The following is a 72,089-nucleotide window of genomic DNA, read 5'->3' as shown; positions in this document are numbered from 1 at the left end:
GCTTTCTACGCCCGAAGTTTACGGCTCGTCAGAAACGGTAAGTTAAGAAGCAGCGGTCATCAGACCACTGCTCCTTAACTTGCCCGACACCTTTTAGGCGGTGGACTGCGAATCATGTCCACCCAGCATTTGATAAATCTACCCCAAAGCCTTTTCTACCCATTCCCAAGCTTTGCACAACCAACATTTTTATATTAATATACCTTAGAAAATTTAAACCTCTAAATTTCTGCCTGTTTCTAAGCCACTACAGACAACCTCTTATCACATGCTTTTTTATAAGCTTTTCACAACAAGAGACTATGAGGCCCATTTATCAAGCTACGAATGGAGCTTGAAGGACCGTGTTTCTGGCGAGTCTTCAGACTCGCCAGACACAGCAGTTATGAAGCAGCTGTCTAAAGACCACTGCTCCATAATCCTGTCCGTCTGCTATGATGAGATAGACAGGAATTGCCGCAATTCAACCCGATCGAGTACGATCGGGTTGATTGACACCCCCTGCTGGAGGCCCATTGGCCGCGAGTCTGCAGGAGGCGGTGTTGCACCAGCAACTCTTGTGAGCTTCTGGTGCAATGCTGAATATGGAGAGCGTATTGCTCTCCGCATTCAGCGAGGTCTTGCGGATCTGATCCGCACTGTCGGATCAGGTCCGCAAGACCTTTGATAAATTGGCCTCTGTGAGTTAATGTGGGCAATATAGATAACATTATGCTCTCTCCCGTGGAGTTTTGCATGACACTGCACTTATTGGCTAAAATGCTAGTCAAAAGATAATAAATAAACAGCCATGTGATCAGGGGGCTGTCAGAAGAGGCTTAGATAGAAAGTAATCACAGAGGTAAAAAGTATATTAATAATAGTAATAAAGGGATTATCTAATTTTTTAAACAATAAAACGTTTGGGGTAGACTGTCTCTTTATTAAATAATTTTCTAAAAAGTATATCTTGAGCTTAAAGGGACAGAGAGCCACCTGGGCGTAGTCTATAGCTCACAAAAATGTGCTTTCTTTGAGACATTAAACATTTCTATTTTTTTCCCCCCACAGAGCAGGTGAGCTACAGAATAATGTTTTCTGTATAACATTCTCAGCATCTATTTACCCTGTGGGCTTAGAAAAAAAGAATCATCAACCCCTTGCAGATAACAAAGCTAATAAATCATGCATTTGTTTTGAAATAAATTTGCAGGGCAGGACAAAAACATTTTTTACTCATTATTCTCCTCAGGGAATGTGTCAAGTGAGACTCTCAGCATGGAAATACAATACATTTGGGGTGCCTGTGGTAAAAAAAAAAAAAAAAAATTGATTGGAGATATTTAAAGGGATATAGAACTTTAAATGTAATAAAATACATTTTGCATTATACTTTCCCAAGTAAGAGCTCGCTTCCATTGAGCCGTAATTAGGTTTGCGCGGGATCGCAAACCGTTAAATATGCTGTCAGAAGCTATTTCGTTTATCAACTGCTTCTGACGGCGCATTATACCTCAATATCGGCAGCCAGGGTTTGGCTGCCAAAAATATTTTTGCTTCCCATAGAAAGTATTAGAAGCCGTCAAAAGGAATAGTCCAGTCAAAATTAAACTTTCATGATTCAGATAGAGCAGGCAATTTTAGGCAACTTTCTAATTTACTCCTATTATCAATTTTTTTTCGTTCTTTTGGTATCTTTATTTGAATGTTAGCATAAGAGCCGGCCCATTTTTGGTTCAGCACCTGGGTAGAGCTTGCTGATTGGTGGCTAAATTTAGACACCAATCAGAAAGTGCTACCCAGGTGATGAACTGAAAATGGGCCGGCTCCAATGCTTACATTCTTGATTTTTCAAATAAAGATACCAAGAGAACAAAGAAAATTTGATAATAGGAGTAAATTTGAAAGTTGCTTAAAATTAAATTGGGAAAGTTTAATTATGACTAGACTATTCCTTTAAGCTATAACTTATAACAGGTTTCCAATGAAAGCGCAAACCGTTAATACACTGTCGGAGGCTGTCGATACATTGAGAAAAATGACACCCAACTCAACTAGGTGTAAAAGAAGAAAAAATAAGCTTTTTGAGACCTATTTCCTATTGAAATTTTAAAACTTGCAAATAATCCAAGTGTTTCAATGTAGGAAAAAATTGTAAAATGTTATATTTATTCTTGTCCCATGTATAGGAATAGTTGCACTTATGTTCTTATGGAAATATCAGTATGTATTTACATATAGAAATATATGCAAGCACATATCTACAAAATTCATACTAGACCTATGCCTAGGGCAGCAATACATATTACATATATTAATAAAGTGGAAAATATATGTATAATAAAACATAGTATTCTCTTATAGTCAAAAAATATGCATTATAAATAAGTGTATCTTTGTTTCTCTTTACAGGTGATCACAGGTAAGGAGCGCAGATGTTAAACGTAAAATTTATAGTGTAAGGTCAGGTTACCATAGTAACTAATTGATTTTCAAGAAATGCACCATCGGATGGAAGCTTTAACACATCGTTAACTTACACCTACACGAAAAGAGCGACTACAGGCAATGTGCAAAATATTTCAATGGAAACCTGGTGCTAAAATGGAACCGTAAACTACTTTAATATGTCGTCAACTTCGGTAGCTTATGGCTCCATTTTTAACCAATCAAAGGAAGCGAGCCCTTAATTTGTACGTTTACCACCGTTTACCCCCAGACAGACCAGAGTAAATCCTGATCATGCAACAATCTACATAATAATTGGTCCAACAGTGAAGAAGCTTAAATATACTTTGCAAGAGTTATGTCCCTGGAATGTAAGACAATTAGAATTTTGCTAACAGCAGGATAATTATAAATGCTTATAAAACATTTATTTTGAATACAGATCTTGTGAAAACAGCATTTAATTGCTAATATATACTAGACATAAATGGAAAAAAAACTTACATTTTAAGATTCCTTGAAAGTAAGTTAAAGGGACATGACACCCACATTTTTTCTTTCATGATTTAGAAAGAGAATGCAATTTTAAACATCTTTCTAATTTACTTATATTATCTAATTTGTTTAATTATCTTGATATTCTTTGCTGGAAAGCATATCTAGATATGCTCAGCAGCTGCTGATTGGTTGCTGCACATAGAAGCCTCGTGTGATTGGCTCACCATGTGCATTGTTTTTTCTTCAACTAAGGATATCTAAAAAATGAAGCAAAATAAATAATAGAAGTAAATTGTAATGTTGTTTAAATTTCTATTCTCTATCTGAATCATGAAAGAAAGATTTTGGGTTTAGTGGCCCTTTAAGCTATTTTGTAGAGTAAAAGGGGCCGATTTATTCTATTTATCTGCCGCACATCGATAAATGCAGACAGCGTCATTGCACAAGCAATTCTTGTCACCTGCTTGTGCAATGCCGCCCCCTGCAGATTCGTGGCCAATCAGTCGCTAGCAGGGAGTGTCAATCAGCCTGATCGTATAGGACCGGGCGGATTAATGTCCGCGGTCTCAGAGCAGACGGACAAGTCTTTAGACCGCTGCTTCATAACTACTGTTTCCTGCGAGCCTGAAAGCTTGTGCGGAAACAGAGGCATCAAGCTCCATTTGAGCTTGATAATTCGGCCCCAAAATCTCTGAAAAAAGGGAAAGTAGCAAGAGTAAACTTGTTTTTTGTTTGTTTGTTGTTTTTAAACAACTTTCCAAATGTAATTCGGGTATCTAATCTGCTTTGTACTCTTGGTATCCTTTGCTGAAAAGTATGCCTAGGTAGGCTTAGAAACAGTAATGTATTACTGGGAGATAGCTGCTGATTGATGGGTGTATATATATGCGTATTGTCACTCAGCTAGCTCCCAGTTGTGAATTGCTGTTTCTTCAATGAAGGATACCAAGAGAATGAAGCAAATTTGTCAATCGAAGTAAAATGGAAAGTTGTTTAAAATTGTATGCTCTATCTTAATCATGAAATAAAGGGTTTATGTCCCTTTAACTGTATGAAAAGGGTTCAATTAAAAGTTTGTCTTGTGTTCTCTATGTTTTGAACTTACTTATATGTTGTATTCATGCATAATTGATGAAAATATATTTTTTGTCCCATGAAAGAAGAGCACAGTAACATACATGAGCTCAGTGCACAATTCTTCAAGCACAGCATTAATGGCTCATTTCACTTTTATGTAGACCTGGTTGGTAAATCAATAGAGATGTTTCAGCTACCAGGTATTGGTAAGAATGTATTTTGCAGCTGAAATGAGCCATTGGGCTTTTTCACTTGTAAGTTTGCAAAGGTGCACTTCATTCCTTTTATGCTATTTGTAGATAATAAAGGGATTATTCAATTATTATACATTTGAGCAAAAGAACTGAATTGTATTTTGCTTGCTCTTTTGTTTCTATTCAAGTCACTTTGAGACTTCCCTGAGATCATAGGGAATATGTATAAGGTTTTTAAAAAAAAACGTTCAAGGTTTAATGGGACATTCAAGTACAAAATAAACTTTCATGATTCAGATAGGGCATGTCATTTTAAACAACCTTCCAATTTACTTTTATCACCAATTTTGCTTTGTTCTCTTGGTATTCTTAGTTGAAATCTAAACCTAGGACGTTCATATGCTAATTTCATAGAACTTGAAGGCTACCTCTAATCTGACAGTTTTTCACCACTAGAGGGCATTAGTTCATGTGTGTCATAAAGATAAAATTGAGCTCATGCACGTGAAATTACCTAGAAGTGAGCACTGATTGGCTAAAATGCAAGTCTGTCAAAAGAACTGAAATAAGGGGGCAGTCTGCAGAGGCTTAGATACAAGGTAATTACAGAGGTAAAACGTGTATTATTATAACTGTGTTGGTTATGCAAAACCGGGGAATGGTTAATAAATGGAGTATCTTTCTTTTCAAACAACAACATTTCTGGTGTTGACTGTCCCTTTAATAGCAATATTAAAGGGGCAGTAAACCTAGAAAATAATGTTATGTAATTCTGCACATAGTGCAGAATTATATAACATTATATTAGTGCTAGCTTTATATAACATAATATTGCCGGTGAAATTTTTATTAAAAAGAGAGGGTTTTTCAGCCCCGCCCTCTGTGCTCTACTGAGCGGGTCTGGTTTTCACACTGAGTGCATCTGGGCAGCTGTCTAGTCACAGCCCGGCCCGACTCAATGTAGCTCGCTCCTGTTCTGTCTGACAGTGGGAGCGAGCTACATTGAGTGTAATGGCGCGATCGGGCCGGGCTGTGACTAGACAGCTGCCCAGATGCACTCAGAGGGAAAACCAGACCCTCTTTTTTAATAAAAATTTCACCGGCAATATTATGTTACATAAAGATAGCACAGTATGTGCAGAATTATATATAATTATTTTCTAGGTTTACTGGCCCTTTAAAATACAGTGCTATACTCAGATCTTGTAAAAAAAAAAACAGAATGCCATACATGAGTTCTGATAGGTGCTAGCATGTGGGACAGCACATACAGTATGTGTCGCGCTAACCCCAAGCATGAAAATAGCAATTGTGCTTCAGCAAACACATTTACTATCAACTTGTAATACGCATTTCTGTTGCGCGCAGAGTAGCAAAAAAATATATATATATATCACTCACACGCTACAGTTAGCGCGACACTCGTAAACAAGACCAATATTGTGATAACATACACAGTGATTCAATAAATTACATAAACATATGTAAAAAATAACTTGCAGCAAGTCCAACACAAATGTAGACTAAACCTGGCACATAGCTCACAAACTGAGATTTTAAAGGAACAGCCTACTCTGGAATTTTTATTGTTTAAAAAGATAGATAATCCCTTTATTACCCATTTGCCAGTTTTACATAGCCAACACAGTTATATTAATATTATTTTTACCTCTGTGTTTACCTTGTATCTAAGCCCCTGCAGTTGCCCCCTTATTTCAGTTTGACAGGTTTGCATTTAGCCAATCAGTACCCTCTCATAAGTAACTCCACGGGCATGAACACAATGTTATCAATATGGCCCACATGAACTAACGCCCTCTAGCTGTAAAAACTGTCAAATGCATATGAGTCTACCTAGGTTTAGCTTTTATCTAAGAATACCAAGAGAACAAAGCAAATTTGATGATGAAAGTAAATTGGAAAGTTGTTTAATATTAAATGCCCTATCTGAATCATGAAAGTTTAATTTTGACTAGACTGTCCCTTTAAATAACTGCTAGTAGTCAAAATCTTATATGAAATGGAGATAACACATTTTTCTTTTTAGCAGATAACCTAGGATACAGTGGCTACAATTTGTAAAGGTTGCAGGGCGTCAAAAATTATTTGATCTTCTTGAGCCTTATTTTGTGACTCATATTATGCCTTCATGTCGTCAATAAAAAATATTTGATCTTCTTGAGCCTCTCGTGTGACTCATATTATGCCTTCATGCAGTTTTCAGGATGAGAAGCAGGATATGGTTAAATTATGTAAATATCTGAGCACAGGTTAGTATATCCTTAGACCATATCATCCAATTGACTCCTGCAGTTGACCACTGTTGATATGAATTTACTGAACTGAGCACTGTTTAAAGGGAAATTAAACACAGCATTTTCTTTTTCTTATTTTTCAAAATTCAAATAGAGCATGTGATTTTACTTCTTTTATCCAATTTGCTTCATTCTCTTTGTATCCTTTTTGAAGGAGCAGCTGTGCACTACTGGGAGCTTTCTGAAAAAATCTGGAGAACCAATAAAAATAGGAATTTGTGTGCAGCCACCAATCAGTAGCTAGCTCCCAGTAATGCATTGCTGCTTCTGAGCCTATCTAGATATGCTTTTCAACTAAGGATACCAAGAGACTGGAGCAATTCAGGTAATAGAAGCAACTTAGAAAGCTATTTAAAATCCCATGCTCTGGAGTCAATTTATTATAGTGCGAGCGGACATGATACGATGTAGAGTTTCATGTCCGCTGCATATTGTTAAATGCCGACAGCATACTATGTTGGCATTTATCATTGCACCAGCAGTTCTTGTGACCTGCTGGTGCAATACCACCCCCTGCAGATTGGCGGCTAATCGGCCGCTAGCAAGGGGTGTCAATCAACCCGATTGTATTTGATCGGGTTGATTTCTGTCCGCGGCCTCAGAGCAAGCGGACAGGTTATGGGAGAAACCTGTGAAAACAGAAGACAGAGGTGCCTCATGGGACAATATCGTCTTGCAAGGAGGAAGACAAAGCTAACACAGCAGCCCAACAGCGGGGGTACTCACAAGGATAGCGGCACAAACGTGTGCCTCACAGCGCAGGATGGGACCTTAGGTCGCCTGGCAGACAAGAGCACTGGAACCTGCACGTGGATACCGATGGCCAATCAGCGATAGCCTAGGAGCAACGTCACGGTGGGAGCTGTCTGAAGGATATCCAGTCACCGGCCTCTGCAATTTGATGGACAGGTCAGCGGACCAAACAACAAAGCCAAACGTAGAGCGGGTAGTATAAACTCAAAGTTTAATGTTGTTAAAAAGTTTAAAATATATACAGCATACAACAGCAACGCGTTTCTCGACCTACAGGTCGTTTCATCAGGCTGATACTGAACATTAAGAGCCTGCTCTACTTGTAAAAACTTTAAGCCTATCACAAGCCGGACCTATACACACACCCCTCACTCCTCAAATGTTACGGATATGACGAGAACGTCACAAATGGCCAATCAATGACGGCCAAAATGATGGGTGTGCGAATAGCACAAGCTGCAATTGGAAAAGTTACGATAAAAAAAGTTAAATCAGTGAGACATAATATAATAACAATTGAATAACTATACCAGATATATATATACATTAATCATATAAAAACAGCTAATAGTAAAACACCAAATAAATACCATATAGATACAAATAAGTCAGGCCATTGGTGTGTCAATGAATCTGCCTTTGATCACATGCTCCCAATTATTAGGCTCACCAGTAGCCAAATAGCATCGGAGCAATTGCAGATCATAGAATGAATGGACAATGAAGAATGTAAACAATGTGAATATGAAAATTATAATAATATAATTAAATGAATAAAATATGCACCTGCACCAGACCTATACACATTAACAAACATAACATATAAAAATCGTGTTATGATATTTTAAACTATATAATCAAATATAAGCTCATATTACATCAATTTTATAAAGCAATGGCCCTTTTAACTCAGTGTGGTCATAGTCATAGCATACAATATCCAGACTTTAATTAGTTGTGTAGAAAAATATATATATTAGTCATGAAAAATATTTAAGTCAAAACTGCATGTATACCCGCTAGAGAAGACACAGACAAAGGGAGAGAGCCAAAGAAATAGCTAATAAAAGGCAGCCAAATCTGCACATAAGTTCAGGCCATCAGGATGCATACTTTTCAGTACGTGGATCCAATAGGTCTCCCTTTGTCTGAGTCTAAAGAACCGATTGTATAAATGGCATTTGAGTATAAATTCGATGGGAGTTACAGAAAAACAATTAGTGTCACCATTATGGACATTGATACAATGTCTGGAGACACTATGAAATCTATAATTATTTTTCATGTTGCGCTGGTGTTCAGACCATCTTGTGCTGAACTGCCTACAGGTACGCCCCACATATTGCACCCCACAAAAGCATGAAAGTAGGTAAACTACATAGTCAGAGGCACAAGACACATGACCGATGATAGTATAAGATCTGTTGGTGACATTAGACCTAAAGGTTTTTTGCTTATTGGTAATATAATAACACATCTTACATCTACTTGATCTACACTTAAATGAACCTGAGGGTAGTGAGCATAACACAGGTTCGGTGGAAGAGAGCGATTTCTTATGTTTGACCACTTTACTGGGAGCTAGCAGAGTTTTTAAAGTGGGAGCCCTTCTATAGACTACCTTTGGTTTATTCCCTATTAATCTACCCAAAATCGGATCCTTCAACAGGATATCCCAGTGTTTGTTAATGATTTGTTTAATCAAGTTGTAATTTGAATTAAACTGAGTTATAAATAAAGGGTACTTGTTTATATTGTTAGTTCTTTGTCCTGGTTGTTTGGTAGGGCTAAAAAAATATTTGTCCCTATCATCAAATTTAGCCCTTCTATAGCCATTTTCTATAATATGTGACGGATAGTTTTTCTCTATAAAACGCTCTCTCAAAGTCATACTTTGAGACTCAAAGTCAGATAAAGTGCTACAATTGCGGCGAACTCTTTTAAACTGACCGTAAGGTACGTTCCGTTTCCAGGGGTAATAGTGACTACTCCTAAAGTTCAAGTAACTATTACAATCTACTGTCTTAAAGAAGGTGGTGCTGGTGACCTTCCCTTCAGTAAAACAGAGATTAAGGTCCAAATACACAATCGATTTATTATTTATAGAGCTTGTGAAGGTCAGACCCCTATCATTTGAGTTTAGATGTTCATCAAAAAGATTGGCAGAAGACTGTTCTCCTCTCCATATAAAAATAAGATTGTCAATATATCTGTATATCTGCCATAGAATACCAGGTTCGCCCCAAAGCACGAATCATATATATATTTCTGTTCAAAATATCCCATAAACAGATTTGCGTAGCTAGGGGCAAACCTGGTACCCATGGCAGTTCCTCTGGTTTGGAGGTAGAATTCATCCTGAAACACAAAATAATTGTGTCTCAGGATAAAAGATATGAGTTCAAGCAGAAACACTTTTTGGGTCTCCGGTAAAAAGAAATCTTGTTCAAGATATTCAGACACAGTTCATGAGGAATATTGGAATAAAGTGCCTGAACATCACACGTGATCCATATCATGTCTGATCTGATACAATATGGCTCCAATTTTTTGAGGAGGTCAGTGGAGTCTCGAATATAGGATTCGAGATCCAATACATACCTCTGCAAGAAATGGTCCACATATGAAGATACATTGTCGGTCAAACTTCCTATCCCCGCTATTATGGGCTGACCTGGTGGACATATACAATTTTTATGTATCTTTGGGAGATGGTAATAAAAAGCCTGGTTTGGCTCATTGGGGACCAAATATTCTTTTTCTTTTTTCAAAAGTATTCCTTCCTCAAAAGCGGACTCTACAATATCTTTTAGAATAGCCTTATATTTAATAGTAGGGTCAGAACTAAGTTTAGTGTAATATGTGGTGTCAAATAGAATCTTTCTAGCCTCCAATAGGTAGTCATCCAAATCTTGGAGAACTACCCCACCACCCTTGTCGGCCTTCCTTATAACAAGGGATTTGTTGTTTTTAAGATTTGCCAATGCTCTTTTCTCATTAGGGAACAGGTTGTCTTGGCCAATATTCCTCTTTGGGATTTTATCAAAGTCATCACTGACGAGTTGCCTAAAAATTTCAATATGTGCATTATTATTAAGCTGGGGCACAAAATTTGATTTATTTTTAAAGTGTGTGTGTATATAGCCATCACATAATTGGTCAATCAAAGAGTCTGGCTCAAAGGTAGGAATTATTTGTTGTCTAAGTCTCACCTCCATAGAATCTGTTAGGATTAGGGTTATGGAGCAGCGGTCTTTAGACCACTGCTTCATAACTTCTGTTTCCGGCGAGCATAAAGGCTCACCGGAAACACGGGGCATCAAGCTCCGTACAGAGCTTGATAAATTGACTCCTCTATCTAAATCATGAAAGAAACATTTTGGGTTTCATGTCCCTTTAACTTAAAAGCATAACTGGTAATTAAGTTAAAACCAATTTATTAAATTGGCAATAATGATTTTTTGCAGAATTTATTTATTAGTAGGGGACTATTTGAGTAAAAATACCTCCTATTAGAAATTGGAGTCTTATGAATACTGTATAATGCATGGTTTCATTTACCAGCTGTCAGGGTGCCAGGAATCAGACTGAGACGAGAAGTGCAAAAATAATCACGGACTTCCGGTGGGCCGGCTTCCTGTGCAGCCGCAGAGAGAGCTCCGCAAAACGGAGTAAAACTGCCTCATATAACGCTACTTTTTGAGCTGCCCGACCCCACACAGCAGACTTGCCGGATAGAGGACATCCATGCCGGCCGCCTACTTTAGTGTGCAGGACCAATAACAACGATCCTGGCCGCCGGGAGCTCCGGAACATAAAAGACATTAGACTCTGCGGCGCCATCTTGGAATCCCTACAGCTACGGCCCGCTCTGAATATACAACTATCGACCTAACTTCCGGAGAGGAGATCCATCCCTGGGAGTTGTGAGGGGTGAGAGACACTACTGAACCCAGATATGGGGAACTGAGAAATCACAAAGGGGGACAGGGGAGATACGCAGGTCACGGACTGTTAACCACCCCCTACAGGTTAAACATCTGTAGAAGGGATATTGTAGTAAAGACCCCCACTGTCCGGTTGTATAAGGGCACATATAAGGACACGTATATTAAAGGCTACTGAGGGACAGGACACTCACTAACCTGGCTCCATTCTACCGCAGCAATATAGTCCCACGTGGCTTAGACCTATCTAACCCTGCAGAGAGATATTACGACTGCACAGAGACGGTGAGGCTTGGTGGGGAGCCACGTGGGGGGACCAGACTGCAATAGCACCGCAAACTTCTACAAACTGAACTGCGGCTGCGGTAACACCCCTCAGATTAGATTATAAACCTCAAACACCATACCCTGCTACAAACCACCCTCCGAACTACCAAATTTGAGAACATTGTGGGATAGTGACCTGGCTCAACACTCACGGCACAGGAGGTGAAATTCTGCTGTCCCCCCTGATTATGTGAGCTTGGAGTTAGTGTGCTGCGCACTTCAGAATCACTTTATAACCTGTCATTTCAACATAAGGGAACATTCTCTAGGCACATACTGTGTTTGCCCTATCCAACACGCACTCCTTTCTAGTATCTGCACTGTCAATTTGTACAAGACACACTGATGAAAGTGGATAAATATTTCTTTAAGCTGACTCCCCCTCAGACTGACACCATGAGCCAGAAGAATAAAAATAATGATAGAAAATCTAAATATCAAATGGAGACTCAAGCGGTGGTTGAGATAAACCCTGAAACGAGTGCCAAGACCATGGGAGATCACACTCAGCTACTGAAGGAACTGAAATCCTTTTTCTTGCCAAAAATGGAAACTCTACAGGCAGGCCTAGACACCTTAACTAGTGAATTCAGACAGTACTCCACACGCCTCTCTGACGCAGAAGGCCGTATATCAGAAATAGAGGATAGGCAAGTGGAAACCAGCAACTCCATACAACAACTCCTCCGCCAAAACAAACTATTGCAGGAGTGAGTGGATGACTTGGAGAACCGTAGCCGCCGTAATAATTTACGAGTGGTGGGACTACCGGAGAAGGTTAAAGGTAAAGACCTGCTAGCCTTTGCGGCACTTGTTCTTCCAAAGCTCTTGGGTATACCGCAGGATCTCTTACCCCTGGATATCGAAAGAGCTCACAGAGTGGGCCCTGAGCGTAATCTGGAAACCAGTAATCAGAAACCAAGGCAGCTGATCTTTAAATGCCTTAACTTCCAAGAGAAGCTGAAGATCCTGAGAGCTTACCGGATGAAAAAAGAAGTCTTGTATAAAGGTACTAGACTTTTGGTGTTTCAGGACTTCTCGACAGAGGTCACCAAACAACGCAAAGATTTTTCACTGATCTGCTCACGTCTGTACAAGCAGGGCCGACAAGTGGCTTTGCTGTTCCCAGCTAAACTCCGCTTACAAACATCCTCTGGCCCTAAGTTTTTCCACTCCCCCCAGGCAGTGGAGAGCTACCTGGAATCGGAAAGGCGACAGCAGGAAGCTGGCTGAGATCCATGGACAGGAGCTAATACGTAACTCTATATTGTTTATCATTGCTAATGGATAAGGTGACCCAGATGTGCTCCTCCTCTGGCACCCAAGGGTGCTATGCTTGCATAGGCCCAATACTGTTGCACCTGTTGTGCCAATTCTGGTTAATAGTTTTAAGGTTGATTGTGTTTTTTACGTGTTTAAATATTTTATTGAAGTTAATTGTACCTAGATTGAGAGCCTTAGCCTCTATGCCCTCTAACTTAAATGTAGACAAGCAGACATTGCATCTTATTATATGCAAAACTAGACCATGCATCCTGGATCCGGTCTTAGTTCTCAATGGCCCCTATGCAATTCTGAGACAGATGGACAGCTGTTTGGATTATCTATGGCCTATCTCTCACATGCAAATTGTATACAACCAGTCCTCTTTTTGTGCTGTACTTGTCCTACTAATAGATAGAATATTGTTCAAAGATTTTACTATATATCATCAACCGTGCCAATGCCTGTCAGTATTCCATATGCATGCTAGGATTTTATTACTGCACTGTGACAATTTATGCCTACTATTGTCTGCACTCATATGTTTAACAACTAGGTACTCTCACTGCTGTATGGGGGAACATGTTCGCTCTGTTCATGACTATGTTGGTATTTGATAGATGTATGGCCCATAGATGTATAATTAACTGCCAACCAATATCTTGCAGACCTGTGATGATTATAACTTTAACCCCTACATTCTCGCTCAATTGTCCATGTGTGTGCCCTTGTGCTTTATGGCGAATAGACAGTCAACTGACTCACTTATGGCCCCACTTTTACACACAATCTAAATATGACCCGACCCCCTTACAAGTGACTTCCCAAGACCTTCTATATGCTGTGTCCGCTTTAACCATGAGCAGCATACCATGTGAGAACCCTGCTATATATCGCCTTAAATGTCGGGGCCCATTAGTATTATATAGATATACTAGCCTTCCACCATTGCATTGTGTCAGTATATACCTTCTTTTCATGACATGGCACAAGTTTCTGGAGCTGCAGGAGATGCAGAGCCACGTAGTCCCCTTGTACTTGAGTCAACTTAACCTAAGAAAACAGAGAGATCTGTATAAGGCTGTGGGCCCCATTATTATTATTATTATATTATGTTATATTATGTTATATTATATTATATTATGTCATATCATGTCATATTGTGCACATCAATGCTTATATCAGCTGAATGCTCTCACTGTCATATGGGAAGTTATGCCTGTTTTGTTTATAGAAGCCTTCATGTTTGGTGGATTGGTGGGGAGCAGACACATGTTTAAATGCCAGATGTGTTAATTCCTATTTTTGCTTTACCACTGTACTGTACCATTATATGTCTTTGTATAGGTATATCAGAATCACAGGGGACAGAATCTCTCACACTTTATCTTTATATATATATGAGAGGTAGTTTGAGGCTTGGGAAGAATATATATATAGACCTACTTACACCTACGCTTTTGCCCTTGAACAAGATTACATTAGTGCTAAAGCCAATTAAGCGTTCCCTATCCCAACACATTCGCATCCACAGAATAGCATCAGGTTTGCGGGGATGGGGGAGAATTCCCTATCCGACTGTGTTACTGTCTGGTGGCTCTCCCTTTTATTTTATTTTTTATTTTTTTATCTCTCTCTCTCCCCCTCTCTTTCTTCTCTATCTCTCCTCCTCCTCATCTCTCTTCTTCTACAGGCCCTCCTTGACGTATACTGCAAATGACGCTTAAACTGACATCCTGGAATGTGGGAGGTATTAACTCCCTGGTAAAGAGGAGGTCGATTCTATCTCACTTGCGAAAGTTGGACTCTGACATTGCATTTCTTCAAGAAACCCACCTAATAGACTCTGAAAATAACAAACTGAAACAGACTTGGGTGGGGGCGATTTCTTACCTTTCATATACTAGCTCTAGTAGGGGTTTGGCTATTCTGTTTGGCAAACGCTCAGCAATAGAAATTCTACATACACATAAAGATAGGGAGGGTAGGTTCCTGATACTGCAAATCAAGCTCCAACATACCATTTATACCCTCTGCAACATATATGCCCCTAACACTAAAACACTAGCTTTCTGGGATGCATTGATACAAACATTGGCCCCCTTTATGGGGACCCCGCTTATAATCGGAGGGGATTTTAACCTTGCTCCAAATCCTCAGTTAGACAGATCATGGCTCGGCTCCGCAGCTGCCGGTACCAGACTACCTAGACACAAGGGGAAATTCGAATAAAAAATTTTCGCTAAATTACAGTCTGATTTGGCGGTGTGCGACATATGGAGAAGGAGACACCCCCTGGATAGGAGTTACACATGTTTATCTAAAGCAGCGGGCTCGTTGTCTAGAATAGACATGTTCTGGATATTGGACTCTCTGATACCCAGGGTAGACCGGGAAAAAATATATTCGATCCTGCTCTCAGATCATGCCCCAGTGGGCTTGACACTGGGACTGGCTAAACCTAGGCCAAATAAAAATACACTAAGATTCCCATAATATCTTGTGACCTCGGAAACTTTCCAAAAACATCTTATACACTGTTGGAACGATTATTATACGGACAACCAACAACACTTGAATGAACCACAACTTTTCTGGGACACCGCTAAAGCGGTTCTTACGGGACACATCATCTCTTATGTAGCTAATCTGAAACACAGAGCGCAGCAAAGATATATAGAGTTGCAGAAAACACTGGAACGCTCTTTTCAGAGACACACTGCAATTAACTCCAGGGAAACGCACAACGCATTCGTGCTTGCAAAGGAGGAGCTAGACACCTTCTTAAAGCAGAGAGCGGCGTCAGAGCTGCTGAAATCAGCTGCCAGGTTTCATAGATATGGTAACAGATCGGGCAGACTCCTTGCCAACTTAGTGAACAAAAGAGAAGTTGGGCGGGAGATAGCAGCCATACAACTACAAGACAACATCTATACTACTCCAATAGATATTGCGGAGGGCTTTGCTCTATATTATAGACAACTGTATGCTAGACAAGCTGAACCTCCAGCAGAGATGCTGGAGAACTTTTGGAGATCAGTATCACCCCTGAGTCTAACTGACGATCAGTTGAGCTCTCTTAATGCCCCTATCTCCTTGGGGGAAGTACAAGCTACTATCAAATCACTAGCTCTGGGCAAAGCGGCGGGTCCTGATGGTCTGCCGGTAGAACTATATCGTCTACTTATGCCACAGGTGTCCCCTATACTCACCAAAATGTATGTTGATCTTTTCGAGGGAGATAGTCTCCCCTCTACTACTTTTTCCTCTGCGCACATAACTCTAATCCCGAAATCAGGTAGAAACCCCTTGGAACCGGGATCTTACCACCCCATATCGCTCCTAAATTCGGACTACAAGATTTTCACCAAACTTCTTGCAAATCGTCTAAAAACTATATTGCCCACCCTACTTGATCCTGATCAAACTGGCTTTGTGTATGGAAGAACCCCGGTTGTCAATTTGAGGCGTGCGCTCCATGTCATCAATCACTATTGGGAGAGGGAACAGGCCCACCCAGGGAGAGGAAATTCGGAGGCCTTTCTGCTATCTTTAGATGCGGAAAAGGCCTTCGACCGTGTTGAGTGGCCCTACCTCTTTGATACCTTGGGCCATTTTAATTTTAGTGGCTCCTATCTGGAAACGTTGAAAAAACTCTATTCAACCCCTGATGCCCAAATTCTAGCTAACGGGTGTTTCTCTTCAGGTTTTACCCTGGAGAGAGGCACTAGACAAGGGTGTCCTCTTTCCTCCCTGATATTTGATCTGGCCTTGGAGCCTTTGGCGCTGAGGCTACGACAGGTCTTTCCAGGAGTCATAATAGGCAATGTGACTCTGCATCTGGCACTGTATGCGGATGATATGATGCTCTTTGTAGATTCTCCCGCGAAGGTCATCCCCACTGTTCTGGATACACTGGAATTGTTTGGGAGATTCTCGGGGTACAAAATAAATACCACCAAGTCTGAGATACTTTGGCTGCATAGGCAATCTTCTAAGACTATTGCTTTCCCCTTTGTGGAAGTAGCAGATTTCCTCACATACCTGGGTATCAACCTGCACCGAAACCCGCATCGTATATACGAACTTAACATTACAGGCCAGTGTGATCGGATTTGTTCTCGACTGAATGGCTGGCAAAATCTCCCACTAAGTCTTACAGGACAAATAAATCTATTTAAAATGTCGCTCCTGCCGAAAATCTTATACCCCCTGTCAATGCTGCCTTTCATGATGTCTAAGGGTGACATTGTGAGACTGGACAGAACGCTACGGCGCTTCATATGGAAGGGGAAGAAATCCAGAATAGCAACTCACAAATTACATGCCTCCTTTTTGAATGGAGGCCTTGGATTGCCACACATTCAATACTACAACTGGGCATCTCTTATACGACTAGTATTGGATTGGCAAATGGGCACGGGACACTTCTCGGATAAACAATTGGAGGAAACTGTAATTGGAATATGTAGCCTGACATATCTGCCCTACTGTCCTCTGGGAGACCTGCCCCAACATATACGCAATAACCTTTTGTATAGGGACCCCCTTAAGACCTGGTTCCAGGCACATAAAGCACTGGGGCACTCATACCCCACTCCTAAATATATACCTATTAAGGGCAACGCTGGTTTCCCCAGCGGCAGTGAACAGGCCCCCTTCAATGTATGGCATGCAAAGGGATTGCAGAGGGTGGGGGATGTCCTGGATCCATTGTCGCACACTGTCAGAACATTTCAGGAACTGAAAGCCACCTTTGAGCTTCCAAACACACATTTTTATGTATACCTGCAACTTCGACATTATGTTAAGACACTAATGGATGCCAACCCAAAGTTTTGGAGCCAAGCCCCATTTGCAATCCCCCAGATTGCTTTTAAGATGGGGTGCTTCTCCATGTCGGAGATTTATCAAGAGATGCTCCGTCACAACACCACTAAAGCTCAGGAAGTGACACTAGAGAGGTTGAAACTAGATACCACCCAAGAAATCTCCATCCAAGATATTAAAAACAGTCTCATAAAGGCTAAATCGGCCACTCTGGCACTGGCATTGAGAGAGGCACAGATTAGAATGATCAATAGGGACTACATCACCCCTAGCAGAAGGGCGAGGTGGAACCCCGAGCATCCCAATAAATGCGTGAAGTGTCAGATTCCCGATCCCCCCTTGACGCATTACTTTTTTGATTGCCCTTTGATTAGACAATTTTGGAACCGCCTGCAATATTGGCTTAAAATTAACTTAGGCATTGATATTTCCTTTAACCTCACGAATATATACTTATTTACATGGACTACTGTTGGCAATAAAGTCCAGCCCTTACTAACACTTTGTACACTACTAGCGAGACATTGCATTCTGACCTTGTGGTGTTCCATTCGTGCCCCGACTATACCACAATTTAAGAAAACACTACTCAAACACCTATTTATTGAAAGACAAGATGCCTGTTGGGATACCAAGCACAGACTCCTACCCTTTTTAAAAAAATGGACGGACTTCCTGGAACGGCTGCCCCCTGGGCAGCAGAACCAGATCCTCAGACCATTCGCGAACCACGAGATAATACTAGAGGCGATGCTTAGGGGGTGATTGGACCACACTGACAGTGGAGAGACCCCCCCAGAACAGGCCTGGTGACTCTGAAACAATACTTATTGAATCTTTCTTTTAACCCTTATAAATCTTTTTTTTTTTTCTCTCTCTCCCTTCTCTTTCTCTCTCCCCCACCCTCAACCTCTCGCAGACATGTCTGCTCATACACCTCTTCCAACACTAGACCCTACCAGACGCCATTAGGATGAGGCTTCTCAAACTTAGACTAGGTATTTTTTTTGTTTTTGTTTAAGTTAGGTGTTAAGATTTAGGATTATGACTATATAAACAATAAAATATGTTGAGGGATACGTGCAAACTGTCAACTAAATGCAATACAATGACAATTTTATCTAACAGATTTATAGTGCATTTGTAAGGATGTAATTGCCCTACCATAAGGGCCAAGACGATATTGTATGTACATATATATACCATACTGACTCAAGCTATGTATGTATCCGCCTATTAAATGTAAGCAAATGAATGTATCTGTGAAATCTGAAACACTTTGTTGTATCCTCAACATTAATAAAGAGAATTTAAAAAAAAAAAAAAAATAATCACACCTTTATTAAAAACAAAAAGTAATAAAAAGTCCACAAGTCAAACAACAAGCCAGGAGTCAAAGCCACAGCTGGTAGTCAGACGAGCCGAATCAAGAGCCAAAGCGAATAGACAGACGAGCCTAGTCAGGAGCCAAAGTGAGTAGTCAGACGATCCGCAATCAGGAACAAAAAGAACAGCAGAGTCAGGAACAAGCCAGGGATCAGGAACCAGGAGGGACGTCAGACAGCCAGGTAATACACAGGAAATGGAACTCAAAAACAGGTCTGAGACAATGCAAGGGCAAAGCATACTGAACAGAGGCCCTTTAAATAATAAGTGATGACATCACAATTCTGAGACTGCAAAATGTCTTACACGGATGATGTACACCAGTCTGGCCATAAGAGGGCGTACAGGAAATGAGCAGCATCACACACTCTGCACCAGACTCAGCAAGAGAGGTGAGTAAAATGGCTTCCAGCAGCACATGGCAAACAAAGCAGGGAAAAAAAGCCTGTCACCAGCTGAACTCCTGCTGTGATTTGTTCTGAACATAATTTTTGCTTTTCTGCCACATTGTGAGAAGAGTTTTTTCGAGTGATCACAATGCTACATTGGGGTCCATTTATTAATGTGCGGATGGACATGATCAGATATAGCGGATCATTTCCGCCACACACCGATAAATGTCGACAGCATACCCTGTCGGCATTTATCATTGCACCAGCAGTTCTTGTGAACTGCTGGTGCAATACCACCCCCTGCAGATTCGTAGCCAATCGGCCGCTAGCAGGGGGTGTCAATCAGCCCGATTGTATTCAATCGGGCGGATTGCTGCCCGCCACCTGAGAGGTGACAGACGAGTTAAGGAGCAGCGGTCTTAGGACCACTGCTTCTTAACTTCCGTTTCAGCTGGAAATGAAGCGAAGTAGGTCTGAGGCAGCATCCTCTGCTTCATAAATAGACCCCATTGTATTGTTTGTTAAAAACCCACTGCCACAAATTACTTTTCATATAATAAATACCTCTTTTTAAAATAGAAACTAGGAGGTCTCTTGAAACTGACATATACAATAGCCCATTCACACCTCTTAAGGTTACATGAAAGCTTTATTCATGTAATCCCTTTGCTCACTCTGTAAGGAAAATATTAATTTACATGTTTGGCATTAACCTGTTGCCATCACAATACATCCTCAACACTCCATATCCATATGAATGCCATAAGTATCTTGCCATGATGGACATACTTATATAGTCTTTAAAATAGGATAATAAGCCTGTGTATATCGCTATATATTCTTAATATGGTAATGTGGCAAGAAGATCAGTATGGTAACCCGTTATAAATTCAGGAGTTAAATCCAAAATTGTATGTAAACCCCTACCGCTTACTCACAGTTCAGTTGTTACCACAAGCCTGTAATGTATTTCCGTCATGGCATTGGATGTGCAACACAGCTCTGTATTTTCACAGCAGAACGGCAAACCTCTATGGGTGGATTTAATATCCGCTTCCAATGCTCGTTGCTATGGCGCTCATGTACCCAACCTCCAGTGCTTCACTCACTGAGAGTATCCAGGAAGACACTTGTATGGGTATCGATATGCCTCCTTACAGCCACCTGAACCGCAGCACCACTCCAGGCTTCCAATGTTAATTCTTTGCAAAGCCCTGATGTAGCGGATCCAAACAGCAAGGCTAAATCCAATAGAACTCCTCTTATACGCCACTGAGAAGCCTCTAGAGCCACCAGAAGGTAAGGGAGTGAGCTCCTCCTGCTTGCAAGTATTAAAAATGCATAAAATCCAACTTTATTTCAAAATTAAAATTATAGAAGCATCAAGGCTGAGGCGTTTCGGCTGTAAATAGTGCCGTAATCATAGACCTTATATAGCCACTTCAGGACACCAACAAATACAAATGGAGTGATTTCATATTTCATTTTTAATATTTGATGCACTTGTGTCGTCATGATTGTCACTAAAAGTACAGACATATTTAAAATCATGTTTTTAAAGAAGATCGCTTAGTCATGACTTTCATAGTTAACTATTACAATCTGTTTCCATCCGCACCACTGCTAACCCTTCTAAATGCATCTTTTAGGTTATTAGGTACTGTTTCTTTTGTTTGTTAATAGACTATTTCTATTTTGGCATGAACTGTAAAAAAGATAGTGACTACAAGTTTCTATGCAAAACTCTTAAAACATATTTTTTACAGGATTTTAACTTTTTTTTTTAAAAAACTGTAATTCATGACCCCACTGTTTCACTGTTTGTATCTTTCTAAGAGACCTGTAAACAAGATAAATCCTTCGTGAATGGTTTTGTATATGGGATGAGCCTCCATGCACGCTAAATCCAAACTCGTTCACAACAGTGCCTACATTATTGAATTTATAAACTTCAATAATGTAGGCACTGTTAGCGTGCATGGAGGCACGACCCCTATAAAATCCCTTCACAATCTCATTTAAAGGGACATCCCAGACAAAATTGGAATCCACATGGATGCATTTCAGTTTTGAATAGAATAATTTTTGTAATATACATGTATTGGCAAAAAATGCTTCTAATAAAAGCTATAGCTATTTCAAAAGGGAATTTAAGGCTACTCCGTGCACCAGCATTTTAAACACAGCACTTGCGCAGATAGCCTAAGGTGCTTGTACCATCTGGTATTGACTCAGTTTGTTAATTGCTGACATGATACAAGACCCTCTGATGCTCTGAGCAGCTGCAATAATTTAAAATGCTGGTGCACGGAGAATATCTAGCTATGCTTCACAACACTAAAACAGTTGAATTGGAATAATAAACTATCGCCTAGATTTAGAGTTCTGCGTTAGACTATTTAATAGCTACCTAGTTAAAATAATTACAAAATGACCTGTAAAATAAATCCTAACCTAAGTTACAATTAAACCTAACACTACACTATCAATAAATAAATTAACTAAACTATCTACAATTATCTACAATTAAATCAACTAAACTAAATTACAAAAAAAAAACACTAAATTACAAAAAATAAAAAAAGATTACAAGAATTTTAAACTAATTACACCTACTCTAAGCCCCCTAAAAAAAATAACAAAGCCCCCCAAAATAAAAAAATGCCCTACCCTATTCTAAAATAAAAAGTTAACAGCTCTTTTACCTAACCAGCCCTTAAAAGGGCCTTTTGCATGCCCCAAAGAAAACCGCTCTTTTGCATTTAAATAAACATACAATGCCCCCCAACATTACAACCAACCACCCGCATACCCCTAATCTAACCCAAACACCCCTTAAAAAACAATCAGCCAATCAGATTGAGCTCGCATTCTATTGGCTGTTCCGATCAGCCAATAGAATGCGAGCTCAATCTGATTGGCTGATTGGATCAGCCAATCCGATTGAACTTGAATCTGATTGGCTGATTCAATCAGCCAATCAGATTTTTCCTACCTTAATTCCGATTGGCTGATAGAATCCTATCAGCCAATCGGAATTCGAGGGACGCGATCTTGGATGACGTCACTTAAAGGAACCTTCATTCGTGGGGAGTCGCCGGAAGAAGAGGGTGGATCCGCGTCGGCTGCTTCAAGATGGTCCCGCTCCGCGCCGGATGGAAGAAGATAGAAGATGCCGCCTGGATGAAGATATCTACCGGTCTGGATGTCCTCTTCTTGCCGGATAGGATGAAGACTTCGGACCCTCTTCTGGACCTCTTCTTGCCGGATAGGATGAAGACTTCGGACCCTCTTCTGGACGGATCGGTGATACCCAGCGTGGTGAAGATAAGGTAGGGAGATCTTCAGGGGCTTAGTGTTAGGTTTTTTAAGGGGTGTTTGGGTTAGATTAGGGGTATGTGGGTGGTGGGTTGTAATGTTGGGGGGGTATTGTATGTTTATTTAAATACAAAAGAGCTGTTTTCTTTGGGGCATGCCCCGCAAAAGGCCCTTTTAAGGGCTGATAAGGTAAAAGAGCTGTTAACTTTTTATTAAAGAGTAGGTGTAATTAGTTTAAAATTCTTGTAATCTTTTTTTATTTTTTGTAATTTAGTGTTTGTTTGTTTTTGCAATTTAGTTTAGTTGATTTAATTGTAGATAATTGTAGATAGTTTTGTTAATTAATTTATTGATAGTGTAGTGTTAGGTTTAATTGTAACTTAGGTTAGGATTTATTTTACAGGTAATTTTGTAATTATTTTAACTAGTAGGTAGCTATTAAATAGTTATTAACTATTTAATAGCTATTGTACCTAGTTAAAATAAATACAAAGTTGCCTGTAAAATAAATATAAATCCTAAAATAGCTACAATATAATTATTCGTTATATTGTAGCTATATTAGGGTTTATTTTACAGGTAAGTATTTAGCTTTAAATAGGATTAATTTAAAGCTACAGTGAAAGTGGGACTTACAATTAAATACTGAAATTAAACTATGAAATCATGTAATTTGTAGATGTGGGGGTCCTGAAGTGAGTTGTCCTGCATGTTCCTTTAGCTGTACATGATATCATGTATTTAAATTTTTTTTTTATATATATATATATATATATATATAAAAGAACATTTTCTTCTATGTGAAGAACATTCAAATGTAAAATATAAATTACTCACGTCGGGTTGAGTGCTCTTGGTCTAACGCCTGTGTCAATTTGCGTGCCTGTAATAAGTTGTTAGGTTTTTTCAGCAGCGTGCTCCATTAAACTCTACGGGTAGAAGATGTTAGCACGGTCCCAATATCCAAAGTAATGAAGTTAGCACACGGCAGGTTTAGATTGCCCGCAAACCATTTACTTTCAACTTGTAATACGCAAGCAGAAAAAGCTTACTTCTGGCGGTGTTTGTGCACAAGCGAAAGCGCTGAATAGTGCACCACTTGTAATTTGGCCTATTGTAAGGTAAGTAGAAAGATGGACACTCAATCTGTGACTAAAAGTGTACAAATGTTATTTCTTGCCTATCCTGTTGAAGGTAGAAAAAAACTCCTTAGTAAAGATTATTGGTAAACTAATTATTGTTACATATTTATATTAACTCAAGAGACCAGTGTTTCTTCAAAATAAAACCCTTTTGCTTTCCTATACCATGATCCATTTAGTGCCTTGGTTCTCACCACTAATGTCACACAAATGTAGCTATAGCGAATCATTTGCGCTCGACATTGCATACTCTGCCCGCATTTATCATTGCACAAGCATTTCTGGTGAAATGCTTGTGCAATACTGCCCTTGCTCACTGGCGGAAAATCGGCTGCTAGCAGGTGCTGTGAATTATCCCGATCAGATCGTATGATTTCAATACACCACCTAAAAGGTGATGGACAGGGTAATGAGCAGCGGTCTTATGACTGCTGCATCTTAACTTCTGTTTCCGGTGAGCCTGAAGCGATCGGCCTCAGAAGTAACATCCGCTACTTAATAAATGGAGCCCTATGTCTTTTCGTGTATTTGGACAATTTATTGGGCTATCTTTAGACTTTGACCACAATGTGACATACCATGTCCATTTCCTATCTTCTCCCTTTTCAATTTGTGCATAAAATGAATTCACATAATGTTAGACTCAAATTTAGAACTGGAGCATATTGTACACTATTCCTTGTCAGGAAAATGGCAGCTACACAATGATCTGTTGAGTTTTTTACCTGATAATAAAGTCATTGGTGGACTTGTTATCCACAGTAGAGAAGGCTCTTCAACTTGTGCATGACGTTCTAAACCTTCTGAATCTGTTATGTTAACTAAAGACAGGCAGACAACTGGTAATTAAGCTGTACCAATGCTGATAATATCCAGGATTGACAATATGGGATCATAATAATGATAAACTATACATAGCTGGTTTACATGAGCTTTCCTCAAGATTACAGCTTCAACCTATAAAATACAGTCTGGCTAAAAGTCACAAAGAGCTTGACTTACTGTTGATGGAACTCGTGAAAAGGGGAAATGTTTCTGTGAATTTGTTTTAATAGGGGTAGGAGGAAGGATATCTAGAAAATAATATAATTGAATTATTTTGAATGTTTTTTACTTATTTGTCCCTACAGTGTCAACATTTCTTGGAAGGTTCTCATGAATGTGGTTATTTTGGCTGCTCTAAAGACATTGCTCTCCACATAACATTGTATACCATTTTTGATTTTTAAACATAAATTTGGCTATTGCAATACATGAAATTAAATACACAGAATAAAAATACAAAGGGCCAGATTACAAGTGAAGCTGTATATTGTGCTCGCTTTTGAGAGTTAAAACCGATAGAAGTACATATATATACAATGTGCGGCTACTTTATTAGGTACAGCCCTGCTCTGCATACAAATGGTTCGTTATACTACATTGCACGTCACGTGTCAACAGTTTTGGTATAAATACAGCAGAACAACCTCCCTACTATCAGCTAAGAATACAAACTGCAACGAGAATGGGGAAGAGCAGTGATCTAATGGACTTTGAACGTGGCTGATAGTAGGTTTCAAGGGTGTCTTGAGATGGTGCAATGAACAAACTGAACTCGAGTACATTTGTGTCTATAAATATTACATATCTATTACATGTGAATGTAGTGATATTTGGTAGAGAATCTGAGGTAGAATATATTAACGTTAAAATGGGGAGAGAGTAAGCGCTAAAAAGCTTAAAAGGCTAGTAAAAGGTACATTTTAATACATATAAAAATTTACAAATGGCAATCAGACGCATGGATCCATGTCTGACTTAACAAAAAATATATATATATATATATATATATAATAAACAAATCTAAAAATATCTAAAAATATCCAATGGAGTATAGCATGTGACGCTGACTTAGTGAGCCAGTGATGAGGAGTTAGGACATGTACATTCAATAATATAAACAACCTAAGTGAGTGATTGAGTGCACACAATAGCTTTCAACAAAGAAAAATAGCATTCACAAAAAATAGTGTTCACAAAAATTGGCGTACATAAAAAATGTTCAAATGTTCAACCGGTTATATGTAAGTGAATCCAGTAGTGTTTCCTCCAAAGTGACGTGTAGAAATATAACGTGAAGTCAGTAATAGTAGAATGTAAACGTTGAGTGGGTCACATTATTGTGGTTCAGCTGCTAAATTAAAAAATTGTAAATCCGTGAGGTGTATAAAAATAAAAATAAAAATAACTTGTGAAAAAATCCACGTGGAAAACTTGAATTCAAATGATAAACAAAGGTCAAAAATCAAAAGACAAAAATCAAAAGACAAAAATCAAAAGACAAAAATATCAAAAGACAAAAATAGAAAATCACTCAGTGATAATATTAAAAAGCACTAAAGATCTAGTGAAAACAAATCCTTAATTCAGATGTTAAAAATGAATCCAAACCTCACGGATTTACAATTTTTTAATTTAGCAGCTGAACCACAATAATTTGACCCACTCAAGGTTTACATTCTACTATTACTGACTTCACGTAATATTTCTACACGTCACTTTGGAGGAAACACTACTGGATTCACTTACATATAACCGGTTGAACATTTGAACATTTTTTATGTACGCCAATTTTTGTGAACACTATTTTTTGTGAATGCTATTTTTCTTTGTTGAAAGCTATTGTGTGCACTCAATCACTCACTTAGGTTGTTTATATTAGTGAATGTACATGTCCTAACTCCTCATCACTGGCTCACTAAGTCAGCGTCACATGCTATACTCCATTGGATATTTTTAGATATTTTTAGATTTGTTTATTATATATATATATATATTTTTTGTTAAGTCAGACATGGATCCATGCGTCTGATTGCCATTTGTAAATTTTTATATGTATTAAAATGTACCTTTTACTAGCCTTTTAAGCTTTTTAGCGCTTACTCTCTCCCCATTTTAACTTTTGTATTGTTAGCCTACTAGGAGGCTATATAGTTAGTAAGCTTAAGGCCCTGGGTGTAGCGCTCGGTCCACTTCTCCTGTTCTTGTAGAATATATTAACTCTGTCCTGTGGAAGAAAAATGCTTGTTGCTGAGAGAGATCAGAAGAGTATGACTAGACTTGTGCAAGCAAACAGACAGGCTACAATTTCGCAAATCACATCAGAATTCAACCTGGTGCAATGCACCACTCGGTGCACCTTGTTGCGGATGGGCTACAATAGCTGGCAGCCATGCCGGATGCCATAGATATCAGAGAAGAACAAGAGAACACGACTTTTGTGAGCACAAAAACACCAGCACTGGACCATTGAAGACTGGACAAAAGTTGCTTAGTCTGCTGATACGAATGATAGCGTGATGTTGATGTCAGACTCCAAATTTGGTGGAAACAGCATGAATCCATGGACCCGTCATGTCTGATGAAAACTGTGCAAGGAGGTGGGGGTGGTGTTATGGTGTGGGGAATGTTTTCCTGGCACACATTGTGTCCATTGATACCCCTAGATTCAGGTCTGAATGCCACAGCATATGTAAACATCATTGCTGACCAAGTGCATCCATTTATGTTGACAGTTCATTCTCCGGAATAGATAGTAAATTTCAGTAGGATAATGCGCTTGTGCAAAAAGCCAGCATCACTATGGGATGGTTCCTGGTACATGACAATGACAGTTTTTATGCTGCAGTGGCCCGCTCAGTCCCCAGATCTCAATCCTGTTGAACATCTTTGAGGATGAGCTGGAAAGGGCTATTCGCCAACAACGTTTTCAGCATCTTGTTGAATCCATGCCTAGACAAATTCAGGTTGTTTTGAAGATGAAGGGGCCAATTTATCAAGCTCCGGATGGAGCTTGAGGGCCCTTGTTTCTGGCGAGCTTGCAGGCACGCCAGAAACACCAGTTAAGAGCTTGCAGGCACGCCAGAAACACCAGTTAAGAAGCAGCGGTCTAAAGACCGCTGCTCCATAACCATGTCCACCTGCTTTGAGCAGGCGGACAGACATCACCGAAAATCAACCCGATCGAGTACGATCAGGTTGATTGACACCCCCTTGCTGGCGGCCAATTGGCCACGAATATGCAGGGGGTGGCGTTGCACCAGCAGTTCACAAGATCAGCTGGTGCAATCCTGAATACGGAGATCGTATTGCTCTCTGCATTCAGCGAGGTCTGGCAGACCTGATCCGCACTGTCGGATCAGGTCCACCAGACCTTTGATAAATATCCCCCTAAAGGAGGGTCAACAGGCTGTACCTAATAAAGTGACGGCATATATATATATATACATACAAACACATATTTAGACGTAAATGTCTACAGTATGTTTTATTTAAATGAATTGTACCCATGGACAACAATGCGGAATATGTTGGTGCTTCATAAATAAAGTATAATAATAATAATGTTGTATCTCTATGTTAAAGCACTTTGCCTGCTTTTTTCTAACACCTGGGACCTCATATCTTTGAGTACTTATGACTTTTTTTTTGCAATATTTTTTTTAATAATTTTTATTAGATGGTGGTATTATGAGTGTAACTGTATTTTATATACTTTTAAATGTAATTTTGATGTGTTTTGTGACACTTTTTTGATCTGCCTAACAGTTAACCAGAGCTCTGAGGAAGCGGTAATTATTTGAACGTAAATGCTGATTGCTCACATGGTAATGTTTACTTTTAACTTGTAATAAGAGCGGAATTTAACTTGTCCGCAAATAGGAGTGAAAATCTGATATCGCTCGGTAGTAAACACTAGTGCGCCACTCCTAATTTAGCCCAAAATAAGTGCACACATTTATGAAACATATAAAATTAAATATATATATATATATATATATATATATATATATATATATATATATATATATATACAGTATATATATGTGAGTGTGTGTGTATGTCTCTAAATGTATACATATGTATTTATGTGTTCATATGTGTATACATGTCTGTAAATATATTTATATATATATATATATTCACATATAAATACATATGCACACAAATATAAACATATATATATATACATACATATTTAGACATGTACTGTATATGTATGTATCACTATACTAAACACCTTTGCAGTTCTTTTTTATCTAACACCTGAATGCTCATATCTTTAAACCCTTATAACTTTTGTTTGCAATTTTTTTTTTTTTTTTATTAGATAGTCTTATTTTGAGTGTAACTGTACATATAAATGAATTTTTTATGTTTTGTGCAACTTTGCGTTAAACCACAGGTCTCACTATCCCAACGCAAATTAAATTTAATTGCGCTTGAGCAAACACGTTTACTTTCAACTTGTATATGACAAAATATGGGACAAAAGGAAATGTTCTGGCTTTATTCATAAAAATTGCAAATTGCTTTTGTTTGAACAATGATTTTTCTTTTAGAATTTTCTACAACTGAAATTAATTTATTTAATAGTGCAATTAAACTAATGATAATTATGAATTTTAATAAAGGGTTATAATGCTATTTATAGAATAAGACAAATTATTATGATCATTTTCCATATAATTTAATTTTAGATTTGTGACATAAAATGTAACCAATAATTGCAATTTTATTGCACTATAAATGTACATATTAATTTTTAAAATTGGTTAGAATTTTTTTAAACTGTTTTAATTGTGAGATACCAATTTCCTATAAGAAGAATAAAGATTATTTTTTATTAGAGTGTAAATAATTAGGTTTAACTCTGATTTGGAAACACAATATATTATATTGTAGGTAAGATAACAGTCTTGTAATAATTATTTGATGAAATGCTGGTAAATACTAGATATGTGCGATTCGTTTCGGATCGATTCGGAAATTCGGAAAATTCGGCGATTCGAATCGAACCGAATTTCCGAATTAAAATACTGCCGAATTACCAAATAAGTCCGAATTACTTTGGATTGATTGGTTAATTTCGGATCGCCATGGATTACACTAGTATTGTACAGTATAAGTCTCATCCCACCTAACACTCAGAACCAAAACGAATCCAGACGAATTTAGTACATAATACTAGTCTAATCCCACCTAACACTTACCGAAATTCCGTATTTCCGAACCGTACCGAATCCAGCCGAATTTATTTGAATCCGAATGAATCCGAAACAAAACCGAACCGAATTTATTCAAACCCGAATGTTTTCGAAACAAATCCGAACCGAATCTATTCAAATTTTTCCGAATTCTAATCGCTCCGAACCGAAATTTAAAAAAACCCGAATCGATCCGAACCAAATTTTTTCGCCATGCACATGTCTAGTAAATACTAGCACCCACGTTGCACACCATTGGAACCAACTAAAATCCTGGTGCAAAAATAAACAAATAAATTAATCAATCAATAAAACATTCAAAGATTGCAAAAAATCACTCCCCAGTACTTCCTATGGAAAACACTAAAGGCGTCAGCATCTAATAGGGAGAGATCCTCATTATTTTTATTTTATTATTATTATACTTAATTTATGAAGCGCCAACATATTCCGCAGCACTGTCCATAGTTACAATTCATTTAAATAAAACAATGATATAAAACTTGTAAGAGACAAGACAAAATTTGACAAACACATACAGGAGGAATTTAGGGGCCTATTCATGTGGGAACTTGCAATCTAGAAGGGTAGGAGGTTGAGAAACAGGAGGTGAGGGCTGCAAGATTGAGAAAGATGTTAATGCAAAGTTAGATGAGGGAAATATTAGGTAAGTGGAATTCATTTATTACTGAGTTGGGTGGTTGGCTTCTCTGAACAAAAATGTCTTCAGGGAGCATTTAAAAGAAGAAAGATTTAGGGGAAAGCCTGGCAGCACGAGGGAGAGTGTTCCAGATTGTAGGTGCGGTATGACAGAAGTCCTGCAGTCTAGCATGGGAAGAGCTGATAGTCGAAGTTGCAAGGAGCAGGTCATTGTTGGATCTTAGTGGGCGGGCTGGAGTATACTTGTTGATTAGAGAGGATAGGTAGAGTGGAGCGGCGTTGGTGAGAGTTTTGTATTTAAGGGTGAGGATTTTGGATTTAATTCTGCTGTGAAATGGGAGCCAGAGAAGTGCAGCGCTGCATCAGATACAGAGCGACGGGAGAGGTGGATCAGCCTGGCAGAGGCATTTAGGATGGATTGAAGGGGGAGAGGCAGGAAAGAGGAAGGCAAGTAAGTAGGTTATCGCAGAATTCAAGTCGGGAAATAACAAGGGAGTGGATTTTTTGCTTTATGGTGTTAGCACTCATAAAAGGGGTGAATCTTGGAAATATTGCGTAGGTGGTTGCGGCAGGATGAAGAAATAGATTGGATGTGGGGGATGAAGAATATGTTTGAGTCAAGTATAACTCAGAGGCAGCGGACTTGGGGTGATGGGGAGATGATGATGCCATCAACAGGGATAGAAAAGCCAGATAAGCAGTCGCAGTCCTCATAATGAGATTATAATAGACTCAACACTTACAAACACACGTGCCTGTATGTGAGAGAGAATAAGGGTCTGTAATCATCAAACAGTATGTTTTAGTGCCAGGGGTGCAACCACAGTGGTTGCAGAGGACTCAATTGATACCGGGATCATCTGGATTGTCAGTAGCTGCATTGCTAGAGGGGCCTGTTTGCCTCACTGTGTTTTGATTTGCCTTTACAAATATGGTAGCAGGGTTTCTAAAATAGACACCAGAGAGCAGCTGTAAAGAAAACCATATTTGTACAGGAATCATCTAGCAGGTACTAGCCAAAGGGGGAAGGATGACTCACAGCTACATAAAAAAGCTCCCCTTGCTAGTATGTATTACCAACCCAGCCAGAAGGGGCGTTTGCTCAGTGGCCCAATGAGGTGTAATTATGCTCTTGCTTAGTACTCAGGTAGAGGCTCTCTGTGTAATTACACTAACACAAGAGTTTTAGATTTTAGAAAGACTGAAATTTCTTACATAATAAAAACATTAGTAATCATTTCAAAGGGCACACATAGCTTAAGGGGGAAAGGGAACAGGTAAAATATTTGAAAATGCAACAATACACTGCCAAGGAATCAACAAATGTTATACAGGAAAGCAAATTATAAAGTAGCTACTGGAAAAAAAAACTTTATATTACAATTTGATGCAGTTTGGTACAACACAATTCTTCATATAAATCATCTTCAGTCAAACCGTCTAACTTAAAGAGACAGTCTACTAGAGAATTTTTATTGTTTAAAAAGATAAATAATCCCTTTATTACCCATTACCCAGTTTTGCATAACCAACACTGTTATATTAATACACTTTTTACCTTATTTCTGTTCTTTTGACAGACATGCATTTTAGCCAATCAGTGCTGACTCATAGCTAGCTCCACAGGAGTGGGCACAATGTTATCTACAGTATATCGCACACATGAAATAGTGCTGTCTAGCTGTGAAAAACTGTGAAAATGCACTGAGAAATTAGCATACGAGCCTACGTACGGTTAGCTTTCAACAAAGAATACCAAGTGAAAACAAAGCATATTTGATGATACAAGTAACCTGGAAATTTGTTTAAAAACATAATTTATGTAAGAACTTACCTGATAAATTCATTTCTTTCCTATTGGCAAGAGTCCATGAGCTAGTGACATATGGGATATACAATCCTACCAGGAGGGGCAAAGTTTCCCAAACCTCAAAATGCCTATTAATACACCCCTCACCACACCCACAATTCAGTTTAACGAATAGCCAAGCAGTGGGGTGATAAAGAAAGGAGTAGAAAGCATCAACAAAGGAAATTTGGAAATAATTGTGCTTTATACAAAAAATTATAACCACCATAAAAAGGGTGGGCCTCATGGACTCTTGCCAATATGAAAGAAATGAATTTATCAGGTAAGTTCTTACATAAATTATGTTTTCTTTCATGTAATTGGCAAGAGTCCATGAGCTAGTGACATATGGGATATCAATACCCAAGATGTGGAGTCTTCCACTCAAGAGTCACTAGAGAGGGAGGGAATAAAATAAAAACAGCCATATTCCGCTGAGAAAATAATCCACAACCCAAAAATAAGTTATTTTCACTTTTGAAAGAAAAAAACTTAAATCAAAAAGCAGAAGAATCAAACTGAAACAGCTGCCTGAAGAACTTTTCTACCAAAAACTGCTTCTGAAGAAGCAAATACATCAAAATGGTAGAATTTAGTAAATGTATGCAAAGAGGACCAAGTGGCTGCTTTGCAAATCTGATCAACTGAAGCTTCATTCTTAAAAGCCCATGAAGTAGAGACTGATCTAGTAGAATGAGCTGTAATTCTCTGAGGCGGGGTTTGACCCGACTCCAAATAAGCTTGATGAATCAACCAAGAAGCCAAGGAAATAGCAGAAGCTTTCTGACCTTTCATAGGACCAGAAAATAAAACAAATAGACTAGAAGTCTTCCTGAAATTTTTAGTAGCTTCCACATAATATTTCAAAGCTCTTACCACATCCAAAGAATGTAAGGATTTCTCCAAAGAATTCTTAGGATTAGGACATAAAGAAGGGACAACAATTTCTCTACTAATATTGTTAGAATTCACAACCTTAGGTAAAAATTGAAAAGAAGTCCGCAAAACTGCCTTATCCTGATGAAAAATCAGAAAAGGAGACTCACAAGAAAGAGCAGATAGCTCAGAAACTCATCTAGCAGAAGAGATAGCCAAAAGGTACAACACTTTACAAGAAAGTAGTTTAATGTCCAAAGAATGCATAGGTTCAAATGGAGGAGCCTGTAAAGCCCTCAGAACCAAATTAAGACTCCAAGGAGGAGAAATTGACTTAATGACAGGCTTAATACGAACTAAAGCCTGTACAAAACAGTGTATATAAGGAAGAATAGCAATTTTTCTGTGAAATAAAACAGAAAGAGCAGACAAACCCTTATCCAAACCATCCTGAAGAAACTGCAAAATTCTAGGAATTCTAAAAGAATGCCAGGAGAAATTATGAGAAGAACACCATGAAATGTAAGTCTTCCAAACTCTATAATAAATCTTTCTAGAGATAGATTTACGAGCTTGTAACATAGTATTAATCACTGAATCAGAGAAACCTCTATGACTTAGAACTAAGCGTTCAATTTCCATACCTTCAAATTTAATGATTTGAGATCCTGATGGAAAAAACGGACCTTGAGATAGTAGGTCCGGCCGTAACGGAAGTGGCCAAGGCGGGCAACTAGACATCCGAACCAGATCCACATACCAAAACCTGTGTGGCCATGCTGGAGCCACCAGCAACACAAAACTGTTTTGGAAATCACTCTTGGAAGAAGAACTAGAGGCGGAAAGATGTAAGCAGGTTGATAACACCAAGGAAGTGTCAGCGCATCCACTGCTTCCGCCTGAACATCCCTGGACCTGGACAGGTATCTGGGAAGTTTTTTGTTTCGATGAGAGGCCATGAGATCTATCTCTGGAAGACCCCACATCTGAACAATCTGTGAAAACACATCTGGATGGAGAGACCACTCCCCTGGATGTAAAGTCTGGCGGCTGAGATAATCCGCCTCCCAATTGTCTACACCTGGGATATGCACCGCAGAGATTAGACAGGAGCTGGATTCCGCCCAAGCAAGTATCCGAGATACTTCTTTCATAGCTTGGGGACTGTGAGTCCCACCCTGATGATTGACATAAGCCACAGTTGTGATATTGTCTGTCTGAAAACAAATGAACGGTTCTCTCTTTAGTAGAGGCCAGAACTGAAGAGCCCTGAGAATTGCACGCAGTTCTAAAATATTTATTGGTAATCTCGCCTCTTGAGATTTCCAAACCCCTTGTGCTGTCAGAGACCCCCAAACAGCTCCCCAACCTGAAAGACTCGCATCTGTTGTGATCACAGTCCAGGTTGGGCGAACAAAAGAAGCCCCTTGAACCAAACGAGGGTGATCTATCCACCATGTCAGAGAGTGTCGTACATTGGGATTCAAGGATATTAATTGTGATATCTTTGTATAATCCCTGCACCATTGATTCAGCATACAAAGCTGTAGAGGTCTCATGTGAAAACGAGCAAAGGGGATTGCGTCCGATGCTGCAGTCATGAGACCTAAAACTTCCATGCACATAGCCACTGAAGGGAATGACTGAGACTGAAGGAGCCGACATGCTGCGACCAATCTTAAACGTCTCTTGTCTGTTAGAGACAGAGTCATGGACACTGAATCTATCTGGAAGCCTAAAAAGGTAACCCTTGTCTGAGGAATCAAGAAACTTTTTGGTAAATTGATCCTCCAACCATGTTTCCGAAGAAACAACACTAGTTGATTCGTGTGAGATTCTGCAGTATGTAAAGACTGAGCTAGTACCAAGATATCGTCCAAATAAGGAAACACCGCTATACCCTGTTCTCTGATTACAGATAATAGGGCACCCAGAACCTTTGAAAAGATTCTTGGAGCTGTTGCTAGGCCAAATGGAAGAGCAACAAATTGGTAATGCTTGTCTAGAAAAGAGAATCTCAGAAACTGAAAGTGTTCTGGATGAATCGGAATATGAAGGTATGCATCCTACAAGTCTATTGTGGACATATAATGTCCTTGCTGAACAAAAGGCAGAATAGTCCTTATAGTCACCATCTTGAAAGTTGGTACTCTTACATAACGATTCAAAATTTTCAGATCCAGAACTGGTCTGAACAAAATTTCTTTCTTTGGTACAATTAATAGGTTTGAATAAAACCCCAAACCTTGTTCCTGAGGAGGAACTGGCATGATCACCCCTGAAGACTCCAGGTCTGAAACACACTTCAGAAAAGCCTGAGCTTTTACTGGATTTACAGGAATGTGTGAGAGAAAAAATCTTCTCACAGGAGGTCTTACTTTGAATCCTATTCGATACCCTTGAGAGACAATGCTCTGAATCCAATGATTTTGGACAGATTTTATCCAAAAATCCTTGAAAAACCTTAATCTGCCCCCTACCAGCTGAGCTGGAATGAGGGCCGCACCTTCATGCGGATTTAGGGGCGGACTTTGGTTTCCTAAATGGCTTGGATTTATTCCAATTTGAGGAAGGCTTCCCACTGGAAGCAGATTCCTTGGAAGGAGGATTGAGTTTTTGTTCCTTATTCTAATGAAAGGAAAGAAAATGGTTAGAAGCCTTAGATTTACCCTTAGGTTTTTTATCCTGAGGCAAAAAAACTCCTTTTCCTCCAGTGATAGTTGAAATAATAGAATCCAACTGAGAACCAAATAAACTATTACCTTGGAAAAAGATAGTAATCTAGATTTAGATGTCATATCAGCATTCCAAGATTTAAGCCACAAAGCTCTTCTAGCTAATACAGCTAAAGACATGGATCTAACATCAATTTTGATAATATCAAAAATGGCATCACAAATAAAATGATTAGCATGTTGAAGTAGGCGAACAATGCTAGATATGTTAGAATCCAATTCATGTTGCGCTAAATTTTCCAACCAAAAAGTTGATGCAGCCGCAACATCACCCAAAGAAATAGCAGGTCTGAGAAGATGACCTGAATATAAATAGGCCTTCCTTAGATAAGATTCAAGCTTCCTATCTAAAGGATCCTTAAAGGAAGTGCTATCTTCCATAATAATAGTAGTACGTTTAGCAAGAGTAGAAATAGCCCCATCAACTTTGGGGATTTTTTCCCAAAACTCTATAGATTTTGCTGGTAAAGGATACAATCTCTTAAACCTTGAAGAAGGAATAAAGGAAGTACCTGGCTTATTCCATTCCCTAGAAATCATATCAGAAATAGCCTCAGGAATAGGAAAAACATCTGGAGAAACCACAGGAGGTTTAAAAACAGCATTTAAACGTTTATTAGACTGAACGTCAATAGGACTGGTTACCTCAATATCTAAAGTAATTAACACTTCATTTAATAAAGAACGCATATACACTATTTTAAATAAATAAGTAGATTTTTCAGTGTCAATATCTGAGGAAGGATCTTCTGTTTCAGATAGATCCTCATCAGAAGAGGATGAATTATTATGTTGTTGGTCATTTGAAATTTCATCAGCTAAATGAGAAGTTTTAAAAGACCTTTTACGTTTATTAGAAGGTGGAAATGCAGACAAAGCCTTCATAATAGATTCAGAAACAAATTCTTTCAAATTTACAGGTATATCATGCACATTAGAAGTTGAAGGAACTGCTACTGGCAATGTACTATTACTGATAGAAACACTATCTGCATGTAAAAGTTTATCATGACAACTATTACAAATGACATTCGGTGGAATAATTTCTACAATTTTACAACAAATGCACTTAGCTTTTGTAGAACCCATGTCAGGCAGCAATGTTCCAGCAGAAACTTCAGAGACAGGATCGGATTGGGACATCTTGCTCAATGTAAAAGAAAAAACAACATATAAAGCAAAATTATCTATTTCCTTAAATGACAGTTTCAGGAATGGGAAAAAATGCAAAAGCATAGGCCTCTTGATAGAAAAGAAAGCAGGAGGCAAACAACAATGGGGTATTGAAATAATGAAGAAAAAATTGGCGCCAAGTATGACGCACAACGTAACAAACTTTTTTGGCGCCAAAAATGACCGGAAATGACACACTTGCGTCACTAATGACGCCGCCGTGTGAAAGGTCTCAACGTCACGTATGACGCCGGAAATGACGAAGTTGCGTCAAAAACGTAATTTCCCGCGCCAAAAAGTTTGCGCCAAAAATGACGCAATAAAGTCTAACATTTGATGCACCCGCGGGCCTAATACCCGCAAATGCAAAAGTAGTCAAATTGAAAAAAAGACTAAACCCCAGGTAAGAAACAAATTTCTTAAAGTGTTTATATTCCCAAATATGAAACTGACAGTCTGCAAAAGGAAATACATGAACCTGACTCATGGCAAATATAGTACAATACATATATTTAGAACTTTATATAATTTGCATAAAGTGCCAAACCATAGCTGAGAGTGTCTTAAGTAATGAAAACATACTTACCAAAAGACACCCATCCACATATAGCAGATAGCCAAACCAGTACTAAAACAGTTCTTTAGTAGAGGTAATGGTAAATCTGAGAGTATATCGTCGATCTGAAAAGGGAGGTAGGAGATGAATCTCTACGACCGATAACAGAGAACCCATGAAAAAGACCCCCGTTAGGGAAATCATCGTATTCAATAGGTGATACTCCCTTCACGTCCCTCTGACATTCGCTGTACTCTGAGAGGAATCGGGCTTCAACAATGCTGAAAAGCGCATTTCAACGTAGAAATCTTAGTACAAACTTACTTCACCACCTCCATAGGAGGCAAAGTTTGTAAAACTGAATTGTGGGTGTGGTGAGGGGTGTATTTATAGGCATTTTGAAGTTTGGGAAACTTTGCCCCTCCTGGTAGGATTGTATATCCCATATGTCACTAGCTCATGGACTCTTGCCAATTACATGAAAGAAATTGCATGCCCTATCTGAATCATGAAAGTTTAATTTTTAACTAGACTGTCCCTTTAAATCATTCAACAACTTTCTGCAAATCCATGAATTGTATTTCTCATTTATGGCACAGTGGAAGTAAAGACATTAAACTGTCATATACATCAACATTATTAATTAAATAAGAGTACAATATTAAGGGCCAATTACAAGTGGACTGGTATTTAACAATCCCGCTCGAGACTTAACACCACTAGAATTAAGCTTTTTGCGCTCATGCGCAACTGTTTTCACTCATGCGCTAACCCGAAGAGCGTAAAAAGCCAAACCTACAATATTGTGCGATAGCCCCCATATAAGTAAAATGTAATCATTTTTATCAGATAGTGTTATTATAAATTTTTAAAGTTTTGAGGAAAGGGGGGTAGAGAAATAGCGTAGTAGTTGGAGGCAGAGGTTGTATCAGGAGAAGGTCTCTTTCATGTAATTGGCAAGAGTCCATGAGCTAGTGACGTATGGGATATACATTCCTACTAGGAGGGGCAAAGTTTCCCAAACCTCAAAATGCCTATAAATACATCCCCCACCACACCCACAATTCAGTTTTACAAACTTTGCCTCCTATGGAGGTGGTGAAGTAAGTTTGTGCTTGATTTTCTTCTGTGATATTTGCTTCTCAGCATTTTGAGTACAGTAAATGTCAGAGGGATGTGAAGGAAGTATCACCTATTGAATTTTATGGTTTTCCTCACGGGAAATCTTTTCATAGGTTCTCTGTTATCGATCGTAGAGATTCAACTCCTACCTCCCTTTTCAGATCGACGATATACTCTCATATTCCATTACCTCTACTGATAACTGTTTCAGTACTGGTTTGGCTATCTGCTATATGTGGATGGGTGTCTTTCGGTAACTATGTTTTTATTTCTTAAAGACACTCTCAGCTATGGTTTGGCACTTAATGTATTAATGTAAAGTTCTAAATATATGTATTGTACTTATATTTGCCATGAGTCAGGTTTATGTATATTTCCCTCTGCAGACTATCAGTTTCAAAATTGGGAAAACATATTTAGGAAGTTATTTTTTCTTACCTGGGGTATAGTCTTTTCTTCAAAATTGACTGTTTTCATTAATTTTCGCGGGCAAAATTTAGGCTTGCGAAGCCGCAAAATTCTGATATTTATTGTGTCATTCTTTGCGCGAGAATATTTTTTGCGCAGAGTTACGTTCAGTGAAGCAAATTCACCATTAGTCAATCTTAGTTGACGCCAGGTTTCCTTGCACAAGGTTGCATCTGCTATGACGAGAGTTGCGTCATTTCCGGATGTTGTTAGCTACAAAAAATTTAGTTTCGCGTTGCGTGTCATACTTGGCGCCAAATAATTTTATTATTTAAACCCACTTCCTATATGCCTCTTGCCTTTTATCTATGCTCAGAGGGCTATGCTGTTTGCATTTTTTTCCCATTCCTGAAACTGCCATATAAGGAAATTGATAATTTTGCTTAATATGTTTTTTTTTCTCTTACCATTGCAAGATGTCTCAATCTGATACTCTATATCAATATGTCTCAGAAACCACTGTTGGATTCCTGCTCCCTGATAACAGTTCTACCAAAGATAAGTGTATCTGTTGTAAATTAGCAGAGATTATATCTCCAGCTGTAGAATGAATCAGTTGTCATGATAAGCTTTTACATGCAGAGAATGTATCCATCAGTACTAGTACAATGCCTGTTGTTCCTATAACATCTAATGTACATAATATCCCTGTGAATATAAAAGATTTTATTGCTGATGTGATTCAGAAGGCTTTGTCTGCCATTCCACCTTATAATAAACGTAAAAGGTATTTTAAAACTTCTCATAAAGATGATGAATTTTCAAATGACCGAAAACATACTGAATTATCCTCCTTGATGAGGATCTATCTGATTTAGAAGATCCTACCTCAGATATTGAAACTGACAAATCTACCTATCTCTTTTAAGATGGAGTATATTTGTTCCTTGTTGAAAGAAGTGTTAATTACTTTGGATATTGAGGAAACTAGTCCTCTTGATATTAAACCTAGTAAATGTTTAAATTCTGTTTATAAACCTCCTGTGGTTACTCCAGAGGTTTTTCCAGTTCCTGATGCTATTTCTGATATGATTTCTAAGGAATGGAATAGGCCTGGTACTTCTTTTATTCCTTCTTCTAGGTTTAAAAAGTCGTATCCTTTGCCAGCAGCCAGATTAGAGTTTTGGGAAAAAATCCCCAAAGTTGATGGGGCTATTTCTACTCTTGCCAAACGTACTACTATCCCTATGGAAGATAGTACTTCCTTTAAGAATCCTTTAGATAGGAAACTTGAATCTTATCTAAGGAAAGCTTATTTATTTTCTGGCTTTCTTCTCAAGCCTGCAATTTCTATAGATGATGTTGCAGCTGCATCAATCTTCTGGTTAGAAAGCTTAGCGCAACAGGAAACAGATTCTGATTTTTCTAGCATTGTTCGCTTGCTTCAACATGCTAATCATTTTATCAATGATGCTATTTTTGATATCATCAAAATTGATGTTAAATCTATGTCTTTAGCTATTTTAGCTAGAAGAGCTTTGTGGCTCAAATATTGGAATGCTGACATGGTATCTAAGTCTAGATTACTATTTCTTTCTTTCCAAAGTAACAATTTATTTTGTTCTCGGTTGGATTCCATTATTTCAACTTTCACTGGGGGGAAGAGAGTTTTTTACCTCAGGATAAAAGATCTAAAGGTAAATCTAAAGCTTCTAATCGTTTTTGTTCTTTTCGACAGAATAAGGTACAGAAACCAAATCCTTTCCCCAAGGAATCTGGTTCCAATTGGAAGCCGTCTTCATTTTGGAATAAATCCAAGCCTTTTAAGAAACCAAAGCCAGCCCCCAAGTCTGCATGATGGTGCAGCCTTCATTCCAGTTCAGCTGGTGGGGAGCAGATTAAATATTTCCAGAACATTTGGGCAGATTCTGTCCAAAATCATTGGATTCAGAGCATTGTCTCTCAAGGGTATTGAATAGGATTCAGAATAAGACCTCCTGTGAGATTTTTTCTTTCGCACATTCCAGCAAATCCAGTGAAGGCTCAGGCTTTTCTGAAGTGTGTTTCAGATCTAGAGCTTTCAGGGGTAATTATACCAGTTCAATTTCAGGAACATGGTCTGGGGTTTTATTCAAATCTATTCATTGCCCGAAAGAAAGAAAATTTATTCAGGCCAGTTCTGGATCTGAAAATTTTGAACCGTTTTGTAAAAGTGCCAACTTTTAAAATGGTGACTATAAGGACTATTCTGCCTTTTGTTCAGCAAAGTCATTATATGTCCACAATAGACTTACATGATGCATATCTTCACATTTCGATTCATCCAGATCACTATCGGTTTCTGAGATTCTCTTTTCTAGACAAGCATTACCAATTTGTCGCTCTTCCATTTGGCCTAGCGACAGTTTCAAGAATTTTTTCAAAGGTTCTCGGTGCAGCTCTACTGCTTATATCTTCCCCCTCTAGTTCTTCTTCAAAAAGTGATCTCCAAGATCATCATGGAACATTTGTTTGTGTTTCTGGTAGCACCAGCATGGCCTCACAAGTTCTGGTATGCGGACCTTGTCTGGATGTCCAGTTGTCAACCTTGGCCACTTCCTTTAAGACCAGATCTTCTGTCTCAAGGACTGTTTTTCCATCAGGATCTCAAATCATTAAATTTGTAGGTATGGAGATTGAACGCTTAGTGCTTAGTCATAGAGGTTTCTCTGACTCAGTGATTGATACTATGTTACAGGCTCGTAAATCTGTTTCTAGGAAGATTTATTATCGAGTTTGCAAGACTTATACTTCATGGTGTTCTTTTCATAAATTCTCCTGGCATTCTTTTAGAATTCCTAGGCCTAGATTTGGAGTTTGGCGGTAGCCGTGAAAACCAGCGTTAGAGGCTCCTAACGCTGGTTTTAGGCTACCGCCGGTATTTGGAGTCAGTCAAAAAAGGTCTAACGCTCACTTTTCAGCCGCGACTTTTCCATACCGCAGATCCCCTTACGTAAATTGCGTATCCTATCTTTTCAATGGGATCTTTCTAACTCCGGTATTTAGAGTCGTGTCTGAAGTGAGCGTTAGAATTCTAACGACAAAACTCCAGCCGCAGAAAAAAGTCAGTAGTTAAGAGCTTTCTGGGCTAACGCCGGTTCATAAAGCTCTTAACTACTGTGCTCTAAAGTACACTAACACCCATAAACTACCTATGCACCCCTAAACCGAGGCCCCCCCACATCGCTGACACTCGATTACATTTGTTTAACCCCTAATCTGCCGACCGCCACCTACGTTATACTTATGTACCCCTAATCTGCTGCCCCTAACACCGCCGACCCCTATATTATATTTATTAACCTCTAATCTGCCCCCCACAACGTCGCCGCCAGCTACCTACACTTATTAACCCCTAATCTGCCGTCCGCACGCCGCCGCCAGCTACATTATAGCTATGTACCCCTAATCTGCTGCCCTAACATCGCCGACCCCTATATTATATTTATTAACCCCTAACCTGCCCCCCACAACGTCTCCGCCACCTACCTACAATAATTAACCCCTAATCTGCCGACCGCAAAGAGCCGCCACCTACATTATAGCTATGTACCCCTAATCTGCTGCCCCTAACACCGCCGACCCCTATATTATATTTATTAACCCCTAATCTGCCCTCCCTAACATCGCCGACACCTAACTTCAATTATTAACCCCTAATCTGCCAACCGAATCTCGCCGCTATTCTAATAAATGTATTAACCCCTAAAGCTAAGTCTAACCCTAACACTAACACCCCCTAAATTAAATATAATTTAAATCTAACGAAATTAATTAACTCTTATTAAATAAATTATTCCTATTTAAAGCTAAATACTTACCTGTAAAATAAATCCTAATATAGCTACAATATAAATTATAATGATATTATAGCTATTTTAGGATTTATATTTATTTTACAGGTAACTTCGTATTTATTTTAACCAGGTAAAATAGATATTAAATAGTTAAGAACTATTTAATAGCTAAAATAGTTAAAATAATTACAAAATTACCTGTAAAATAAATCCTAACCTAAGTTACAATTAAACCTAACACTACACTATCAATAAATTAATTAAATACAATACCTACAATTACCTACAATTAAACCTAACACTACACTATCAATAAATTAATTAAATACAATACCTACAAATAACTACAACGAAATAAACTAACTAAAGTACAAAAAATAAAAAAGAACTAAGTTACAAAAAATAAAAAAATACTTACAAACATAAGAAAAATATTGCAACAATTTTAAACTAATTACACCTACTCTGAGCCCCCTAATAAAATAACAAAGCCCCCCAAAATAAAAAATGCCCTACCCTATTCTAAATTACAAAAGTTCAAAGCTCTTTTACCTTACCAGCCCTGAACAGGGCCCTTTGAGGGGCATGCCCCAAATAATTCAGCTCTTTTGCCTGTAAAAAAAAACATACAATACCCCCCCCCAACATTACAACCCACCACCCACATACCCCTAATCTAACCCAAACCCCCCTTAAATAAACCTAACACTAAGCCCCTGAAGATCTTCCTACCTTATCTTCACCTCACCGGGTATCACCGATCGGTCCTGGCTCCAAAATCTTCATCTAAGCCCAAGCGGGGGCTAGACATCCATCATCCGACGGCTGAAGAAGTGCAGAAGAGGCTCCAAAGTCTTCATCCTATCCGGGAAGAAGAGTAGATCCGGACCGGCAACCATCATCTTCCAAGCGGCATCTATCTTCATCCGATGAGGACCGGCTCCATCTTGAAGACCTCCATCGCGGATCCATCCTTCTTCTCCGATGACTAGACGACGAATGACGGTTCCTTTAAATGACGTCATCCAAGATGGCGTCCCTCGAATTCCGATTGGCTGATAGGATTCTATCAGCCAATCGGAATTAAGTTAGGAATATTCTGATTGGCTGATGGAATCAGCCAATCAGATTGAGCTTGCATTCTATTGGCTGTTCCGATCAGCCAATAGAATGCGAGCTCAATCTGATTGGCTGATTGGATCAGCCAATCGGATTGAACTTGATTCTGATTGGCTGACTCCATCAGCCAATCAGAATATTGCTACCTTAATTCCGATTGGCTGATAGAATCCTATCAGCCAATCGGGATTCGAGGGACGCCATCTTGGATGACGTCATTTAAAGGAACCGTCATTCGTTGTTCAGTCGTCGGCCAGGATGAATGTTCCGCGTCGGAGGTCTTCAGGATGCTGTCGCTCCGCTCCGGATGGATGACGATAGAAGATTCCGCTTGGATGAAGACTTCAATCGGATGGAAGACCTCTTCTGCCCCGCTTGGATGAAGACTTCTACCGGATGGAGGACCTCTTCTTGCTCCGCTTGGATGAAGAATTTGGCTCGGCTGGGTGAAGACGACTCAAGGTAGGGAGGTCTTCAGGGGCTTAGTGTTAGGTTTATTTAAGGGGGGTTTGGGTTAGATTAGGGGTATGTGGGTGGTGGGTTGTAATGTTGGGGGGGTATTGTATGTTTTTTTTTACAGGCAAAAGAGCTGAACTTCTTGGGGCATGCCCCGCAAAGGGCCCTGTTCAGGGCTGGTAAGGTAAAAGAGCTTTGAACTTTAGTAATTTAGAATAGGGTAGGGCATTTTTTTATTTTGGGGGGCTTTGTTATTTTATTAGGGGGCTTAGAGTAGGTGTAATTAGTTTAAAATTGTTGTAATATATTTCTAATGTTTGTAAATATTTTTTTATTTTTTGTAACTTAGTTCTTTTTTATTTTTTGTACTTTAGTTAGTTTATTTCATTGTATTTATTTGTAGGAATTGTATTTAATTTATTTATTGATAGTGTAGTGTTAGGTTTAATTGTAGATAATTATAGGTATTTTATTTAATTTATTTATTGATAGTGTAGTGTTAGGTTTAATTGTAACTTAGGTTAGGATTTATTTTACAGGTAAATTTGTAATTATTTTAACTATTTTAGCTATTAAATAGTTCTTAACTATTTAATAGCTATTGTACCTGGTTAAAATAAATACAAAGTTACCTGTAAAATAAATATTAATCCTAAAATAGCTATAATATCATTATAATTTATATTGTAGCTATATTAGGATTTATTTTACAGGTAAGTATTTAGCTTTAAATAGGAATAATTTATTTAATAAGAGTTAATTAATTTCGTTAGATTAAAATTATATTTAATTTAGGGGGGTGTTAGTGTTAGGGTTAGACTTAGCTTTAGGGGTTAATCCATTTATTAGAATAGCGGTGAGCACCAGTCGGCAGATTAGGGGTTAATAATTGAAGTTAGGTGTCGGCGATGTTAGGGAGGGCAGATTAGGGGTTAATATTATTTATTATAGGGTTAGTGATTAGGGGTTAATAACTTTATTATAATAGCGGTGCGGTGCGCTCGGCAGATTAGGGGTTAATAAGTGTAGGCAGGTGGAGGCGACGTTGTGGGGGGCAGATTAGGGGTTAATAAATATAATATAGGGGTCGGCGGTGTTAGGGGCAGCAGATTAGGGGTACATAGGGATAATGTAAATAGCGGCGGTTTACGGAGCGGCAGATTAGGGGTTAAAAATAATATTCAGGGGTCAGCGATAGCGGGGGCGGCAGAATAGGGGTTAATAAGTGTAAGGTTAGGGGTGTTTAGACTCGGGGTACATGTTAGAGTGTTAGGTGCAGACGTAGGAAGTGTTTCCCCATAGGAAACAATGGGGCTGCGTTAGGAGCTGAACGCGGCTTTTTTGCAGGTGTTAGGTTTTTTTTCAGCTCAAACAGCCCCATTGTTTCCTATGGGGGAATCGTGCACGAGCACGTTTTTGAGGCTGGCCGCGTCCGTAAGCAACTCTGGTATCGAGAGTTGAAGTTGCGTTAAATATGCTGTACGCTCCTTTTTTGGAGCCTAACGCAGCCATTCTGTGGACTCTCAATACCAGAGTTATTTTAAAGGTGCGGCCAGAAAAAAGCCAGCGTTAGCTACACGGGTCGTTACCGACAAAACTCTAAATCTAGCCGCTAGAATTTTACAGTTTCTTCAGGATGGTTTGGATAAAGGTTTGTCTGCAAGGAACAAATCTCTGCTCTTTCTGTTTTATTTCACAGAAAGATTGCTAAACTTCCTGATATTCACTGTTTTGTTCAGGCTTTGGTTCATATCAAGCCTGTCATTAAATAAATCTCTCCTCCTTGGAGTCTTAATTTGGTCTTGAGAGCTTTACAGGCTCCTCCTTTTGAGCCTATGCATTCTTTGGATATTAAACTACTTTCTTGGAAAGTGTTGTTCTTTTTGGCTATCTCTTCTACTAGAAGATTTTCTGAATCATCTGATCTTTCTTGTGAGTCACCTTTTCTGATTTTTCATCAAGATTAGGCAGTTTTGCGGACTTCATTTAAATTTTTACCTAAAGTTGTGAATTCTAACAACATTAATAGGGAAATTGTTGTCCCCTCTTTGTGTCCTAATCCTAAGAATTCTTTGGAGAGATCCTTACATTCTCTGGATGTTGTAAGAGCTTTGAAATATTATGTTGAAGCTACTAAAGATTTCAGGAAGACTTCTAGTCTATTTAGTGTCTTTTCTGGTTCTAGAAAGCTTTGGCCATTTCCTTGGCATCTTGGTTAAATCTTTTGATTCATAAGGCTTATGTGGAGTCGGGTCAGGCCCCGTCTCAGAGAATCACATCTCATTCTACTAGATCAGTCTCCACTTCGTGGGCTTTTAGAATGAAGCTTCAGTTGATCAGATTTGCAAAGCAGCGACTTGGTCTTCTTTGCATACATTTACTAAATTCTACCATTTTGATGTGTTTGCCTCTTCGGAAGCGGTTTTTGGTAGAATAGTTCTTCAGGCAGCTGTTTCAGTTTGATTCATCTGCTTATGTTTTAAGTTTTTTTCTTTTCAATTATAAGAAAAACGTATTCTTTTGGTTGTGGATTTAATTTTTCAGTGGAAAATGGCTGTTTTTATTTTAGCCCTCCCTCTCTAGTGACTCTTCTGTGGAGTTCCACATCTTGGGTATTACTATCCCATACGTCACTAGCTCATGGACTCTTGCCAATTACATGAAAGAAAACATAATTTATGTAAGAACTTACCTGATAAATTATTTTCTTTCATATTGGCAAGAGTCCATGAGACCCACCCTTTTTTATGGTGGTTATGTTTTTTTGTATAAAGAACAATTATATTTCCAGTTCCTTTTTTTATGCTTTTTACTCCTTTTTCTATCACCCCACTACTTGGCTATTCATTAAACTGAATTGTGGGTGTGGTGAGGGGTGTATTTATAGGCATTTTGAGGTTTGGGAAACTTTACCCCTCCTGGTAGGATTGTATATCCCATACGTCACTAGCTCATGGAAATAAATTAATTTATCAGGTAAGTTCTTACATAAATTATGTTTTTTTGAGTTTAGGTGTGACTAGTGCATGTTTAAGGGATAAGGGAAAGATATCCTTGCTGAGGGAGACATTAAAGATATGTGTGAGGATTGGAGTAAGGGTTGAGGCCTGATGATCAAAAGTTTGTTGGCATGTAGAAAAATCCTGCAAAATCTGTAGAGGTTGTTTTTAGCATTCTATTGTAATTTATGTTTCTCTCCTTCACACCCACAACACTGCATTGCTAGATAAACAGCTTTAAAACAAAAATGTGCCTTTCTAAAGCTCTTTGAGGAACCTCTCAGTACTGAAGAGACTTTGTTGATAATCTCACCAAGGCAGAGAGCTCTAGATCATCAGGTTCTAAGAGAGAAGGAGGTCAGTAGTTGTGAAGGGATGGGAGGGAACAGGTCATGAGGTGGAAGGATAAAATAAGGGACAAAAGAGCAGAATGTGTGGCTTTGTGTGTGTCTGATGTTTGGAAACGGTTGAGGGTGCTGGAGATGGTTGCATGTTGAGAGAATATTTAATTTTTGATGGAGTCCATTTTGTTGTTGAACTAGCTGGGAACTCTTGAGCATGAAACCCAAGATTTTTCCTTCACAATTCAGGTGAAGCATACAATTATAAAGGACCATCATATTTTTTGGAGGGGCGGAGCCAAGCTGTGCTGGGACATGGCCGTGATTTTGAAGAGCTCCGGTAATGTTGCTGCTCATATAACATAAGACTCAAAGGTGGAGACCCTAAACACACCACATCAGATCCCTAAACCTACTAAAAAGAACCGGTGAGCTTTATGGGGATATTCTCACGCTGAGTATGACTACGGCTAGACATTAGCTCTAGCAGAGGTCCGGTCGCCATCTTGGATCTCTCCGGGTGAGCTAGGGGACACTCATGCTTACTTTAATTACACCCAAACTTGGTGGAGACGCATCTGAGGTGATTAACACCGGACATCCAGCTGAGGAATCAGTCGCAGGAACCTGCATGGGAGAGGTGCAGACGCAGACCGACTACAGCCTTTAACCACGAGGCCATGCGGTATACCCGCCGACTAAAGGTAACGATGTACCGCAACTTCAGATAAGCACAGGAGAAGGTGTTTTTTTTCATAAGAGGTCAAGCTTGGCTCCAGTTTCTAATAAGGCAAGCAAAGTTAATAGATATACAGCGGTCTCTATCTCGGCCATAACTTCAGAGAGTGACCTGCGTGTAAAAACTCTATTAACCCCTTAATTACCACACACGAAGCCTGCAAGCATAGCAGATCCCAAAGGTACATAACTTCTGTGCAGCGGGAGGTTAAGCAGTGAGAGTACAAGACATATAATTTGGAAATTATATTATAACCCTGGAAAGTGTCTATTGTTAACTGCAGCAATTTTAAAGGTTAAGGGGGTGTCACAATCAGGCTATATTGTTGTTGGAAGACCATATTGCTTAAAGCTGGACTGTGTGCTCTGAGAGGTTACATCTTCTAGTGCTCAAAAAGGGATTTTATAGTTAACCCCTTGATACACAGCTGCCCACTAACTAATCTGTTTCCATAAGACTTTTGGGCTCACAGAGAATTTGTTCTATTTTCTCATCACAAGTTATCATTATGTCCCAACACAAGGGCCTTAAGACAGAAAAGAGCAACAAAACAACAGTGACCACACCATCTGTGTCCACTTTTTTCACTCTTCAGACTCCGGCCCAATAGAGCAATCGCAGGCACAGGAAAAGCTTGTGATTGAGATGCAGGCGGAATCTATGCCTCTGCAGCACAACTCCTTACTTGCCCTTCAGTCACAAATTGCAGACCTTCCATCCAAGACGGACCTTGAATCTCTAAAATCTTTCATCAAAGGAGAAATGAGGGAGCTTAAGAAAGATTTAAACGAAATGGGCTCTAGATTGGATTACCTTGAGGAGGGTCAAGACGCTCTTAATAACATGGTGAGCTCAAATACACAGCAACTTTCAATACAGGACTCTATGGTGCAGTCCTTACAGGAGAAACTTGAAGATCTGGACAATCGTGGGAGGAGGAATAACCTCAGGATCAGAGGTATTCCTGAAGAGATCTCGCAAGATCAATTAAAATCCTATGTTACAGATTTGTTTCACTTTTTAACTCCCAGGTCACCACCACTTCAAAATGATGATATTGAACGGCTCCACAGAGCACTCAGACCCCCCTCTAAACCGTCATCTCCACCAAGAGACGTGATCATGAGGTTTTTAAGGTATACTACTAAAGAAGAGCTGTGGCAAGCCGCGAGATCAAGAAGAACCATCACATTTAGAGATCATACTATACAAATTTTCCAAGACCTCTGCCCGCAAACCATCCAGAGGTGCAAGGAGATCAGGTTTCTCACTAAAGCCCTGCAAGATAATAATATCAGATACAGGTGGGGATTCCCATTCCGTTTAATCATCACCCACAATGGCTCCCAGATCATCTACAAATCCTTCCAAGATCTAGACAACTTGTCAAAAAAGCTAAATATCAATATTGTTCCTCCTGGAGAAGATGTTCTGGAAATTTCATCTTCGCGACAAGATAAAAATCAAGAATTCCCAAAAGAACAGCGCCCGCAATGGACCAAGTCACAATCCAAAAGAAGAAAGACGGAACCACCTCCATCAAACATTCCCTGATTTTATTGCTGATGATGCTTGCCAAGATGCCAAGATTCTATCACTCTGATCTAAATCCACTTTGCCTTTTAGATTCACCCGACCCTGGGTGGCCAATGGACTGACAGTGGCCCTTTCTTCAACGATGACATTGAACTTGGGTAATGGGTAAGAGCCAAACGGCTTAAACGCAGCTCAATATTATGTTAATAGATGTGTAATATTGTAGAGCTTGTAACTCAGATACACAACATTATGGTCACCTATAAACAGTGATCTGTATTAGAGATTAGGGACACCATGTTAATTCTCCCACCCTTCCCTCTGTTTTATATTTACCTTAGGTCTCCACTTAGAGTCTTCCTATAGCATTCATATAGCTAACAAGAGCGTTAAGTGACACCGTTTACCCCCCTACTAAGGTGTATCATTTTAAAAATACACTATATGTTGGAACAGTTTCTAGATTTTGTTTAATTCATTATGTTATTGTTGTATTTGCTGTACTTATGATGTCTCATGCCATTTCCTCAATGTTGCCTTTCTTAACTACAAATCAAAAGATCACTCTGTACCAGTCCTTTGCAATAGTATATGAACAAGAATTTACCAATGTTAGCAAACACGACTACAATTAAAGTTCTTTCACATAATGTCAAGGGGTTTAACATTCCACAGAAACGAACTATGGCGTTTCGAGATTACAAAAGACTTAAATGTGACATAGTTATGCTTCAAGAGACCCACTTTAAGAGGGGGTCTGAACCCCGTTCATCCTTCAGAAAATTCGGCCCAGTCTATTTCTCTTCTAATGACTCCAAACGTAATGGAGTATGCATAATGATTAATAAGAAAATCCCTTTCAAGGTTAGTTCAATTGTTAAAGATAAAGAAGGGAGATACCTACTTATCTTGGGGGTCCTATATCATAAGCCTATAACCCTGGTGAACATTTACGCACCTAGCCTTGATTCTCCCAAATTCTTCCACCAAATTGGTAATAAAATATTAGATACTGCTAGAAATAGTCGGCTCGTGGGTGGAGATTTTAATGTTGCACTAGACCCCACCATTGACTGCTCATCAGGAAGGTCATCAGTCCCTAACAAAACCCTCAACTTAATAGTCCCAATTAACGACCCTTGCAATACACGATGTTTGGCGAATCCAACATCCGGATCTGAAAGATTACACCTTTTACTCACATCCCCACCAAAATTACTCTAGAATAGACTACCTGTTGACAGATGTCTCTAGTCTATCCAAAGTCCTTTATTCAGAAATATATCCCATAACATGGTCTGATCACTCCATGATTAGTTGTACTTTTAACTTTCATATCAATACTTCCCAATTGAGGACTTGGAGATTAGACAAATCCCTTTTAAAAGACCCCCTAATACAAATCCAGCTAACTAAGTCCATCGAGGACTATTTCAAGCTGAACGCTACACCCAACACTTCCCCACAACACATCTGAAATGCTCATAAATGTGTTCTTAGGGGAGAACTGATAGTGATAAAGGCCGCTAAAATCAAAGAAAACCAGAATTGCTTGACCTCGTTACTTGCTGACTTAAATAAACTTCAAGACATACACAAAATGTTTCCCAAAGACCGCTCCCTCCTTGACAGCTTAGAGCATAAAAGAGCACAACTTAATCTTTTTTTAGGGACTGAAGCCAAACACAATGCGCTATTTCTTAAAAAACATTTTTATGAAGGCGCTAATAAGCAGGGCAAGTTACTGGCTAGACAACTGAGGAAAAAAGTGCTCAGTAGGTACATCTTACATATAACAGATGAAAAGGGGAAGGATTGGTACACATCAAAAGACATAACAAACAGTTTTAGGCAGTATTATGAATCACTATATAACTTAGACCAAGCTATCCCTCCACCGACAAACGCAGACATACAAAGCTATCTGAATCAGCTACACATTCCCGGAATTACCGAGGAACAAAGAGATGACTTAGATGCACCCTTCTCAACTGAGGAAATTAAGCTAGCAATTAAATCCCTAAAAAAAGGGAAGTCACCAGGCCCAGATGGCTTCGGTAACGCATACTATGCCACCTTTAAAGACCTCCTAATACCACATCTCCTTACATATTTTCAAAGCATAGACAAAAACAAAGCATTTCCCCCTTTAGCCTTGCAAGCTAATATAACTCTGATCCCAAAACCAAATAAACCTAATACATCCATACCAAATAATAGACCAATTTCCCTGTTAAATACGGACGTAAAGATTTTTGCCAAGGTTATAGCTAACAGACTCAACTTAATTTTACCTCAGATTATCCACCAAGACCAGGTCGGTTTTGTCCCCCATCGCAAAGCCAGGGATAATACTGTGCGCAATTCACATTTGATGTGGCATGCCAAATCCAAAAATATTCCCTCAATCTGGCTCTCTACTGATGCCAAAAAGGCCTTCGACAGAGTCGGATGGCCTTTTCTAGAGATGAAACTATGGGCCTTTGGGTTCAGTGATAAGACACTACATATCATTTTTGCACTTTATAACAAACCTAGTGCAAGAGTGGCTCTCAACGGAGTCCTATCAGACCCGTTCCGCATTACAAACGGCACTAGACAAGGTTGTCCCCTATCTCCCTTGCTATTTACGTGCCTTATTGAAACCCTGGCGATTAGAATCAGATCAAATCAAGATGTTCGAGGTCTTGTGGTGGAGGGGGAAGAGTACAAGATGTCCCTCTTTGCAGATGACATCCTTTTCTCCTTGATAGACCCAGTTACAACAATTCCACCCCTTATGAAAGAACTGGAGGCATTCTGTAAATTATCTAACTTTAAAATCAATCAATCTAAATCCGAAATGTTAGGCGTGGCTATTGATCATCAAATGGAAACACTCATAACCAAAATATGTCCATTTAAATGGAATAGGGAATCCCTGAGATATTTGGGAATACAGTTAGCGGACAGTTCAGATGCATTATTTAAATTAAGTTATATCCCAATTAAGAATATTCTCATGAGAGACTTATCATCCTGGACCAGGAAACACCTGTCCTGGTTAGGCAGGATTAACACTATTAAAATGAATGCGTTTCCGTGCCTGTTATACATTATGCAAACCCTTCCTATCCAACTACCCAGTGCTTATACTTCACAGATGCAGCAGCTATTCGGTTCATTTATTTGGAATAGACGTCCCCCTAGGATAAATAAACTTACTATGACACGCTCTACATCACAGGGAGGCTTAGGCGTTCCTGATATTGATTCCTACCATAGATCCATATTTCTCCAAAGAATTCTCGACTGGAGGATACACAAAGACCATAAGAGATGGATTCTACTGGAGGAAAACCTAAGCCCCAGTATCGACTTGCCTTCTGTTTGTTGGCACCCAAATTCCCAAGTACTGAGTAGACAGATAGATAACCCAATTACCCAAGAAACACTAAAAATATGGGACACTTCTAATAAAGTGAACCCATACCTCTCTTCATGTGCAGGCCCTTTAACGTCACTTCTCCACAACAGTGAGTTTTCCCTAATATTGCTGACTAAAACAACTGAAGTACATAATGACGGTGACGAGGTTTCAGTAATGCACCTTATAAATAACGAGCAGTTATGCACTCAAGAGCGACTGGTTGCAATGGGCTACGACTGGGCTACCAACTGGTACGTTCACTAACAAATCTGGAACAGCTATATGCTTCCACACCCCCAATCAAACATAGTCTCTCACTCATCTATAATATCATTACTCAAGCACCCCCAGGCAACCTACCGCGTTCAATTGAAATGTGGGAGAGAGAGCTATGGATAGTTATTACCCCCCAGACTGCAACTAACATTTTCCACAACACTAAATCTGCCTCTACATCTGCATCCATCAAAGAAATAAACTACAAAATACTACATGGTTGGTATCTGACCCCTAAAAGGCTGTATAAATTGTTTCCAAAGACTAGTAATCGTTGTTGGCAATGCGGGCATGTTGGTAGTAATATGAGTCACATGTGGTGGTGGTGCTCTCAGATTAACACGCTATGACGTAACATAATTAGTGAAATAGAGAACATTTTTCAGGCTCTTCTCCCCTTGGATCCTTTAGTCTGGCTGCTAAATAAACCTATTAAACTTTCTCAAGCCCATTTTAAACCATTATTAAAAATTATGATAAATAGTGCAAAGGTTTTGATAGCCCAGAACTGGAAATCAACTGAAGTTTTTTCTATAAAACTCTGGCAAAACAAGGTTACAGACATGATCGAAATGGAAGAGTATGGTTCATATTTGTCCGGTAACAGGGAACAATTTATTGAAGCGCAATATACATGGGAACAATATATTAATAGAATTACAATTGGAAGCTCTAGTCCCCCTCTTGACACTGACTGAGGTCATGTATACTGTAGATCGTAGCTATTATTGGTTCAATTTCTAGATTGGTACAGATATTAAACTATTAAACAATTAAACATTTGTTAAGGTAAATTAACATAGATACTGTTATAGGCATTGAGACATTGGGGTTATTGTTAAAACTAATTTATAAAAGCTTAAAATGAGAATCCGTGATACATGTTTAATTATACCTGGTTATTTTATTTTTCTTAGCATTAATGTGTATTACAGTGTTTACTGGACGAATATCACCTGTCATTATTGCATAACTACGCATTTTGCTGTATATTGTATTATGGATTCTTAATAAAAAGATTTTGAAAAAAAGGACCATCATATTTTTTGACCATAGTTCCTGGTCTATTGTGTATTTAACCCCTGTAAAGGGGTTAAACACACAGTAGATGTACGGCACGGGACCCGCGGTGCACTGCTGGTCCTGAGCTGAACCCTCCAATTATTCAATCAGCAGCTCTAATGGCACATCTAAGTTGTGCGACTAGTGCTGCTGATTGATTACTTCTAATTGCTTAGTTCTCTTGGTATCCTTTGTTGAAAAGCATAACTAGGTAGGTCCAGGAGCTGGGTGCTAGCTGCTTATTTGTGGTTGCACATATATGCCTTGTCTTTGACTTATTGATGTGTTTGGCTAGCTCTCAGTAGTGAATTGATGCTCATTTAACAAAGGATACCAATAGAATGAAGCAAAATTGATGATAAAAGTAAATTGGAAAGTTGTTTTAAAATGTATGTTCTGTCTGAATCATGAAATTATTTTTTGGGGTTCATGTCCCCATCTCCCTGTCCTCAGTGGATTTTTAGGTCTGCCTGTGAAGCTTTAGAACATGGGATAACAAGCCACATGGTGCCAAAAGTGCTGTCTCCTCTGATGTATTTAGATTCTGTGCTAGATTGGTCTGTAGGATTGCCACCTTGGCAATGTTTTCCTGGACACTTATGAGTTACGCATGCTGCAGGTTGTGCATGGAGGAACATGTATTGTGCTGTTCATCAGCACTATTTATGTGAGATCCAGAGGCACAATTACATGCCTGATTACCCTGCAGCATGTATAACTTATATCTGTCCAGGAAAACATGGCTGAGGTGGCAACCCAATTGGTCTGTGATATCCTCACTCCAAGGCAGCTCCCTCCCAACCTCGCAAAAGAGGGCTCACTGTATAGAGAAGACATATGAATTTGCCTTTATAGGTAGGCTGACCATATTGCCGCTTTAAAAAGGGACACATATGAAAAATACATATGTCAGGGCTGTATAAAGAAATGCTTTGAATAATGTTCTGTTTTAAGAACCCTGGCATATGTATTTTTCATATGTGTCCCTTTTTAAAGCGGCAATATGGTCAGCCTATTTAAAGGGCCAGAGCTTCCAAAATAGTTGCCACAGTGTTTTACAGAAAGACCTATAACCATATCTGTACAGGAAGGCAGCACAAGTGCATATTCTCTGTCGTGGACTTACTAGGGGGGAAGGATGACAGTCTTAGAGAAAAAGCTCTTGTTGATGTGCCTGTTGATGTCTGTGGATGTTTGTTTTTCTGTGATTATGGATATCTGGGGTTCATTTGTGTGTATGTTGGTGTCTGTGGATGCTCAGGTGCTTGTTATCTTGAGTGACTGTGACTACACAGGCTGATGAGCAATAAGTGGTTATTCTTTATTTAAATGTGACATTTAATAGCTTCCAATTTTGGGGGGTTTAATTACATTTCACTTTATTACTATTTAATGATAACCGATTTACAAAATCTAGTGACAGAGGGGTGTTACAAATCTGTTTTTGTAAATCATTCTCAGAGCAAAATAAATAATGAAAACACACTGATATTTTTTTGTGCATAATATTTTTATTAAGCATTTCAAAAAGAGAATAAAACAATAGTTGAACACAAACATAGCACTACATGATCTAGTCGATTCTAACTGGTAGTGAGAAAGATGAGGCGCTGCAGAATTGACCCTGCTAGACTAATGTATTCCCCTCTAAGAAAACAGTGGTTGATATGTAGTGAATGTAGTCCAGCGCTAGATTAGCACGGGTAGAGTATTTAGTTAAAGTCTATAATTTGAATATATTGTATTTTGTGATTGGATAAATGTTTAATGTATGTACTGCAATGTTGTTATTATATATTTATTGTAGGTAATCCTAAGTATTTATCAACATTCAGTTAATAAAAAGATATAAACAGGTATATACAACTGATATATATAAACTTGTTGTCTAATGTGAGCTTCTTATCTATATATAAAAACTAATAAAACATTTGTATAATTAGACAGAAATTTAATAACTTGTTAAAAGCATACATAAAATAAAAAGGGACGTCTCCCTTATAACATCGATTTCATCAGAGAAAACAATTGAATAACTGTAGTATATATTTCCGCTATTTGATAATCAGGTACCTGTTATATAGTGTAACAAATGATAATGTCCAGAAGTTGGATTAAAAAAACTTAAAGATCCAAACGAGATGACCTCCCCGCTATTGTGGCGGGTGTGTGTTACCGGTCCGTTAGTGAGAGACTGGTATTTAAAAATATGTCATGTGACTTTTCCTACGTCACACTTGTGATCGTAGCTGTTTCAATATAGTTGTAATGTAACCAGTGATCCTTGATATTCTGTCAAGCGCTTATTATGTTGCAATTTTTTTAACTTTAATCTGTATGTGTATCAGAAGGTGTATTCCCCAATTCCGTTCGTAATTAGGGAGTCTTGGGGGAGATTGCAACTTACGCTGGTCTCTTGGCACACCTGATTTCTCTTTTAGTGTGGTCTTTGCGGTCACATTCAGTAACTTGGATGTTAAACTTTGCGGTCACGTGCAGTGACTATAATGCAATCCTCGCAGTGTGGACTTGGCGGTCACTTGTAGTGACTGTGATGAGGTCTTTGCGGTCACGGAGGTGACTAGTGGTGGGGTCTTTGCGGTCACAAGTGGTGACTAGGAGTAGAATCTTTACCGGACATCAGTGATGTTATACAGCAAGGTCTTTGCGGTCACAGATTGTGACTTGCATGTATTAACTTGCGGTTATATATTTGCGGTCACAGATTGTGACTTAAAAGTGGTCTTTGCGGTCACTAACAGTGGTGACTTAGAGGAAATCTTTGCGGTCACTAGTAGTGACTAACAGAATGATCTGTATCGTTGGAGATCAAAGTTAAACTTGGCAATCTGTCTGTGCAACTTAGTAGAGCTGATTAGAAACAAATGCAGGTTGTAGCAACGTCCAGCTGCAATGTTGCAGGAGGTAATCAGCAAAGGAAGTCTTGTAGTAGTTGTCTTTCCTTTCTTGGCAATTATAACAGCAATCAAAATAAAAACATAAAGTGCAGAGTGACAACAGTGTCAAGGTCAACGCGTTTCGCCCTTAGGCTTTATCTTGATAGCGGGGAGGTCATCTCGTTTGGATCTTTAAGTTTTTTTAATCCAACTTCTGGACATTATCATTTGTTACACTATATAACAGGTACCTGATTATCAAATAGCGGAAATATATACTACAGTTATTCAATTGTTTTCTCTGATGAAATCGATGTTATAAGGAAGACGTCCCTTTTTATTTTATGTATGCTTTTAACAAGTTATTAAATTTCTGTCTAATTATACAAATGTTTTATTAGTTTTTATATATATAGATAAGAAGCTCACATTAGACAACAAGTTTATATATATCAGTTGTATATACCTGTTTATATCTTTTTATTAACTGAATGTTGATAAATACTTAGGATTACCTACAATAAATATATAATAACAACATTGCAGTACATACATTAAACATTTATCCAATCACAAAATACAATATATTCAAATTATAGACTTTAACTAAATACTCTACCCGTGCTAATCTAGCGCTGGACTACATTCACTACATACTAGTCGATTCTAAGACATATTTGGATAAATTGGAAATCACTTGCAAAATCCACAACATAAGAAAATGATATACAATATGGTTTAAACTCAGTAAAGTGGAGACCAATTTGAAATAGTCTGATTAATATCAGAGAAAAGGGAAAAGCATGATATGTGCTAGTCAAAAGTTACCTTAAAGGGACACTGAACCCAATTTTTTTCTTTTGTGATTCAGATAGAGCATGCAATTTTAAGCAACTTTCTAATTTACTCCTATTATCAATTTTTCTTCGTTCTCTTGCTATCTTTATTTGAAAAAGAAGGCATCTAAGCTTTTTTTTGGTTCAGAACCATGGAGAGCACTTTTTTATTGGTGGATGAATGTATCCACTAATCAGCAAGAACAACCCAGGTTGTTCACCAAAAATGGGCCGGCATCTAATCTTACATTTTTGCATTTCAAATAAAGATACCAAGAGAATGAAGAAAAATTGATAATAGGAGTAAATTAGAAAGTTGCTTAAAATTGCATGCTCTATCTGAATCATGAAAGAAAAAAATTGGGTTCAGTGTCCCTTTAACTATGACGACAACTAAATACGGTAATTACCACAAAGTTATTATTCCGCAGAGTAGTACAGAGACGGGATCAAATAAGTGGCCCTTCATTCACATTCCAATTCATAAAGTCATATCTAATGTATAAAATTATAGACCCTCATTTCAATGGTGCACCCTTGTGGTCATTCTGAGTAAAACAAATACCTCTGTGAAGCTTGTTGAGGAGGAACCATAAAAAGTGATTAGTTTTGTGACTATACCTCGGGTAATATAAGGTTACAGGATATTAAAGGGACACTGAACCCATATTTTTTCTTTCGTGATTCAGATACAGCATGAAATTTTAAGCAAGTTTCTAATTTTTTTTTTGGTTCAGAACTATTGACGGCACTTTTTTATTGGTGGATGAATTTATCCACCAATTAGAAAGGACAACCCAGGTTGTTCACCAAAAATGGTCCGGTATCTAAACTTACATTCTTGCATTTCAAATAAAGATACCAAGAGAATGAAGAACATTTGATAATAGGAGTAAATTAGAAAGTTGCTTAAAATGTCATGCGCTATCTGAATCACGAAAGAAAAAATTTGGGTTCAGTGTCCCTTTAAGTAAAGAGTGAAGACCAATAGTACTGTCTCCAGTAATAGAGTGTATGACACCAGTTTCAACCACTATGTTACAGTTTTTATACATTGCTGCTGCCAATATTGTGGTATCAACTTCTGTGAGAAATTAACTATTAACCAATTTGATGTAAGTGCTGTGGGTGTGGGCTAAGTTAAATTACCCAGGACATACTTGAAAACGAGAGAAATCTCAATGTATCCTTCCTGGTAAAATATTTTATAAATAAATAAATCCTAAAAAGGGATGTCCTGCATATACATGGCAGCAATATTAGGCTATGTAGTAAAATCATTAATGCAGAGTTATTATTAAATATATTATTATGTTTTCCAAGAATGGTTGTATATATATATATATATATATATATATATATATAGTGCCATGATATACGTAAAAGGGTTCCCTTTTCCTCACAATCTCAACAGTAAGGGGCCGAATTGTCAAACCTCCAAATGGAGGTTTATGCCCCTGTTTCCGCTCAAGCCATCAGGCTCACCGGAAACAGCAGTTATGAAGCAGCGGTCTTAAGACCTCTGCTCCATAACTGGTCCGCCTGCTCTGAGACTGCGGACATCAATCCGCCCGATCCTATACGATAGGACTGATTGACATCCCCTGCTAGCGCAAATCTGCAGGGGGCGGCATTGCACAAGCAGTTTACAAGAACTGCTTGTGCAATGTTAAATGCCGACAGCGTATGCTGTCGGCATTCATCGATAGCTGTCGGACATGATCCGCTGAGCGGATCATGTCGGACAGACGGATGATAAATCAGCCCCTAAGAGTCTATTGCAGTAGGATAAATTTGATGTAAGTGCTGCGGGTGGGGAGTAAGTTAAAGTGATGTCAAATGTGTGTCATCTGACAGTGTTCTGCATGGCTATTGGTTTAGAGGTGGAAACGTCACCTTATTGGTAGAAGAGCACTGTGCAGTAAGCGGAGGCATTGAGTTTAGCGAGCTGCTGCGGCACCGATAGGGTGAGTTTAGCACCTTTTTTTTTTAATTGATCACTTAAACTCAACTTTATTTTTAGTGATGGTAAATCCTAGTGTTTGTTAAATGCTCGGATTTACTATCACTTTAATATTACATTGTCTACAAAAAAATTGTTCTTTACCTCTCCTGTGCAGACCTTGTATATATTTATATCTAATTCTTTAGGCTAAGATCTCTATGGATAGAACAAAAAGTAGAGTGGGCAGAGAGCACTCCTGTCTCATCCCATTGTGAATTGGGAAGCTGTCTGATAACTCTCTATTGGCCCTCACATGTGCATATGGGAAAAGAGGGCAAAATAAATGCTGAGGGTGCATTACATTTTGTATTACACATATAAAACCTTTTAATGAGGAAATAAACTTTTAGCTTTTAATGTATTTTTAAATGGTCATAAAACCAAAAAAAAAAATTTCATGATTAAGATAGAGCATTTCATTTTAAACAACTTTCCAATTTACTTCTATTGTGCTTCGTTCTCTTGGTATCCTTTCCTGAAGTTGCAGCAATAGACTACTAGGAGCTAGTTGAACAGATTAGGTGAGCCAATGACAAAGGCAAATATGTACAGCCACCAATCAGCAGTTTTATCCCAGTAGTGCATTGCTACTCTTGAGCCTACCTAGGTATGCTCCTAGATATGCTTTTCAGCAAAGGATATCAATAGAATGAAGCAAATGTAAATTGGAAAGTTGTTTAATATTACAAAGTCTTTCTGAATCATGAAAGTTTATTTTTGACTTTACTGTCCCTTTAAATTTCAACATCATTCTGTTAATATTGATTTTGAATAGTAAACATCTAATAATAAATCATCCTTTGTTTGCAAATTGGACAAACTCCATTGTACTAGTGGTTTAATGGGACAAACGGGCAGCAGGGAGGGTGAATAGGAATCTGTGTCAGTATAATTATGCTAGGAACACTAGAGTCTGTGAGTAGCACCTGTCTATAAGAACGAGGTTGTGTACGTACTGTGCTATAAAACAAACTAAGGGTCGGTTTGGATCTCATACAAGTTAGGAAGACTGTATAGACTCTTGATAAAAAAAAGCTATTGTAAGGAGTGACTTTGTTTTTTTCTTATGTAATTAAAGGGACATCTATGAACCATTTTATCTACTGTAATATATTAATTTGTTTAAATAGATAATTTACCTTTATTTTGTCTTTTTCAACTAGCTGTCAATTAACTGTTTTTTCTGGTTAAAACCACCACCCATACTAGTAATGTCAGTACTGTTAGAAATGCTATGCAAACAGGCAGCTGCAGGAATCAACATCCCAATGGAGGGTGGGAGAGAGACTCCAAGACCAGATTGGCCTAGCAAGATACCAGGAGATTTTACTGGTGGGCTGCATCAGCTGGGGCTGGAAAGCTGCAATTTAAAGGGGAGATTATTGGATGCAATTCGGTTGAAGGAAGCCTATATAGCAACAATCTGGCACTTTTATTTAATACAAAGTAATATAATTTAATTTTGAAAAAAAAATATTGGGGGGGAATGATATCCCAGTAACCCCCTTTGAGATAAATGGGATATGGGCATGAGTCAACAGACAATAGCGCTGGTCTTCATATTTTTTCAGGGCTGCTTTTTATTCCCAGTCCGGCCCTGAGAGACTCCAATCCATTTTAAAGAGTTTTCCTGCAATAGCTTTCAATACAATGTACTCTTGTAAACTGCTTGACATAATACAGTGTCGCTCAAACTCAAAATGTAATTATTCATAAAATGTTTAATTATGTTTAATAAACAACTTTACAATATATTTTCAGAATTCATTTAGCCTTCTTCTCTCAAGTCTGCGTTTTTTCCGCTTCAAATTACAACAAGAGGCTAAAGTGTACACTCCAGACTTCCCGAACCCCTGCATAGTAACACGGGATTGCTTGATCAGTTTAGTAGCTAATGTACATCTGTCCTTAAAGGGACATTGCACTGTAAATGCCCCCCCCCCCCCTTTAATGTCTCGGCATTTATCCATTGTACCTGTTGAAGTGTACTAAATTGTTTACAAATAGTGCCTCTGACAAAGTAGGGAGTAACCCTATGAAATGCGTAAGGCCACACCCTCTGTCTACAAGCCGCAGCAATATCGCTAACTCTGAAGCGGCTAACAGAGGACGCGGACCTGTTTGTGGTGTTTTTCTCCACAGCCTACGGTGCAGATCACCCATGGTGCAAATTGGTAGGAGAGACTTTTTACCAGCACAAACTTAGACAACTTATATGCTGAACGTGAATAGTACAGTATTTCCTCCTTGAGCACTGATGTGGGACTGTTTTTTACACGTGTTGATCATACCTCATTTGTGTTGAGGTTTTAAAGAGTGAGTGTGTATTTGTCACACTTTTTAATAAATTGTATTGTTCTTAAATCTACACTTAGAGGAGTCTGCGCACCTTCTCTCCTTATTTGTATAACTAGGGCCTTTAGTTCTATTTTGACATTTGAAATACCTGTTTTTCCTTGCTGAAATCACCCCCTACATTGAGAATAAATATGAATACTGCGGTATTCTCTAAAATAAAGTTAACTAAGCAATATGTAGCAGCAGACCATTGGAGGATGGGAAAGGTACTTAACTTTAATGTTCAGTTTCTCTTGAGATAAGGAGGGCTTTTTGCATATAGAGAGAGAAAGATGTCTGCTCTTTTTGCAAGCTCGACCAATTGAAATGCGTTGTGGCTTCAATGAAAAAAAAAACTATTTTACATATAAAAATCAACCTAAAGGAGCAGTTTATCATACATTAATTACTCTTCAGCTGGTATAACAAGCCATTGCAAACACATTAAGGAGAAAACAATTGTACAGTGTACTGTCCCTTTAACTGGCCACAGCAAAAAAGAGGTAACAAACAATGCCCAGGAGACAATCAGGTGAGATGTTTGTGGAATACAATTTATGTCATCAAAATAACACTTTTAAAGGATTTTAGAAAATCTACTTTATATTCAAATCTTTTGCACTTCATGGTTAAAGGGACACAAAACCATTTAGCTACCAATCAGCAAGCGCTACCCAATGTAATGAACGAAAAATGAGCCAGCTCCTAAGCTTACATTCCTGCTTTTTCAAATAAAGATAGCAAGAGAATGAAGAAAAATTATAATAGGAGCAAATTAGAAAGTTGCTTAAAATTGCATGCTCTATCTAAATCATGAAAGAAAGAAAAAATTGGATTTTGTGTCCCTTTAATGAAATAATATATGTATATAAAAATGTCTAACGTTTCTTTGAATATTTCTAAAATAACAAAGTGTAGTGTATGCTTTATAAATGGTAGCTTAAAGAAAGAATTTAATTCCATACATCAGTATTGAATGCTAGTACTGTCAGTCATTTGTACATACAAAATGCCTGCCTTTGTAAAACACAATAGCTACTCCATTGTCTGCATTTGTTTTGTTAATACTTGTCATGTAGAAAAAAAAATCATATTCTGGAGATATATCTAATTTCCAACCTACTTTTTCTGACGCCTGAGGGGACAGATAAATGTTTTATGAAAATCCTCTTGGTACGTCACATATTTAAAGCTAATTTTATAGTGGAAAAATATAATTAAAGGGATATGAAACCCAATTTTTTGTTTCATGATTCAGATAGAGCATGCAATTTTAAGCAATTATCTAATTTACTCCTATTATTAAAAAATTTTGTTCTCTTGGTATCTTTATTTGAAAAGCAGAAATGTACATTTTTCCCACCAATCAGCAAGTGCTACCCAGAGACTGAACCAAAAATGGGCCGGCTCTTAAAGAGACATTATACACTAGATTTTTCTTTGCATAAATGTTTTGTAGATGATCCATTTATATAGCCCATACAGTTGTTTTTTTTTTTAAAAAAATTATAGTTTTGCTTATTTTTAAATAACATTGCTCTGATTTTCAGACTCCTAACCAAGCCCCAAAGTTTTAGGAGCATACCGACGTATACCTACTCCAGCTTGCTTCTGTTTGTGTAAAGGGTCTTTTCATATGCAAAGGAAGGGGGAGGGGGGAGTGTCTGATATTTCCAGTAACCTTTTAAACAGAGCTAAACTGGAAGCTTCTAAGTAAGTTTTTAACCAGTTTTATACTGGATATATATCCAGGCGTGATTCTTACCTGCAGCTTGGCTCAAGTTAAGTTACCCAGGAGCTGGTGGAATGGGTAATGAAGAGCAGATTGTCAGTAACACTCAAGAGGAATCGTCCGGAAACGCTGCTAGACTGACACAGGGAGAAGTGCTGCAGACGGTAGCTGATAACGTCAGCAACCCTTCGTGAACCACAGAGACACTGAATTACGGCAGTATGGATCGCGAGTGCGGAGCAGCAAGAATCAAGTAGCAAGGTGCTGCGCAGGATAAGGCAGAAGGAGTTTTAACTGGATGGCTAGGAAGAAGGTAGAGAAAGACGCTAGACCTCCTCTTTGCTTTAATAAACCAGCAATGACTGGTAGGAGGCGGTGTCTTAAATAGAGGTAGGAGGTTAAAGGACAAGTAAAAGTTTAAGGGCCAGCAAGACCTGACACACGCAAAAAACTGACTTAGTGCAGTTAATGCTCGAGCGGGAGCATTAATTAGCACTCCACTTGTAATCCGGCCAATTGTCAGTGTGTTTTCCAGTGATCACAATCCTAAAATACTTCTGTTGTTAACATCCCTGATGCACCAAATCCTTACCTCCAGAAAAAGAAAAAAAAAATAGTTATCTGCATCATTAAAGGACCACTAAAGTCAAAATTAAACATGATTCAGATAGAGCAGACAATTTTAAACAAATTTCCCATTTACTTCTATGATCTAAATATGCACAACCATTTTTATATGCACACTTTCTGGGGCACCAGCTCCTACTGAGCATGTGCAAGTTTCACCTTATATATGTATACACATTTTGTGATTCGCTGATAGCTGTCACGTGATGTAGTAGTGGGAAAGAAAATAAAGTAACTAAAATATGTCAGAAAAAAAATCTACTACTTGTGTTAAATTCAAACTAAGGGGCCGATTATCTAAAGGTGTCTGGGCTGGTGAGATTCTAAAAGAATGTTAGCCAGTCCTATTTCTCTGGGGGAATTAACCTTTTAACGCCGTTATGCCGTTCTATTCCGTCATATTTACACTGGGCTTTAAAGCCGTTATGACGGAATAGAACGTCATATCAAACGGCTGTCCTGAAGCCTTCTGCGCTTCAAGGACTTGATCGCGGTCTGGAGGGCGTTCCTAGGGTTGTAGGGACGCCCCCCAGATGCGATCCAATAATTGAAATCTCGCGATCGTATGCACGATCGCGTAGTTTCAATTTGTCTACATCGGAACAGGTGTTCCGATGTAGACACTTTAACCCTGTCACGAAAGGGTTAAATAAAGCCACTTTTTACCCTGAAAACACGGTGTCTCGCTAAGGGGCGTACACTGCACTTTCATATGAGAAGGAGATGCACACTTTACAAAAGGGCATCATTTAAAAATCATACAAACAAATAATTTAACCGTCCACACAAAAATACATAGGAAAAAATTGTATTGTTTAAGGGCGACATTTTACAGTAGAATTTTCTTTGTAGATGATCCATTTATATAGCCCATCTGGGAGTGTTTTTGTAATAGTTTTGCTTATTTTTTTAACCCTTTAGTGACAGGGTTAAAGTGTCTACATCGGAACACCTGTTCCGATGTAGACAAATTGAAACTACGCGATCGTGCATACGATCGCGAGATTTCAATTATTGGATCGCATCTGGGGGGCGTCCCTACAACCCTAGGAACGCCCTCCAGACCGCGATCAAGTCCTTGAAGCGCAGAAGGCTTCAGGACAGCCGTTTGATATGACGTTCTATTCCGTCATAACGGCTTTAAAGCCCAGTGTAAATATGACGGAATAGAACGGCATAACGGCATTAAAAGGTTAATAACATTGTGCTGATTTCCAGACTCCTAACCAAGCCCCAAAATATCAGACGTACATGCACGTTTACATTAACAGGAGACAGCAGGAGTCTGTAATCTGTCTTTTCATATGCAGGGACGGGGGGAGGGTCAGTTCTTACTGCTTTCCCAGCCCCTTTCACTGGGTGTCACAGCCTAACCTCATCAACAATGCTAAACTGGGAGCTTCTAAGTTAGTTTTTAAAAGGTTTTATACTGTAATTTTAGATCAGTATCTGTGCATAGTCTTTTTTATTGTCTATTACATGCAGCTATATCAAAATTGGTGTACACTGTCCCTTTAAAGGGACAGTCTACCATAGAATTGTAATTGTTTTAAAAGATAGATAATCCCTTTATTACCCATTCCCCAATTTTGCATAAACAACACAGTTATATTAATGTACTTTTTACCTCTGTGATTACCTTGTATCTAGGAACCTTCTTCCAGCCCCCTGATCACATGACTGTGACTGTTTATTATCTATTGTCTTAAATTTAGCATTGTTTTGTGCTAAATCTTAAATAACCCCCTGTGCCTGAACACAGTGTTATCTATATGGCCCACGTGTACTTTCTGTCTCTTTGTGTTGAAAAGAGATTTAAAAAGCATGTGATAAGAGGCAGCCCTCAAAGGCTTAGAAATTAGCATATGAGCCTACCTATGTTTAGTTTAAACTAAGAATACCAAGAGAAAAAAGCAAATTTGATGATAAAAGTAAATTGGAAAGTTGATTAAAATTACAAGTCCTATCTGAATAATGAAAGTTTAATTTATACTAGACTGTCCCTTTAAGATGCATAACAAATTATAACAAAATTGTTCACCAACATTTGCATTTTATCAAAAACATAAAATGTGTATGTAAATTACACAGGAATAAAGTGTATTTGATATGCAAAGCGTAATTTTAGGTTTTTTTTGTATAATGGGCTGAACATGGGCGTTTCATGGGCATGTATGAAATGATCTCTCAATTCCCTGTGTAATTCTCTAAACATTTCTGCCCTACAGTTCTCACAAATGAAAAGGTGACAAAGTTATGACAAAATATTTAAAATACTTAAAGGGATACTAAACCCATTTTTTTTTCTTTCACGATTCAGATAGAGCATGAGATTTTAAGCACCTTTCTAATTTACTCCTATTATCAATTTTTTTTTGTTCTCATGTTATCTTGATTTGAAAAAGCAGAACTGGAAGCTTTAGAGTCAGACCATTTTTGTTCAGCACATGGTTAGCACTTGCTGATTTGTGGCTAAATGTAGCAAACCAATCAGCAAGCTCTACCAAGGTGCTGAACTAAAAATGGGCCGGCTCCTAACCTTTTATTACTGTTTTTTCAAATCAAGATAACAAGAGAAGAAAGAAAAAATTGATAATAGGAGTAAATTAGAAAGTTGCTTAAAATTGCATGCTCTATCTGAATCATGAAAGAAAAAATGTGGGGTTAGTATCCCTTTAATACCCTAAAATAAAAACACACGCCTTCGGAAATATAGTCAATTGTAAGATGCTATACGCAGAAAGCAGCGTAATGTGATTTATATTGGCTGCAGGATTTACTTTTTAAAGTGCGCCCCCTGCTCACTGCTTATTTAGCCCTACAGAGCGACGTGTCACTTTCCTGCGAGCTCCATTAATTTTAATACGAGACATCTCCCCTGTCGCAGGGACTGCACCTATTTAAAGATAATTCCACCAAGGCAGCCCCTGCAAAAAACCTGTCTTGGTGAGGTTTAGATAGCCGGCTCCTAAGTGCTTTATCATTGTCTATTTATTATGCATTAATTGATTATGCTATTCTACTGTTTAGTGATCCTTTAATTTGACCCAATATTGTAATCCAAAAACCAGATCTGCAAGTAAAATTGCAATTTCTGATGTTTAGAGATTTCATCACAAGCTGAAGGGCCTGTATGTTGATTTATTACTTTTAATAGTATATAGTGATTATAATAGGCGATGTGTGCAATTAACCTGTATCTTTGCTCCAAAATCATAGGCATATATGTCTATGTCTTTTATAAGGGATTTAAACAAGGGCATTATCATAATAGTGGGCATGTGTATGGATATCAATTTGACTAGTGTGCTATGAAACGCACTTTTAATTTGTTCTCAATTATCCATTTTATCTGCTAGAGTGAATTAAATTGACTACAAATAGCTCATTTAACTTTTGGCTTTTGAAATAGCTGTGCTTACCTGCAGTATCCCCACCTAACTTAATTATTGGCTATAGAAAAGCTATGTAAACATAGCCAGCAGAAGAAATTGCACTCGTAATTGGGGGGGTATGAGAGATAAGTTATAGAATGTTAATTTTCAATTGTTCTCTCTAAGGGCCTAATATTCAAAACCTTGAGAGATGATCAAAGAAGTCTCGTTGGTGCAGCAAGGTCCTTAAAAAACTTGAAACATGTTTATGTTGCTATGTAATGTTCTTTATGTGAAACAGAGACTTTTACATTTCAAAACAAGGTCTAAAAAAATCCCAAAAATTTTGAGCTAGATTACAAGGGGAGCGTTTAATTATCCTGTGCCCGCTAACAGGCAAAATAAACATAAAGGAGTATTGTTGCAGACATTGGAAACACATTAAGGGGAAACTAAGTTTACAGTATATTGTCCCTTTAATTAATTTGACAGATAGAGTATCTCTCTGGTTGGTAATAATGCTTCCAAATGTCATCCAATATGACCAGGGTAATTTTAGTACAATTTAGGGGTGGATTGAGACCAATCAGGACCCCGGAGAAAAATTAGGGAAGGGCCCCCACTGCCTCACACTGACCCAAATATATTCAAATTTATGCACATGAACATAGTAGAGCCCCTGCCCCTACCAGGCCCCCAACCTCCGGGGCCAGGACCCCCAACATCAAGGGCCAGAGAGTGAGACAGGGCCCCCAACCTCCAGGGCCAGACCCCATACTCCATGACCTTCACAGTGACAGAGCCCCGACAGGACCCCTAAGCAACAATCCCTACATCCAGGCACACTAAACCCACACTTAACTGCTTAGTTACTGATAGGGCAGCTGTCAACCACAGGAGCCATGTAGGCGCCATTTGAGGGCCCCCGACATGCTGGGCCCTCAGTCCAGGTGCTATTTGCCCGACTGATCTGTCCGCCCCTAGTACAATGTGTACATGTGTGCAAAACCAGTGTTACATTCAAAAATGGTAATAAGTAAAAAAAAATTCTGTCTAGGTTCTATCAAGTCTTTTTAGCTGTGAAATTTTATAAGTGAAAAATGGCCACGGAAATTTGTCATTAAAGGGACATGAAACTCAAAAATTTTCTTTAGTAATTCATACAATTTTCAAAAATTTTCCATTTTATTTCTAATATGACATTTTATTTTGTTTTTATGGTATTCTTTGTTAAAGAGATATATAGGTAGGTAGGTTGCATGTCTTGAGCACTATATGGCAGCAAACACTGCTGCCATCTAGTGCGCTTGCAATTGTATAACGTTATTAAATGTATTCATGTAAAACTGCTGTCATTTAGTGCCCTAGACACATGCACGCTCTTGAGCCTACCTAGCTTCTTTTCAATAAAGGATACCAAGAGATTTAAGTAAATAGAATTTATGTTTAAATAATCTTTATTGAAAGAAAACAGATTTTAACATACTTTATAAATCAAATACAATTTAGAATATGCCTCTATGCCCTTTGAGAGAACTTATATATGCAGCAGAAAGAAAGAGGAGATCAGCCCACTGTAGCGTCACCGGTTATTTTCCATATCAGCTCCCACTTCCCGGGCATTTCAGGAGTTACAGTACAAATAACATGAGATCTTTGATAATATTACATTGTGCACATCAATAGATAAAAATAAAAATAAAGAGGGGAATAGAAAGGGGGGAGGGGGAAAGGGTAAAGGAAATGGGGAGGGGGGGGGGAGAAAGTATCCCTGGGCTCAGTGACATCCATTTATATTTGGGTAGCTAATTTCTACCTTTCAAGTAATCGCTATTCGTAATCCATGGTATTATATAGACAACTATTCCTTAGCCTATACTGCTCTACTTATTCAATAAAACCAGATCTTGTTAAACAAATCCCTACTATTTAATATGTCATTTGCAGACTCATACATAGTATATGTGTATTGGATTTTATAAAATATCTCCGGCCATGAGGGAGTACTTACTTTCCAATATTTTACAATACATATCCTTGTGATTGTGCATAAGATTCTAATAAATGTGTTGATGTGTCTGTGGAACTTATCTATATATTCGTGCAGTAGGGCTTGTTGTATGGTGAGAGTAAAATCCTCGTCTAGTAGCTGGCCAATGAGGGCAGACAGTACTAATCACCATATCCCTCGCACCTCCCCACACTCCCATCACATATGTATGTAGGAGCCTATTTCCCCGCAACCCCTATAGCATAAATTGTTCCCATGTGGGTACATGTGGGAGGTTCTCACTGGGGTCAAATACCATCTAAATATAGTCTTCATAGTGTTTTCCCTTAAGTCTGCACTCACTAGCCCATTGTCTGCATTTTGAAACATTATCTCCTATTCCTGTGTCTATCTGATTATGTTTAGCTCTCTTTCCCAAGCTAGCATTATGGAAGATTTGGTCCTATTCAGAGGGGATTGAAGAGCTAAATACATTCTGGATATGGAGTGTTTGGTTCTAGAAGGACTACTACCACACCACTCCAGAACTGTGGAAGTCTTACTCAGGGATTTTTTTTAGAAATACCTGCAGGGAGGATCCTAATTGTAGGTAAAAGTACCAGTGTAGTTTGTTCGGATGTATTTTAGTCTTTAGCTGTGAGTATGAGATCAGTTTCTCATTATCTGTTATATCCACCACCCTGTATAACCCTTTGTTTTCCCATTTTTTAATTTGCATGCGGGAGTCGTCAGATATTAGGTATCTAGTTGGTGTTAGTAGGGAATATTCCGGAATAAGGTCCCCTCTTTTCACAGCATTCATCCATATGTTCACGGTCAAATCTGATGTGTGAGTCCTAAAAGAAGTCTTATTAGTGTGTAATACCTGTGCGTCCCATAGTAGCGAGTCTCTATCCTCCCATTCCCACAGTTCCGCCTCTAGGGAGACCCAGATAGCTTCTTCCGATCTCTTCAGAAGCATTGAGTCTTGTGACAACCTAGCCGCCCTGTAATATTCCATCAAATTTGGAGCCCCCCCCCAGAGTTTGTATTATCGGTTTTGCTATCCTCACGGATTTCGACCCTCTGATTTAAACCAAAAGCTCTGACTGTAGTTTATCTATAGCTGGCTTGATAATCTTAATGGGCAATGCTCTGAAGAGGTATGAAATACGTGGGAGAATATTCATTTTAACCAATGCCAGTCTCCCCAACCAGGAGAAGCTATATTTTTTCCACTT

Source organism: Bombina bombina, chromosome 11 (genome assembly GCF_027579735.1).
Source record: "Bombina bombina isolate aBomBom1 chromosome 11, aBomBom1.pri, whole genome shotgun sequence".
NCBI lineage: Eukaryota > Metazoa > Chordata > Amphibia > Anura > Bombinatoridae > Bombina > Bombina bombina.
The sequence above is the reverse complement of the archived record's forward strand: the minus strand, read 5'-3'. Positions refer to the sequence as shown.